This window comes from Papaver somniferum, chromosome 7 (assembly GCF_003573695.1).
Source record: "Papaver somniferum cultivar HN1 chromosome 7, ASM357369v1, whole genome shotgun sequence".
Lineage (NCBI taxonomy): Eukaryota > Viridiplantae > Streptophyta > Magnoliopsida > Ranunculales > Papaveraceae > Papaver > Papaver somniferum.
Genome location: NC_039364.1, coordinates 18,509,000 through 18,569,947, shown reverse-complemented (window position 1 = coordinate 18,569,947; position 60,948 = coordinate 18,509,000). Strand labels below are relative to the sequence as shown.

Genomic DNA, 60,948 nt, shown 5'->3' with positions numbered 1-60,948 from the left:
AGTACCTGCACCGATAACCACAACCTTCTGCTTCATTTTTTTGGTCCTTATGGTTAACCAGGAACGGTGTGATGTATCGCCAACAACAACAAAATCCGATAAATATAATGCAAATGGCCATCAATCTCCAGCAGGAATACTCTTGTGCCCAGACACACCTCCCACCGGTGCTCCCTAGGATGCAGCCATATCCAAACCCAGTACAAAGAACAGTAACAACTTCAACCATCTTTGTAGGATGGCTCAAGCCTCAATCAGATTGGATCAAAATCAACACGGACGGCGCAGCAAGAGGAAACCCCGGAATAGCGGGAGCACGTATTATTTGTAGAAATGAGGAAACCAACACTATCCTAGCAATAGCACAACCTCTAGGCATCACTACAACACTTGCAGCGGAGACCTGGGCCATGCACATAGCCTCTAAAACGGCGACGGAACGAGGATCGTCAAAAGTCCAATTTGAAACGGATTCGGAAAATTTAATGAGATTTATAACCTTAGATACAGAACCCCACCCCCTTGGTATATATCTGACTTGGTTGCAGAGATCAAACAAAGGCTCGCCCAAATCCAGCAATATATCGTTAGCCATGTCTACAGAGAAGCAAATCAAGCAGCATATGGTTTAGCAAACCGAGCAGCGGATGATTGCTCCATAGGAAGACTCACGACAGCAGTATGGGAACATACAATTCCACAATTTATCAGTTCTATTGTAATAGCAGACTCTATGGGTATTACGTACTGTTGAGATTATTAGTCCCACATGGTTGGGTTATTTAAGATCCTGCGGTTTATAATCTATTAGGGCCTCTCCATTCATTGCCTATTGGTTTTGAGTTGGATGCCCGTATTCTAACATGGTATCAGAGCCAGGTTATTTGCGACGAGTCGTTGACCGCGCCTCCGCGTCACCCGATTTATTTTCCACTTGTTAGACCCAATGAAGCTACACGTGAGGGGGCGTGTTGAGATTATTAGTCCCACATGGTTGGGTTATTTAAGATCCCGCGGTTTATAATCTATTAGGGCCTCTCCACTCATTGCCAATTAATTTTGAGTTGGATGCCCGTATTCTAACACGTACCCCGTATAATTTCATTCTAATTTAATAAATTTCATGCTTCAAAAAAAAAACAAATCAACATCACCACATTAATAAAAAAAAAATCCTTTATCTAAACAAAATATTTATTTGAACAGCCCAAAAAACCACAGCAGAACCATTTCCCACCTCAATTTTCAATGGCCCCATCACAAGTGGTTTCTCTGCTGTCATCCGGCGGGCCCACAAGGACCCACCATTTAAAAATATGAGAGAAAAAGTTGATTCAGTTTTGATGTGATACAATAAGAACAAAATTCATTAAGGAAAAGAAAACTTGCTCTGCCCTCTCTCCTCGGCCAGCGACTCTATTGCTTCATCTTTTTCTTTATTCTTTTGCTTCTTCAATCATGCGGTCAACTGAGTAATCCCCCACTGGATTTCGTCCTAAGACAGATGGGGATTATGGTAAAGGGAATTAACACCAATTGTTGCTAGGATTCTGTTCGATACCAAAGCCTACAATTCTGAAGCCAATCCCGTTTTCTCCTCTTTCTTTTGCTTAGTCTTTGAGATGCATTCATTCATACTTCTCTCATTCTATTTAATCCTTATCATTCTTTCTTTATCTTTTTGCATCCCATTGGCCATTGTCATTCGTTTTGCTTTTTTTTTTTTGCATTTAGACATGAAACTTACATTTATGCTTATAAATCATTTGGTCATTAACATCATTTGCATACCTTAGATTTGCATTTCATACCAACTTTGAGTATCTACTTGTCAGTATCGGTAATTAAATTCTTTCGTTAAGGTTTGGAAGTCTTTCAATCTTGGATTTTAACAATTTCGCCTTTGTTATTCAAGTTTCCCTGATGATTTTCTTTTATTTACTTGTTATGATTGACTTACCTAGTGCTTGGGTTTAGGTTAGAGATGGAATACTGCTATATTGTTTCTTTTTCACAACAATGATTTCAAACACTAACCGAAAGAGGATTCCATTAGACTGAAAACATAAATACATAGTACACACTGAATAAAACTAAACATAACACCTAGAAAGTTCAGAACAATATATTTCTAACCCTAGCCTTTCGCCTCTTAATGCTTGCTATCTGAATGGAAATCTAATGGTCGACTCTCTTCTTTCTCCTTTCACTGATCGTCATCGGAATCTTCTACTTCTATCAGACCCCGTCCCTTTCTTGCTGATAAATTGCTGACTTTTCATGCATATAGGCATAGTCCATGCCAGGAGGATATTCTGTCAAAAAATAGTTGGAAGTTACCGGAACTCCGGTAGCCAATCTGACGTGAAGATCCTTAATTGCATGTTTCCCCAACCTCTCTTTCTCTTCCTTGCTAAGGTTACATAGAGCCAACCGTTGTGTTTGTGCAGGATACATAAAAGCCTCACGATTACAAACTCTACACCTAAAATACTACATTCGATGGATATGTCCTTCCTGACAGCGTATTATTACCTTAGTTGATGATATTGGAACACCTAATGGAATCTTAAAATGGTTACAAGCCATTGACCCTAATATTTTTTTAACTCTCTTTTCCTCTGTTGCTCTTCTGAGTTCTGAGTACCGATAATAGTCCTTTATAGTAAGTACTAACCTTTGGTTTTCTCGCTACATTTAAATTCTTACCATTCGTTTACGTTTCGTCTTTAATGGATTCAGTCGTCTCATCTTCTAGTGTTACTCACCTAGTCAGTTTGTTTACAGTAGTGGTATTAGCATTAATAAGATATTGACTAATGAGACATCTGTAGTCATCTCATTTCTTCGTTTCTTGCTATTCTATTAGTAGCCTGTAATTTCTTTGACTTGTTTTTTCGTTTAGCTTCCCCATTCTTGTTCCGGGAGAGGATTCAATCTCTTTAGGATAACCCTATTCTATTTCTAGCTTTTGAATTACCTAGCTCTCCTCAACCATTGAAAATGTTTACGTTTCGACTAATCTTCTCATCATTTATTTCCCTTCAGTTTTGAGACAAGCCGTGTAGCTTTTGTCTTGTCTACCTTTTTGTTTTTTTTCTAGGAATATTTTACGTATCTTTCTGATTATGTAAACTTTTATTTACTTTTGATGTCAAAATTTGATTGGTCGAGGCTTATATGAATTGGATTGTCTCTATTAGTTTAAGGTTAGCTTACCAAGGTTGCGCTGTCGGAATAAAGTAGACAGTTTATTGAAATTTGGTCGTGTAAAATTCAATCTCCTTCATTGTGCTCTTCTCCCTTTCTACCTTCTTGTATGGTTTATCATTGCGTTTCTTAGAGCAACTGCACTCGTGCGAGTATAACCAAAGACCAAAGAGGAAAAAAAAAGACCAAATTTTGGGTTTAATCTGATGTGTGACCCTACGGTGGAAAAACTAAGTTTGGTCAGACGGACATTATACCAACGCCTGGTGTGGGGCGTAGAATATACCAACGCCTGGTGTGGGGCGGGGAGTATACGTTCGCCCGATGTAGGAAAAAAAAGAAAAAAAGTGGGGCGGAGGTATTATGCCCGCCCCATGCATTTGAAGTTTGTAAAGAGTGGGGCGGAGGTATTAAGCCCGCCCCACACAAAAGATTAAAAAAAAAAAAGACGGGCGTGCATTATACGTTCACCTGGTGTGGGGCGTGGACTATACGTCCGCCTGTGGTTGGACGTGGACTATACGTCCACCTGGTTATGGGGCGTGGACTATATAAACGCCCGACTATATTTGGGTTTGGTCTTGGTCGCAGACCAAATTTGGTCTGGATTTTAGTCTTTGATCAAATTTTGATCGATGGTCCGTCCCACTACGCCTATCAACTGGACACTATATTTGGGTTTAGTCGTCCATTGTGGACGCTCTTAGTTTCCCTTGGATTTTATTTCCTTGTCGGTATGAGCAGTTATGATTTATACAAACACTTAAGCGATCTATCTGTTGCTCAAACATATGCAAACTACGCGAATGTTGATATTATACCAACTCCTCCAGCCTTAATGAGGGAGTTTGGCATTCAAGACAATAATATTCATTTAGAATCTCCTCAACCCAAACGTACAAAACTGAAGATATAAGAAGTGTTCTTCGTCACTTTTGGGGTCTTAACATAGGTTCCAAATACGCGAAGTGGATCCAAACCTTTTCATCAGTATCTTTCATGCATCCGAAGATTGATGAGTGCCAAATATTGTATATATTTGCACCCTTTTTATTGGCATTTAACTCATCTTTTGTGCATTAACGATCCATTTTATCCCATGTTCTGTGTTTTTGTTGTTTTCAAGAATAAATACTTTTCTTAATTAATTTTTCATTTTTAGGTACTAAATAAAGCCTGGTTAACTCACGGAGCGAAAAGAGCAAAGAAACGGCAAAGACTCCCGCAGAAAGGCAGCGAAGAATGATTTTTGCAAGAGCCGGATCAACTAGAAGTGGGCTTGAAGATGAAGAATTGTTCTTAAAGAAGATATGGGCTCGGCATACCCAAGGCCCAAAACCCTTACCCAAATCCATTTCCAATATCCATACCCATTTCCATGAGAGCCGTCAGATTGGATCCATCACATCATCCAACGGTCGCCTCATCACCGAGCATCAAATCTTGAAGCTCCTGTCAAACATCATAGTACCTAACTCCAATCTAAGCCGTCAGAATTGTTGTATCACGCATCCAACGGTCGCTGCAAGCCTGTTCCATCTTAGCCGTTCGATTCAATCCAGATGTGATCATCCAACGTATCATCTTCGATGGACATCGAATTTGCTACAACCGCTCAACACTACAACACCTAACACCTATACCCGCAAAACAAACAGCCCCTTCCTCAAACCCCATCGAACCCATCTTCCTCCCTCACCCTCTGCAACACCACCACTCCCTGGCACCGCCATTCCCTGCCATAGCCGCCTTCACAAACTTCCATAACCACCCTACTTCACCAAACAACAAATCCCCTCACTACCCCATCATCCTATGATAACCTATTAGTCTATTTCACCAATTTCACCATCCTTATCACTGTTAGGGTTTGAAATTAGTGAACTAGGTTGATGGGCAGAGGAAGCTAGGCTGAGCGTAGCAGCATGAGGGAGAGGAAGAGGAGCAGCTGCAGTCGGCATGGGAAAGATTTGACCCATCAAATTAGGTAATTGTGTAACCCTAATTCAACTGCCCTGTTTTGAATTTGGGGGAAATGTCTGTAACCCTAATTCTGTAGATTGTAACTATAAATTGAGTGTGTGGGTGTGAGTAGAAGTCATGCCCGGATTAGCCGGTGCACCAAGCTGTAGTATTTAGGTTTATTTTTCAGTTCTTATAATGTTCTAATTTTCTAACTAAGGCTTAGATGAAGCTCTTAATCTAATATCAGATAATTTTGGTTATGAATTTGTTCTTGTTGTGCTTAACTACTTAAGGATAGATTTAATCTTGTGCTACAACATATTACTTTCACCTTGTTTGTCATGCAACCTAGGTAGTTGGAACAATTCTATGTTGTTGTGCTGCAACTCATGCTTAAATGAATTGATTTATCTTTTGAATAGTTGTGCTTTAATCAGACAATTATTACTTAGGATAAATACTTTAGTTGTGATTAGTCATCCATCTTCAGACCACCTTGAATAAGCGGATGACACGAATCCTCACCGCTATTCATTAAAAGGACAAGAGTAATATCCATAACTGAATTATCTAGTGCAGGTTAAGCAGTGGATTCGACTGCCCTAGTGCTTTCTAATTGCATTCTAATATTGTTTGTGTAGTATAATCATTCATCTATCCGTATCGGCAAACAAAACCCCTTATTTGTGTTACTTCTTGTTCTGAAATCAGTTGTGGTGAGACCATAGATTCAACTACACACACCAAGTCCCTGAGGAAAAACCCCTTCTTACCTCACTCTCTACAACTGACCCTGTATACTTGCAGGTCTAAGTTGTAGGTTCTTTTAAAACCACACCAAAGATCTAAAGTGAATAGCTCTAAATGGTCCCTGGTACTCATATGGCAATGTTGTCTCTGCTAGATCAGATTATCCTGGAAAGGAAATCTCCTCTGATGTTGTTAAAGAAATAGCATTATGGGCAAGTATTTCGAACTCTAAGCCTGAACACATATATGGTGAACGTATTGGATTAATATCTAGTAGAGTAGGAGCTGTGAGTCGAGTTGAAAAAGGTAGTTTTGATAGTGAAACAATAGTTATGGTCTGGGTAAACATCGAGAAACCGCTAGTTATGAAACTTCTAGTTAAAGTAGATCCTTATCCAGCGAGAGAGTTAACCTTCACCTACAATAATTTGTTGTCCAAACTCTGTTCTTATTGCTTTCGTTTTGGTCATAAGAACACTCATTGTGCCATTCTTCAACATCGGCCTTTGGAAGATATATACGATATCTCATTACATTTTCCAGGACATGCGGATGATTTATACTGGTTGGATGGTACTTCTATTCAAATTTGGAATTCTCAAGATAACACAAATGCTCATGGAAACATGGAATCGGTGGAACCTTTCTTGAATATCGCTGGAAATAGAGAGACTATCTTAGAACTTTTTGGAGAAGTGCATCCTATAGGTGACTTACCTAACTCAATGCCGGTCCAAGAAAATCTTAACTACGAAGTATTGGGACCTGTTACCTATGATGAAGACATGGGAAGCTTCAAAACTATATTAGGAAAGAGAATTATCCTTTTAACATGCCAGAAAATTTCATTCTTATTCATGGTGATGACTCTGAATCGGTAAAATCGTGTAACTCGGAAACTCGTCGTGTGTTGATCAAAATGGCTCAGATCGCAGAGGAATCTGCTCTTAGAATTGAACCAGAACCTGCTAATCCTATTCCTATCAACACTTGGATAGAACCAGAACCCGAACGAGTGTTAGTCAATATGAAACTATCTTTCTCCTCTCCTCCTTTTGAAGATGCACAAGAACATCTTAATCCTTCTATATCTTCTGAGTCTATTGCTTCTTCTGCCTTTGCATCTCATGACAATGAATCACACGAAAATCCATCTCATTCTAGTCAGCATCCATTGCACTCATCATCTGCATTTCCTGCATCTCAGTCTAAGTCAGCATTCAAGCTTTCAGTACCTGATTTTTCGTCCTCTTCCTCTTCGGAATGGCTTCAGATTTTGGTTTCGGATTCGGATAATCATCTTCTAATTAATCAATACGGCTCGAATATTAAAGAACAGAATCAGGCAACAAATGTGTTTTTTCCAATTCCCTTTTTCCTTAATTCCCCATCTGTGTAAAAGGGTGAAATTCAGGTAACCCTAAATCCCTATAATTTCAATTTCATTTCATAATTCATTTAAATTTTACTTGTTTTGCATCATTATTTGTTATATCTTCTTTCTAATTTGGATATATCACTGTTAGGGTCTCTAAATTCAATTAATTTGGATATGTATTTGTCACAGCATAAGAAAGTTCTTGCTCCACAAATGGTAAGTGAAGAATCACCTTCAACAATATATGAGAAGTATTATAAACACACACACTGCGTAGATTAATAATTCTAGCATGCCAGGAGATATATGCAGATGATGATTTAGAGGAACCTGTTTATACAGAAGATACTACTATTTTGTCTAACGACTTAGAGATAGTAGACATTCATGATGATGGACCTTCTAGTCATTCACTTATTTGATGATTCGATTATTCATGATACCATTGCTCCATTGAGCTCCTGTTTTGATGACTCATCTTGTGATTTCCTGATTGCTGATGTGAATGTGGAGGCGATTGGTACTGGTCAGGTAACTGCTGATTTTGAACCAATGTTAGTTTGTTTAGCCCACTTTGAAGATTCTGATGATCCTATGCTTATTGACATTGTCAATGCATTGCGCCCTCCAATGGTTAATCAAGGTAACTCCATAACGGAAATTATTTCCGCGGACTTAGAACCAGATTTAAGAGTTACTGATTATGACGAACCCGAACCACTAAATGCATGCTTAGATCCTTGTGCTGGGATTGATAATTCTTTTACTTTTCACATCGTTAATACACTGCTTCCTGTGATTTCTAGTAAAGATAATAATGTGTTGACCGAATGTATTTCAGGTTATTTAGAACCTGATTTAGAGAGTGCTTCCGGAATAGAAACTAATATACATATTATGTTCGTTGTCCATGAGAGTGATTTATTTATCTCAACTAAGGACTTTTTTCTATTGGGAATGGATTTACATATCTTTTTGGAGGTTTATAGTGTTTGCAGGTTCATATTCGCAGTTGACTTGATTTGTTGGATTGATCCCCAACATTTCAGACTTTATATATATGCTTTGCTGCGTACTTTGGTGCAACCTCACCTTGTTTGAGGTTCATGTGCGCAAGCAGGGAGACAAAGATTTTGCTTCATGGGAGTCAACCCATACCATTTCGTTTCATGGGAGTCAACCCATCAGATTAGTTTTCTTTCCTTTTTCTTTTATTTGTTTGCTTGAATTTCCCATCTTAAATTCTATGTTGGATGACTCAATTACATTGCGGACAATGTAATGTTTAAGTGCCGGGGAGTGGCATTTTCATTAGGAGTTTTAATTTAAAAAATAAATCAACTGTTAACGGTCTAAAAGAAGAAGAAAAATTATTATTAGGATTTTTTTAGGGTTATGACCAGCTGTGTAGCAAGACTTTTTCATTTTTTCTACATGTTATGACCAGCTGTTTAGCGGGTCTTTAAATTTAAAAAAAATGACCAGCTCTTTAGCGGGTCTTTCTGTCTAGCTGTTTAGCAGACATCTCTTCACCAATGTTTAGTGGTTTCGTCTTGCTGTTTAGCAGGCATTTATTGATCATGTTGTTTAACGGATCCGTCTCGCTGTTTAGCAGACATTTCTCGATCTCGTTGTTTAACAGATCAGTCTCGCTGTTTAGAAGACATTTCTTCTATCCAGCTATTTAGCGGATATTTATCCAGCTGTGGAGCGGATACATTTTTTATTTTGCTCGAGGATTAGCAAAACATAAATGTGGGGGTGTTGATAAGCACGTAGATGCTACATTTTATACCCATATTCATATCAGTTAGGACTCGACATCTTGACCAATAACACGATTTTAGTGCTTTTATATAGAAAGTACAAGTGAATTCGGCGCATTCGGAAAATAATGTCTCAATTATGAAGCTAGGTGGCGTTTGCCAAAAATCACCTAAGTTGCTCATAGCTGGACAAGGCATCAGAATCAAGAGAGATAACTATGGGAAACCGTGTTAACCTTCTACATGTTGGCACCAGCTAAAGTAGCTCACACACAGATTAGTTAGTGGGCTAAAGCTTTGTTTGGCAAGCACCTGAGTGATTTAGGATTTAAGAGACATGCAAGTGAACGTGGCTTCATTATCACCACTAATGGAGTGTAAAAGTGCTCACATGTCTCCTCTTTGTAAAAATAATTGGAATTATCATTCTTAAGAAACAGGTGGAGTTCGAGAGGATTTCAAGCCTACTGTTACCTTTTGCAAAATGTGAATCAGGGGGGTTCGTTGCATGCACTGAAATTGCATCGACATAATTACAGCAACAGCGACGAAAGGAATCTCAGATGAATCTGGGGGAATGGAGCTCTACTTAGCAGACCAGAAATACAAAGTGGTGTTGGGGTTCTCGTACAGAACTGGGCATCGACAGATGAAGTTGGGTTACGTGAGTTGGTTGATGAGCGGAGCCGATTATGAGTTCATCTTGAGTTTGAAGTACATGGAAGGACTGGTGATCAAACCACTTTGGTTTTTGGTAGCGTGTGAGAGTTGGTTTTGCTGGCAAGGTAAGTAATGAGTGGAAGTGAAGAATCAAATCGGCAACAGTCACAATAGTTATTGCTGGTGCTTTTGTGTCCAGAGGGGCAATAGCCTGTTGAACTGAAGTGTTGGTGGCAGTAGTGATTACATGGGAAGAAACTATGAAGCTGGAGCTGAAATGAGGAAGAAATAAAATTGCAGAGATGGTGCAGGGAATAAAGAGACGTATGAAGAATGCTGGATCATTTGGTTCTCTATGGGGCTGCTGTTCGAGTTGGTTTCAAGTTGTGCTGTGCTCGAGTTTGAGAAAAGCAGATGGAGTTCAGTGTTGGTGGTTGGACTAGTACGGACGGAAGATTGGAGTTGCCGTGTGATCCAATGGAGTGAGGGTCTGCCGGAGCTTGTACAACTGGGCAGTGACGAGATTCAGAAGTTCGAGGACAAAATGGTTCGGATCAGATGGACTGGGCCTTGGCGCTTGGGCAATACCTGCTAGGTCTCGGTCGGATGTCTAACAGCAGCTGCTATTTAAAGAAAAAGAAACAGACAGAAGGAAGATGTCGGCTAGAGAGCAGAAATTGAGAAGAAAAAAGAGACGAGCAGCCGTGGAGGTTTTGGCCGAAAACGGAAGGAGGAAGAAGACCGATTAAATTGTGGTGACGCGCAATTTATTATTGATTTTATTTCTCTTTTACTATAATATGTTTATGGCTTTTGAGAAAGCCATGTCTTTTTAATGATGTTATAACTAGGGTTCATGGAAAAAGCTACTAGACCATTATGAGATAAATTGAAATTATTTTGGTATTAGGCTATGAAAATAAATCTCGAAATTCAATAATCATGATTTATTGATTTTATAAAGAATATGTGTTGTTGATTTTATAAAGAATATTTATTGATTTATTGATTTTATAAAGAATATTTATTGATTTATTTATTGAAATCCAATAATCATGATTTATTGATTTTACCGGCTTTGTACGATACAAAAGCCTAAATGCATAAATCTGATAGTTTTGCAATTCAATTTGTTATAGTATTTGATAGTCCATGCTTAGATTAAATCATTTGATGGGTTATGCTCAGACGAGGCAAATAACAATTGTGAATCTACAAATTATCTTTTCAATAATTTTCTTGTCATGCTTGGAATACTTTGATGGGTTATACTTAGGAGATGCAAGTCATATTAGAGAAAGTTATACCAATAATAGGTGTTGCAATTGAACAAAGATATAGACTCATATTTGGAATTCGAATTCTTTTCGGTACTCAATTAGAAATAGTAGTGGAATCCATTGACCCTGGTTACTGACGCTCTCTCTTATCGTATTTATTTTACGTTAGTTGAGTTTTAGTTTTCATTCTTTTAATTCCTTAATTCTTTCAAAAATCCAAAAACAACATTTGTGGTTAGTCGATCAGAATTATTGATTACAGTATTTCCACCGCTCCTCGTGGGAACAACCCGTACTTGTCGTTATCTACTAGTTAGACATCGTGCAATTGCGGTTATTCTCATACAGAGTTTCTCTGAAATCCTATGAATACCAAACATCCTTCCTCGATCAAATACCAGTCTAATATACTTAGCACTAGATGAAATACCTGGTATATAAGTAATTTGAGTTTGGTGTTTTACGAAATACAACCTGTTAATAGCTTCAAACTGCTTTCCTCTATCAAATAACCTTCTCATAGCTTCGCACTCAAGCATTCTACCAAACATATACCAAGCAGTAGTAATAAAACCTTCATTCTCTAGCATATAATCAATTGATCACTAGAAAACCCATTTGATTGATACCCACTTTGATAAACAATCTTCTGAACAATTTCCCTATATAATCTATCCAAAAATTGAAAACCTATGCAGTAAGGAGACCTCAATTTAGAATCAAACTTCAATTTGTATTTTTCACGATCGAATAAGCAACGAGAAGAATTCATAATTCTGGAAGAACAGTTACCCATTAATAGTATGTGAGTTATGGTTAATAGTACCTGTTTGAGACTCTCCTCGCTCAATTTGACGAAATTCTTCTTAACAAAATCATTAACTACAACTTTGGCAATTTCATGAAATTGAAAACTCAAATCAGTATCTGAATCATCTTTTTCTTCAAAGAAAGAAGAAGTAATTAACCCAAAATCGGAAGATTCTTGTTTCTCTTCTTCACCAATTTCATCCATTGTTGGTTCTACAGATGATTGCTTAGGAATTGTTGTAGTACCCTTAAATGTAAAGGATCAATGTCAACCTCTTCCTTTTCCTTGTCCACGAGCTGATAAAACTTCTTAAGATTGCACTCTCTGATTGGAGATTGATTCTATTCATAATGAAACCGATACAGACAACAAAAATTTTCTAATTCTGCTCTTGTTTTAACTTCTTTCTTCAAGGCTTCGAGCTGCAGCGGTGTATCTTCTTCAAGCTCTGCCATGGAAAATTTCCAAGGACCGGAACTGCTCTGATGCCAATTGTAGTGATCTACACTACAAATGGAAAAATCAGACTCAGATCCACAGGATCTACACTGTGAAAATGAAGGATAAACCTCAAAGAGGGATGAACAACAAAACAATAATTTTATTCACTGAAAAGAAAGGGAGAGCAGACTCGATACATATGGGGGAAGAAGAATGGTACATGTGCCAGACACACACTAACAATACTAAGTACACCTAGGGTGCCCGTATACACGGGTGCCCTATAATACATGGGACATTACAAACTTTTCCAAAAATATCTTTTCCTAAAATAAAACGGTGTTATCTAATTGGTTGAGATGGTGGTGATAAAACGGTGGTGGAAGCTTAAGAGTTTTCGCTAAACCCTAGAGAGGAAGCAGATGATCCTTGGGTGAATGTAGTATATGATCTTGAATGTGATTTAAAGATCTTGAATGTGATTTAAAGATCTTAAATGCGATATAACAATATGTAAGCGGTGGTATGCAACCACCTACGAATAGCATCACCGTCAAAACAACAATAATGAAGGCAAAATTTAAAATTATGTATCGAGGGATAAATAGAAAGGATACATAGGTAATTTTATTAACATATTTAACTGTGACTCTCCACATAACTCTCTACCTAACCATGACCATTTTGTTAATATTGTGTAGCAGTAGGATGGATTTATGAATCGAGCCCTTAAACTATGACCATATTTTAGCCCTAGAATTCATCTGAAACATGGAAAAATCATAGCAAAAATTCTAAAAGTCCCCTTAGTGATAAAAAAAAAAGATAGATATCCCGGCAACCCTCTCTTCTTTGATACAAACATGAAACGAAATTTCGAGCATGTATTTCAAAACAACTATGCAAGGTTGGAAACCCAAACTACTATCAAAAGCGAGTCGGACAATGCTAATTAATCTAATATGTTATCCAAGCACACCCAACATACCCAATACAAATTCTATCATTTTTAAGAAACTCAGGACCAACTAAATCTAATTCAAAGATATTTTTGGTGGAATAAAAATTGCACAATAATAGAACAACTAGAAATAAGGTGTTGACGTAGCCGCCAATTATATAAAGCGGACATAATGGAAAATATGCAAAAGCTCGCCAACAATGATATAATATAACTAAATGCTGATTTTGGAAATAGGAATATCAATTACATTAACTTTAAAATTACTGCGTTTCTAACCTCCAAATTCAGCATTACAGAAGAAGCAATCATACAACTCTTTGGAATGGTTATGCCATCCAAAACACTCAGAGTGATGAGGGGATATATAGTAGCTATCTTGCATAACATGTATATTAAATTTGTATACATTTAGTAAGAGCGCACGATTGGGGATAATAAAAACAATTAGGGGATATAGGAAAAGGACAAAAACGGAATCCAAATATCAAATCAAGGTCATCCCTTATCTAAGTATCTCAGGTAATTCCTAATCTACCCCTCTCTAATCAGGATTAGTGATTAATAATAATTAGTAAAATTTTAAGATTTTTAATAAATGATTAGTGTGTATTATTGTTTGTGTTTGGTTGAGTGAGGTGAGAGTAGAAGGAGGGAAAGAAATTTTGACAGGGAAATCATTTTGGTGAAAATGGAGGATGATTGTGAAGAGAGATTTGTTGCTAAGAGGTTGAAAATTTGATTTTTTTTCTTTGAATCCACCATTTTTGCAGCTGAAAAAGCTTGGTACCGGCATGGACGTGGTATGAATACCATGCCGGAAGTAGCCATACCGGCATGGTATTCATACCACGTCCATGCCGGCACCAAGTTTATCCAGGGGGTCTGAGGTGTCCGGCACAGTTAGTTAATTCTCGAGCATGCCGACACCGTTTTCCGACATAGTATGTTGCTTAAATTTCTATGCCGGCACACGATGTAAAGTATCCAGAGATAATTGATTTTTTTTTCACTTGACTACCGACATTAATAAATTTCTATCGAGCATGCCGGCATTTAATTACGGCATTGAATGTTAGTTATCAAGCATGCCGACACTGTTTGTCGGCATGGTTTTCATCGCTTCCGGCGATGTAAAAAAAAATCCGGCATGGGCTTCATCGCTACTGGCATGGTCTTCATCACTACCGACATGTCTTCATCACTACCGGCATGGTCTTCATCACTTCTGGCATGGTGTTCATCAACTCCGGCATGGTCTTCATCACTACCGGCATGGTTTTCATCACTTCCCAATGTAAAAAAAAAAATCGTTTCCAAAGGGAGGAGCTAGCAGAGAAGGAGAAAAGAATTTGAAAGGGAGTGGGAAAAATTTAGAATTTGAAAGGGAATGGGGAATATTTGGGTTTCAAATCCCTAACCCTAAAAGAGATAAATAAGAAGTGAAGATGGAAATGGGGGTATGATTTTGTTTTTTGATTTTAAGTTTTTATATTTTTATTTTAAGAGAATGGTATGTTAGTATTTTCATACCCAAAAATCACTCCTTAACAAACATTACTGGTTGGAAGAAGTAATCTATATCCCCAATTGTTCTTTTTTATCCCCCAATCGCACGTTCTTTAGTAATTGTTAATGATCGTCAGGATCCAGTATCCGCAAATGATACACAAAGAAAAAGATGCTACTGCCAATAATAAACAAGATATATCTATATATGTATATATATTCAAGAAATTTTCCATATACAAGATCATAATTTGGCAGAATTTTGTACCCGTGAATGATCTTCGTGTTTCTGAGAATCATTTATATCCGTAAGCGCACACCTGTGTAGAGTAGATCGTTCAACACCTGCGGCACACATTTTTGACTCGTGGGCCCTAGTATCATGGGAAACCGAATGGCCTCCCCTTCATTACTAGTCTGTGTTAGAGCATTGCTCGGTCGAACTCGCATGCGTTGCTATCTCAAGCATGTTTGTCAATGTTAGTGATCAAAACTATAAGTCTTGATTTCTAGTCTACTATAGCTAAGTTTCGGACTAGGATAGAAAGTGTAGTTGAGATCAAGGACTTCATAGCGATTCATCATACAAGAAGAAGAACTACTCAAGGAACCGGTGGAACTTCTCGACAAAAAGGTATGTGAAGACCTGAACTTATCTGTCACTCAAAAGTCTATCTACTCTATCTGCTACTTCTTGAGACAAAAAGTCGTATGCTATATATAGACTTAGATTATACACATTTGGTATTTCGAGCCGAGTATACCTCGCCTATCTATATCTCGAAATATGTGTTGGCAAGCGTTTCTCTTCGACCATGTTTATCTTTACCTAGTGACGAAATTCATTATATGTTTCAATCACTTTGAAAATTGCTTTGACGAGAAATGGTGTGACAACTACATAACGTCCTCTAAGAATGTTTCAATGGTTGAAATGAGAGTTTAAATTACATAACCAATGATGGACATAAGTATTGTTGTGGAAACACATATGTGCATAATTCTTATTCCTTGAACCAAAGTTTGCAAACTTTGTTGATCAAGAGTTGTTGCATAGTCCGCAAACTGCCGAAATTCTCATCCCGAGAAATTCTGCTGGAGTTGACAAACTGGTTACGTGAGTACCAGTCCGCGAACCCGCGGAAAGGCTTTGCCGAGATTTCTGCTGGAGTTTGTAAACTCTGCCCGGTTTCTTAAATTCGCGAACCTAGTGTGCGAACTTAAGAAGGTTATATATCTGAAGATGATTTCTGAACTTAAACTAATAAAGACTAAGGAATCCAAATTGCAAACCGTGGCTATCAAGTTCATGAACCGATTCAAGTGAATCAAATCATCTTTGCTTCAATTGTGTCTTGTGTAGTACATAAGATTTCCTTGCAATTGAACAACTCTCTAACTAGTTCATTTGAGTCACTTGAACTGGTTATGGTGAAGAAGAATATGGTTGGTATAAAATGCTCATATGGCTAACCTTTTGGTTAACTATTATTGAACCAACAATTTACACTTTTGGGTACGGTTAACAAACCTAGAAGCGTACATTTCATTTGTGTATAACAAGCTAAGTTTTCGATCTAACGGTTGAGAAATATTAGCTTGAATCTAAATCAGGTTTTCATCTAACTGTGGATATTGTTTACTTTGTGACCAAGGCGAAACCCTGATTTGAAAAACTATATAAAGGGACATTTAACAACTCTGCAAAACTAATCCCCACACCTCACGTGTGATACTAGTTTGCGTGCTAGAGTCGTTTCTCCTTTAACCTTTGGTTTTCTTCTTCTAAAATTAGGTCAACGACTTAAATACTTCATTGGGATTGTGAAGCCAGACCGATACTACTTTTATCGTATTTGTGTGATATGATCTTGCATCTTCTATCGTACGAGTACAATCATATTGATTGGCTTGAGATTAATATCTATGATAGGCAAGATATAAAAAGTAGTCACAAACATCTTCGTCTCATTGTTTGTGATTCCGTAAAATCTTGTTTCACTACCATACGATTAAGATTGTTATGAGGTGATTGATTTATCTAGGCTGTTCTCCGGGAATATAAGACCGGATTATCAATCGGTTCCTGTTCACCTTGATTATTATCGAAAGACGGAACAAAAACTTTAGGGTTTTTCTGTGGGAGACAGATTGATCCTTTGATAGACTTGTCTATGTGAGATAGATTTTTTTATTGTTAAAGCCTGCGATTTTGGGTCGTAGCAACTCTTAGTTGTGGGTGAGATCAGCTAAGGGAATCAAGTGCGCAGTATCCTGCTGGGATCAGAGGTGTAGGGAGTACCACTTTACCTTGGATCAGTGGGAGACTGATTAGGGTTCAAATGCAGTCCAGTCCGAAGTTAGATTGGAGTAAGCTAGTGTCTTAGCGGCTTAATACAGTGTGTTTTCAGTCTGGATTAGGTCCCAGGGTTTTTCTGCATTTACAGTTTCCTCGTTAACAAAATTTCTGGTGTCTGTGTTATTTCAGTTTCCGCATTATATTGTTTTATCTTTATAATTGAAATAATAAAGGTTGTGCGTTAGATCATCAATTAGAGTAATCCAACCTTTGGTTGTGGATTGTCATTGATGGATCCTTGGATATTGGTCTTTGGTACCATCCAAGTTATACCTTGTGTTTGACTAAAGACTCGCTGATTTCTATTAGCTCAAGTAAATCAAACAAGAGAGAGATATTAACTCCTTGAGATACTTTTACCTAGATTGAGTCTGACTGTCTAGTTGATTCTCTAGAAAGTATTTCGGAGTTAGTCTATACATATTGCTAAGCGAAATATTGGGTGGTGTTGTTAGACCCCCGCTTTTTTCAATTGGTATCAGAGCAGGCAAACACGTTCAAGACCTTACAAGTATGTGTTTATAGCGATCTGACACTATGAACAGTTGTGCTATCTCAGTATTTCAATTGCTACCTGACTCTAGCAAATAAGCAATTAAACTATCTTTTTTCACTTTAAACTTTCTAGTTTCAATGTAAGAAATCCGGAGGACCTTGCCTCGATGCTTTCGAAATAGGTTCGACTATCTTTCTGACCTACTTCGATCGGTCGAAATTGAATCAAAAAAGTATCAACAAATTCCAGTTTTGAAAAAGCGACAAAGGAAAAGGATCAAAAAAGGAAGAAGAAATGATAGGAAATGACCGCTAGAAGTAGCGGAAAGTTGGGATATTGTACTATTTGGTAAAGCAATAAGGTTTTTGTTTGTTAATAGCCCACTCGATATTCCAGGAACTAACGGTTTGACCTGTCAATCCTTCAAGACCTAAGTAACTCAATTTTCTCCCATGAACAATTTGTTTCAATGGATTAGTTCAATCCAAAACATGAGATAAGGGGTGTAGCCCAATCAATCGAGACAAATTGAATGAAGGAATTTCGTACCTTGCTTGAGGAACGGCATCGGCCTCAGTGCCTTCTCAGAAGTGGATAACCATTTAGTGTAGCTTTAAGTCTTCGCATTCTTAGTTGAAACATCTACAACCTGGTTTTTATTGCCAAAAAACCCTGAAGTTGTGGGTACCAGATGGGTCATCCACCACACCGCACTTTAATAAACTAAGTATTCCTCGCAGTCAGGATTACATTCATTCGGAGACTTGATCAAGTAAAGAACAAACTTCTTTAGACAGATGAGAGTCGTCGTACAGAAGGGCGGACGAGGTCGTGATAGATCCTGTCATTTCTATCAAAGCTATTGGATATCAATGGTATTAGATTTATGAGTATACATTGAGGCCTAATCCCTTTTTTCAAAAAAAAAAAAATTCATTAATCTCTGAAATAATAATAGTCTTTGGCTGCAAATAATTTCCACGAAACCAGAAGCAAAAACGAAGAAATAAAAGTCCGAAGTAAAATTGTTTGGTTTCAAAAAATATTAATTATTTTACTTTTAGAAATCATTCTGAAATTTTATATTCACACTTAGTTGAAAAGCGACTACTAGAAATGCACCCAAACGCGCTGTATTGAAAGCTTTGTAGAAAACTTTTGGAGCCATTTCGAACCACAAACATAAGCGGTCCGTTCAGTACGCTTTGCGAACTGCAAAACTTAGCTCCCTCACCTCGTTTCCCTTTTTTACTCTTTAGGCTTAGTTTGGTGTTGCTGCAGCTTTTGTAAAAGCATTTTTCTGTTGTGCGTTGCTGTGATGTGGTGTGAGACAAAAACAGTTAGGCGTTTGGTAATATATTAATTAAAGTTTAAGCTGATTAAAAAAGCAACCAAACCGTGTTTGGTAAAATTTCAGATTCAACCATTGTTGTTGTATCAAATGACAAAAACAGACATATCCCTGATGGTAGTTTTATTCAATTTTATTGGGTCTAAAAATAGTTAATTTTTTTACTATATAATACTATTAATGTTCATACTAATTACCATTATTATTATGGGTTAAAAAATTATTTTACTTAACCACTTATATATATATTCAAACAAAAATAAAACTAAAATTAAGTAATTATTTAATATTTTTATTTATTTTTATATTTGACAAATTAAATGAAATGGTATATAAAATAGTTTGAAAATAATAAAAAGTAATAATATTTAAATAATGCAATATAAGAAATAGTAAAAAATCGATTGTATATAAATTGAAGGGTAACTTTTGTCATTTATAAAATATAAAGTAGAGATAAAAAGATAAATTAAGCATTAAATTTATATGGGACCAAAGTTTATGCTAAAAATCTCCTCCTCCTAGATTTTTAAATATTGAGGAATTTGTGAAGTGCTTTCGATGAAAAAAAAACTTTAATTTTTTTTTACCAAAACACCAATTTCAGAAAGTATTGACATATGTATAGGTTTTCAAAGTGCGGTTTCCAAAAAAAAAAAAAAAAAAAACTTTACGAAACTCAGCCTTAGTCTATCTCTCTGTGTGTGAATCCTAGGTGTTTGATTACGTTTCTCTTTGAAAACCCGAGGAAATTCAACCTCGTAATCTCCTTTTAAGGCTTTAAACTTGGATTAAGCAAAACTACTCTCGTTGCTGTTGACAACTTCTCTGAAAGTTTTGATTCTTCTGCTGAGCAAATTCATTCTCGTACTCATCTTCAATTAGCTCTGTGAAGTAAGTTACACTTCGATTCTTAGTGTTTAAACACCTGGGGCATCAAAAAGATTGTCCCTTTTTTAGTATTTGTGGTAGTAATTGAGAAGTTCTTCAGTAAATATTATAAAGTTTGAATCTTTTTTCAAAATTAGGGTTTTAGTTATTGAATTTGGGAATTTCAATTTGCAGGAAAACGATTGTAGCTGGGGTACAACCTACTGGTTCTGTACGTTATCTTGGTGCAATTAAAAATTGGATTACTCTTGAGGTTGGTTTGGTTGGCCTTCTGGGTTAGGCAACAACCCTCGATTTGGGCAAGAACAGCAAAGGTAATGCAATTTATGCAGTTTGATAATCCTATAATGGAGAGTCTTCAGGTATTGCATAATTTCATTCAATTTTGTGCAACAATTTAGTAAAGTTTCATTCTGTGTTGCATTGTGCAACAATTACCATGGAGTGTCTTCCGTCAGATATTGTATTAGACATACTTTCTCGACTACCAGCTGAGTCTGTTTCAGATTGGAAATTAGTTTCCAAAAGGTTGCTAAATCTCCTTACTCATCGATGGGATCAATTCGCTAAGGTGCACTATCAACGTCAATTACTACGACTTGCTAGTTCTGGCGATGCTTCTTCTTCTTCAATGGGGTTTCTTTTCTCCTTTCAAAAAGATGAAACAGATAGTATAATAGGTTTACGACTTTATTACGGAGACGAGTATAATGGTGAGATGAATATCCATGAGAATTTCTCTTACAAGACGCTTCAAAATACCAGCGTCAGTTTTCATGATATTCTCGATTCGGACGGCATAGTTGGTTCATATAATGGACTGATTTGTCTTCTAAGATATCACCATGGAATGATCCTATCCACATTTGCAATCCCAACACTGGAGAATATGTCAATCTTCCTGAATTCACCTTACGTGAAGAAGATTATTTAGAGGCCTATGGGTTTGGATATGTCCATTCAATGGATCAATACAAAGTTGCAAGGATATACTACCCCGAATCGGACAATTAAGATAACGGAGAGGTCCAGGTATATAAAATTGGCAGTGGAAGTGGGTGGAGAACCATAGTTAAAACATCCTACCAGCTGTTTTCGCAATATTCTCTGGGAGCCTATGTAGATGGATCTCTTCACTGGATTGATAACAAGAAGATCATCGCTTTCAACCTGGTAAACGAAGAATTTCGATTAATCCAGACACCACCTTGCTATGATCCTTCCCGCAACTGTAGTTACTGTTTTGATATGGTGCTAGCATTGAGAGAGAATGTGTGCTTTTGTCATCAAAACAACGAAGTACATCTTCTAGATATATGGTGTCTGAATAAAAACGCAACGGAGGCGAGTTGGAGCAGGGATAGGATACAACTTGGCTTGGGAAATGGATAGTCCTAGTTATGAATTTCCGGCTAAGCCGTTATTAATTACAAAGAAGAATGAAGTCCTCTTTGTGCACCAAGGTGAAACGCTTTATTGTTATGACCCAAAAACAAATACGGTGATAAAACTTTGGAATGATGAGAAGTGGGAGTTAATGCGGCTTTGTGCAGTCCCCCACATGAACAGCTTTGTTTCCTTGAAAGCTTTGGGAGAGGTCTGAAAGTAAGAAGAAAGGGATAGAGAGAAGCCTTGAAGACACTGATTAATCGGTTTGATGGAGCAAGTTTTGCACAATCGACTGACTAGTGCTCCCATTTTTATTTATATCTATTTAGACGAGGTTTTTTTAGAACCTAATTTTATGGCTCTTTGGGGTGTTGGGTAAATAGCTGACCCAACCCTGTCTATAAATATGAACTTTTCTTTCCTTTCCTCTGTAATAAGATGCTGGTTGCTAGTGTAGGAAGTAGTCAAGATCTCTGTTTGTCTTCCCACAATACTGGCTTTATAACAATAGAGAAAGGCATAAACCAAAAGAGATGCTTTGTAAGTTTCATTTTGTGCGAAGACATTCATGTATTTGTTCACAGTGTAGTTGAAGTCTTGAAGAACTACATTTACCATGAGATTGACTTGTCTATTTATCTGAACTAGCTGTTTCTGTTATTTGAATTACTCTGTCCGTTATTTCTTACTGCAGTCTATTATGCCACTCAAATAGTGATTAAGTTTTGATTTGTGTGGTCATCTGGTTTGGTGTTTAGGATTCAGGTAAAGGAGATTGGCGTGGGATCGCTCACAATGCTGTATCAAGGACGCACACTCAGGTAGCTAGCCAGGTCAGAAAAACTTCATCCGACAGGGTAATGCAACAAGAAGAAAGAGAGGTGACGCTGTTCCAGTCTTCCAGATAGGGTGAGAATATGAAAACCCTATAAGTAGTTTCCTCAAAATTATGGTATTTGTTATTATCAAGGTTGGGATTCTGATCATGTTGATTTTCAATTACTCTTAGTGTATCTTTGTTACTGATTTTTGCATTATGCGTATCCCCACCCACAGTTTACAGATGTATCCAAGCTATACAGGGCAGTATATCAGCTGCCGCTGCATGCTATAAGTATATTTTTACGGATGAATTGAACCATTCTTAATATGCAGCAGTACCTACACCAGTACAACACACAAGTTGGAACATAGCTTAGTAGCCTTTTCCATTTAGCTTTCCCTTTTCTTCTTCTATTATTGTAGAATGTGGTCCCATGATATTGGTCCTTTACTTTTTCAGGTACGCTACGAGGAAATCATGTCAGATTCAGCTTATTTCGGTAGAGATTTGGTGGATCGAGCCACGAAAGCTGCTGATATAGCAGATGCAGCTCTCAATAATGTTTATCAAGCGATGGGATTCTTGCAAAGATGAGAAGAATCAATACTGCAGCAAGAATTGGTGTGAAGAGGTCAGTGAGAAAGCAACCCCAAAGTTTACCTATTCCATTAATGATTTGAAGAACTACATTACTTGTCTATTTATCTGAACTAACTGATTCTGTTTCATTTACCTGTCGGTTATTTCTTATTGTAATATGTAGCCACTCACCTGGGATTGAGAAGTGTTTTCTTATAGAAATGTTTTATGTCACTGAAATTTTCTTGCTGAGGGTTTGATCTTGTTTTAACCCAAGTGATTTAAGTTTTGATTTGTCTTGTCCGGTTTGGTGTTTAGGTGCCCCTTGGACAGAAGACAAACGCCGATTTTTCTTATTGGGTAAAGGAGATTGGCATGGGATTGCTCGCAGTTATGTTGTATTAAGAACTCACCTCATAGCTTGGCTTTTTTGGCACCCACGAAAGTTGCTGATATAGCAGATGCAGCTCTCAATAATGTTTATCAAGCGATGGGATTCTTGTTCCCCCCTTGGAAGCTGCACAATCTTTTCCTTTCATCATGTTGCTGCTGCATTTCGCCAAAAACCATGACTAAAACCATTGGTAACTTTTTTTTGGCACCCCATTAGCCTGTGATGTGTCCGTTAACGGCAACCGTCGCCTTTTTAGGTGAAAAACATAATCTTCACTTTTTAACGCTAGGCGACAGTCTGTAGCATTTATAATGACCTCCGCCTGTTGAGATTCGCTACATAATCCCCTCCTCCTCCTCCTTCCCCTCTTCAACACCAAAATCAAAACAATGGAAGATCAAAATCTCTTCAACACTGCACTCCAAATCCACTTAATCCTATCTCCAATCACGCTCTTAGCTCTCTTATTCATTCAAGCTCCATATGGCAAACATTACCGTGGTGGTTGGGGTCCAACAATTTCTCCATCCTACGCTTGGTTTCTAATGGAAAGTCCAACACTTTGGCTAACCCTTTTAATCTATCCATTTGGCCGTAACTTCTCAAATCCAAAATCAATTGCTCTAATCTCAGTTTTCTTGTTCCACTACATCCATCGAACCCTGATTTACCCAATTCGACTCTCCAAATCAAGGAAAAATCAAAATTTCAAGAAACCCAGTTTCCCGATTTCAGTTGTTTTGATGGCTTTTGTGTACAATTTGTTGAATGTTTATTTGCAATCGAGATGGGTTTCTCATTACGCTGATTTTAATGGAGGGGGGAATGATTGGTGGTTTTGGGGGCGGTTTTTTGTCGGATTGGTGGTTTTTGTAAGTGGTTTCGCGGTGAATGTGAAGTCGGATCTGGTTTTGGTCTCGTTGAAGGGGGATGACGGCGGGTATAAGGTGCCGAAGGGAGGGATGTTTGAGTTTGTGAGCTGTGCGAATTATTTTGGGGAGATCATGGAATGGTTTGGATGGATGGTTATGATTTGGTCTTGGGTTGGTGTTGCGTTTTTTATGTATACGTGTTCGAATCTTGTACCTAGAGCTGGTGCGAATCATAGATGGTATTTAGAGAAGTTTAGAGATGAGTATCCTAAGAAAAGGAAAGCTGTAATCCCTTTTGTTTATTGAAATTGAAAGAAGAAATGAATGTTCTTGTTTTTCTGTCTTTGTAACGGGAGTTGTTAAAACTTTTAAAATGAATTACTTTTGGGGGTTGACTCTATTTGCTTTGGTTAATGATGAATCTTATGATGTCACTAAAGTGTATGACAAAATGATTTTAGTTGTAAAGGAACACATGAAGTCTCTGCACTATAAATTGTGCAATGCACCCAGAGCTAGGATTCTAAAGAGGAGTCAAATATAAAAAAACATTACACAAACAAATTTTAGGACAACGGTGGAGCTAGAAACTTGATTAAAGGATGCAAAAGTCTTTTCTTAGAAATTTTAGGATTTGCGTTCATGCTTTCTGTTAGAGTACTGCTCGGTCGAACTTGCAAGCGTTGCTACCTCAAGTTTGTTTGTCAAGTTTAGTTGATCAAAACTATATAGATTTCTAGTCTACTTATAGCTATGTGATGTCTTGGATTAGGATAGAATGTGCAGTTGAGTTTTAGACTTCACGACGTTCACCAATTGAAGACGAAGATCTACTGAGGAGTTTGGAGGAACTTCATCAATAAAAGGTATGTGGAGACTAAAACTTATCTATCACTCAGAAGTCTATTATATTTTATCTTCTAATGAGACTAAGTCGTATAACTATATAGACTTTTACATTATACACATTTGATATGTCGAGCTGAGTTTATCTCGCTTATCTATTTCTCGAAATATGTGTTGGAAGCTTTTTACTTTAGCTATGTTCATCATATTCTTGACGAGTTTAGTTGGAGACAATTTATTTGCTGGAAACTAAATAATAAGTCAAAAGATGATTTTGTGAAAATTACCTTGAACATCTTACATGATTTGTGTGAGACAGTCATTTGATATTAGCTTGGAAAGTTTCGTATTGATCATTCGATCACTTGAAAAATACTTGAAGCTAATGGTATGTGTGAAATTACCGTTGGTCGTCATCCTTAGAATAATTACCCATGTCTGGATGGTATGCCTGCCTAGTATGCGAACTGTATTGTGATGATTCAGGTCCGGAACTCTTGCTTGCGTACCTAGTATGCAAAATATTTACCTGAGAAGGTTCGGAACTCTTTTTTGCGTACCTAGTATGCGAACGCGTTTACCTAAGTTGGGTCCGGAAAGGTTGTTCGGGACCCAGTTTGCAAACGGCTTGACTAGGCCAAGGTTCGAAGCTGCTGCTCGCGTACCCAGTTTGCGAACACAATGGTTAAGTTCTAAAATCGGTTATGTATGATTCTCACACTCATGAACTAAAACATTTATGATTTAAGGAATGCAAATTAACTTTGCATATCGTGGCTTAATGATCATAAACTTATTCTTGTATAAATACTTTGTACGATTACAAATCAATCCGATTTTGTTTCAATTTGTTCATATATATTTCTATGAGATATGAACAATTGAACAACTCTATTTAAAACACAATTAGATTCATTTTATTATCTTGCATGATTGATTGATCATCATATTTGATCTAAGTGTTAGATGAATATGGTTAAGACAAAAGTGTTCATATGGTTAACTTTGGTTAACTGTTATTGAGCCAACCCAATATACACGTTTAGGTACGGTTACCCATATCTAAATATAAGTATATCTCATTTATGTGTAACAAGCTAAGACCATCTAATAGTGGAGATTGATTGCTTAATTTCTAAGCAGACTTAGCTTGAATCTTAAATCAGGAGATCATCTAACGGCGAATATTGAATGCTTTGTTACTAAGTTATATATCTTAGCTTTGATTGTAAGCAACCCTGATTTGAAAGTCTATATAAGGGAGAACTCTAACAAATGGAAAATCTAATCTCTACATTTCCATGTGTTCTAGTTGCAAACTAGAGCCGATTCTTCTTTAACCTAGGTTTTTCCAAAACCATTATAGGTTAAGGACTTGAAGACTTCATTTGGGATTCGTGAAGCCAGATCCAACTATTTTCTCTGTAGTTGCGTATTATGATCTTACTTTTTCTATCATATTGAGTTTTATATTCTCTAAGATTTACTCGAGATTTATCTTTGATAGGTAAGATATAAAAATTAATCACACCAGCTCTTCATCTCAGACTCTTATGATTCCGCAATAACTTCTTATGTTAATCAGTTAGGTTATTGTGAGGTGACTGATATTTCTATGCTGCTCTTCGGGAGTATAAGACCGGATTCTTAGTTGGTTCATGTTCACCTTGATCTTTGTATCAAAAGACGGAATAAAAAACAGACACGTCTGTGGGAGACTGATTTGTTTATAAGTCTTCGACTTTGGATCGTAACAACTCTCAGTTTTGGGTGAGATCAGCTACGGGAATCAAGTGCATAGAATCGCGCGTGGTTTTAGAGGCATAAGGAACGTGATTGTACCTTAATCGGTGTGACACTTGGTTAGCGCTCAACTACATTCTACTTCTAAGTTAACTTGTAGTAGGCTAGTGTTTGTAGCGGCTTAATACATCGTGGTTTTCAAAGATGGACTAGGTCCCGTGGTTTTTCTGCGTTTTCGGTTTCCTCGTTAACAAAATTTATGGTGTCTGTGTTATTTCTTTTCCGCATTATATTTGTTTATATAATTGAAATATCACAGGTTGTGCGCAGTTCAATCAGTTGATAAATCCGACCTGAATTGTTGGATAGAACTTGATTGACACTTGGGCATTGGTCTTAGGTACCATCCAAGTATTTCTCATATCAATCAGCCTCATAGATTTCTATCTGTTTGATTTGCTGATTGTATTGAGAAAGAGAGATAAAGCTCGTTGATATATTTCTTGATTGAGTCTCACTTTTAAGTTGGTACTCTCATAATTATATTGGAGTTTATTCCATACAAATTGCTGAAAAAATTATTGGGTGTGGTTGTTATACCCCCGCTTTTTCACTTTCAACTAGTGCAACTCATTTACCTGTATAATTTCGTTGCCGAGATAATCGTCGTTTTGCAAACTATCAATCTTTTTTTTTGATAGAAAAGCAAGATTGCAATAATATGAATTGCTTATAGATTTTTTTTTATCCTGCTAGACCAAAGTACTAGTGCAACCAGGCTCATAATTCAACCAATTAAAACAAACTGATTGAGTTCTTGCATATTTATCTAGAGAGCCAGCTAAGTGGTTTGCTTCTCTATGAGCATAAGTGCATTCCCTGAAATCAAAAGAACTTGAAAAAATTAATGTATCTTGGACTAAATTGTAAGTTGTCAATTTTACTGCTGTGGATTTCCCATTAATAGCTGATATCACATTTAAACAGTCTCCCTCCAATTGAATATTTCTCCAACCATTTATATGTGCCCATTGTGTTGCTTCTAGAAGAGATTGTTCCTCAGCTTGCACTGGATCAATGGCTAGTGATGCACCTCCTCGCAGTCCATAGTCATTTTCTACAACATCTTTACATATTAGTGAAAACACGAGGGTACCCAAATATACCTCAATCTAAAACTTTTCCACCTATAAGTCCTTTCTCCGAAAGTGATTGTCTATAGACTGAGTCGAGACAATACAACTAATCGGTTCACACTTCGTGTGATCGTCTATAGATACGAGATCGAGAAAATACAACAACGAAGTATGTTTACTTGATAAATGGTTTGGACTTAACCAAACACAATAGGATTGATATAAAGTAAATATGAATTAATATTTGTTTATTTTAATTCTAATTATAATAAAAACAATTATAATTGCGGAAATAGAAAAGTAAAAGACACATCAACATTTTGCTAATGAGGAAACCGCAAATGCAGAAAAACCCCGGGACGTTGTCCAGGATTGAATACTCTCAGGATTAAGACACTACACAAAATCAAACCAACTTCGTATAGTTGAGACCAAGTAACTAAACCTATAGTTCACCTAGTTCCGTTTGTATTCCCACGCCTCCAACTTGTAATAAGTCACGTACTTGGAACAATTCCATTTGGTTCGTATTCCAAACAGTAAAAGAACAACAAATCTGTTTGGTAACAACTCTTTTCAACCAAGTGATGTGAGTTCGATAAAAGGCTCTTCCGTTTATCCCAATAAACTCCTTTGTTAGGTCCTTAGATATATCTAATAACAACTACCAAAGTAATTGTCAAGATTTTGCAATCAATACTTTGAATCACAAAGAATTATATTGATGCCGATCTACTCAACTAATCAATACAATCTACCACAAGGATAAACCAATTATAGTTGGATCCTCTTTAACCGAAACAAGTATTGTGCACACAAAAGATTATGAACCCAAATCAGAAATCTTCTTCGTCTTCAAATCTTCTTAGATCTTCAATAAATACCTGCACACAATCAACTTGAATCTCTTGTGATCAATCACGCACAGTTCTGTTAACAAGGGATTATCACAAGACGTCTTTGGATCTACAAACAGTCTAAAGATCCCCGTCGAAACTTCGATCTAGTTTGAGTGAATCTTATATCAGAAGAGAAGATTCTCAAGCATAAACAAACCAGGTGCAATAAATGTTCAAAAACCGTTAGTCAATCAAATCAATCGAAAACTAATAATAAACCGCAATTATCTAGTTTCCCACCAACGATACTAATAGAGCTTCTCAATCCAAAAGAAGTCTTTAAACCGAGCGGCCATAAGAGATTTCGCCTAATTAGGTTACTTTCCTCTTCGAATAGGCGGCTCCACCAGTAACAACACAACTAGGTAGTTTTGCTGGCTCCGAGGATTAGTTTGCTCGAAATGCAAACTTTCATATTTTTAGACAAAGGAAGTTTGGACACCAAGGAATTTCCAAAACAAAAAATATTCTCAAGATATGCAATATATTTCCAAATTCGGTTTCCATAATTCCTGGAAATGCTTTGTCCAAACATTGACCGAAAATCTCTTAAAAAATCTCCAACTAGTAAATGCACATTACTAATTTTTATTTTCCAAAAATAAAATTAAAAATCTTAATTAAAAGATTCTCAATTTGTTTTTAGATCCGGGATTTTCCTTTAGTTATTATGGAATATATTTGAACAATAAAATATAAGCGTTACCGCACATGTTCAAAGTATGTCGACATCTTTACTTTGTAAGTCCTCTTTCATACTTACAATCTTGAAACCGATGTGCCACACTTCTAAACAAGTTTAGAATTGGTTCATCTGACTTTCAAGAACTATGTGATTGATTAAGAACACTCAATCACCAAACATGGGTTCCACGGTTCTACCAAAACAAGTTTCGGTTCTACCTCCATGTAGGTACTGGAATTAGTCACACTATCTTTCCAAAAATTCGGTTGACTAGGTAGTTTGATCTGTTCCCACATATATATGGTATCTAACTTGTATTTGTTGCACATGTCCATAGGATCGGTTCCCAATATCTAAAAACGTGTTGCACATGTTCATAGGATCGGTTCCCAATTAATATCTAGAAACTTGCTGCACCTCTTACAATGATGGATTTCCCTTTGTGATCGGTTGCACCTCTTACTAGGATAGGTTCCCCTTTGCCTAGAGTTGGTCATACCAATTACAACAAATCGATCATACCTTCTCAAGTGATTACTTAAGATTGGTTTCACTAATAAAAGTCATATCAATACAAAAGTCAGGCATTGTGAATAGTTTTACCAAGAACATAAACAAGTCATGAGTGGTTATACTAATCACACATATTGGTAGTTCAAACATATGCAATGAATAAAAAATATCAATAATCCTAGCGATTTCCCTTTTGATTCACGAAACAAGTTCATGAATTTACTTCCTTTAAACGAATGTAAAACATTGTTTCCTAGGATGAAATCTTCACCTCATTCCCATACATAATCACAATAGTATTCCAACGATTATGTCGATGTCTTATATACGAAGTTCAAAAGATAAACGTTATACTTCGTATTGTATTCCTTAATACTACGTCTAACTAGAGTATAATCATTCATGCCTCGCAGTTATATTTTCAATATGCACGACTTTAAAGATACGTTAGGCAATGAAACAGTTCAAGTCAAATATCACTAACCTCAAGTGGAAGGATGATGTTGTCGTTGTAGCTCCTTACGTCATCACTTCTTCAAGTCTTTACATAATACTTGTAATGTCTCATATCATAATACTTTCAAGCCAACCTATACGAAATTGACTCTAGTACATAATCAAGCGACTCTTTAAATGAGTTTTGGTTCACTAAAATATGACAACCAAACTTGACATATTAACGCTTGGTGGGTTCAACCGATCTATGCTCTAACAATCTATCTCTTTGTCAATTTTAGTGACAAAACTCTTACATAATATGGATAAACAAATTAAAAGAATTCATTACACATACGCTTGATTCCCAAATTCAACAGCACAATAACCTGTATACATTCAATCCATAAATGTCGTTGTTGACATTATAATAACAAAGATAATATACTTCCCCCTAAAGGTAAGATAGGTAGATTTTCAATACGCACGTCTTTCTTATTCTTTTGTAGTCCATATAACTACAAGTATCAATATGATATGCTACTCCCCCTTAGTCTATGCTTTACTCTTTCGTTAGATAAAACGTTTAAGCACCAATGTCATTTCCCTTAGTGATACCAATCAATATAAATCAATACCAGTATCACTTGTTTACTCCATATATTACTTCCCCTTTTTGTCACAAAATGACAAAGGTACGAGCAAATAAAGGACAAACCTAAAGGATCTTACAAATCTCACAGGACTTGCAAACCTATAGAGTTAAGCACGAGGGTTCCACATACCATTTTTGATAACCAATATCAAAACCAAAACTACAAAGTAATTTTGTTTTGATTTGTTACCAAGGAAATAATTTTCCCAAGCAATTTTCCCTAATAGTTTAGCAAACCAAAAATCGACTAAGCACCTTAGTTCATTTGCTAAACCGATTGTACAAATAAAATCGCTTGTTCGATAAGACCAAAATAAAGATAACTCTATTTTTCTCATCAGTTTCTAATTATCCATATAACTTAGACCTTTCACTTTTAAACAAGACAAGTACTAGGTTAGTTAACTAGCATTTCTTGTCAAGACATTCGATTAGACTTGAATAACCGAAACCTCCACTTTGATAAGTCTAACTAAGATCAAAATTAACTTAGTTTCTCTTATTCGGAATCGAATTGGATCAAACAATTCATCCAGAAAATCTTTTCTTTTGTTAAGCCATAAGCAATTCATACAAATCAAATAAATCAACTTGCATAATTATTTACCTCAACCAGAGGCAATTGAAACAACATAAACATTAAAGCACCGTAATTGCACCGAAATTTTGTAAGCCTAAACGATTGATACCAAACAATAAAGCAAGATAACAATAGTTTTTCTTAACCGAAAACAATTGAATCACACACACATCCATACACAAATAATGGAATAAAAAATCAATTGTACCGAAATTTTGTTAAGCAAAAGCAATAAATATACGCAATAAAATCAGGCTTTTCTTAAACAGGAAAACGATTAACTAACAAAGTCGTTACCTCAAATTTGCATACTCTTCTCCAATATGTTTGCATCTTCTTTCCAGGGAGAATTGATACCGAAATATCATTATGTTGCCATCCTTATGCAAGACAAAAGAATAACAACAACCAACCTTTACCAGAGATAGGTTGAAAACCGGTTTTAACTAGCAAAAGTTGAAACCCCGAAACACCTATGCTTTTATGCTAAACCAAACGATTCAACATATTGTGACTTTTTCACATATTGTTACAATCAGAACCCCTCATGATCCTTTGATAAAGCCTACCAACATGGGATAGAACTTAATCCTGTTAAACCAAAAAGTCACCCAAACCATAAGGGTTCACAACCTATGAGATCGAATATTAAGGTCATGAAAACCGGAATTAAACATCCCATAAACATACATAGCAATAAGATAAAGCATTCAATCACATGCTATGTAAACACAAACTATCACAATAAAAATTATAAACTAATAATTTTATTCATAATAAGATAGTTTTATTCATAATAGACCTAACATAATTATTGAAAGAAATAAAATACTAATGTCTATTTTAATTGCAACTCAATTACTGGGAAGAACATTCTTTGTGACCAAGTGATTTTTGACTCTCTTCTTCAATTTCCGATTCTTGGTTCCAAAACTATGATTCAATTTTTTGAATTCCTTTAAGAGTTTCTGGATCTTTTCGAGCAGCAAAGCCCAACTGTTTTTGAAAAAAATCAAGTTGTTTACCAAGATGAACAAGAAGAGACTTGTTTTTCAAATTTGGTAAAATTCTTTTAACAACTTGAAAAGGCGAGGGTACCCAAATATACCTCAAGCTAAAACTTTTCCTACCTATAAGTCTTTTCTCCGAAAGTGATTGTCTATGGACTGAGTCAAGACAATACAACTAATCGGTTCACACTTCGTGTGATCGTCTATGGATATGATGAGTGCCAAATAATGTATATATTTATCCCTTTTTGTTGGCAATTTAACTCATCTTTTATGCATTAATTCTACATTTTACCCCATATTCTGTATTTTCATTGTTTTCAAGAATAAATATTTTTATTAATTAATTTTGCATTTTTAGGTAATAAATAAAGTTCGGATGAGTCGCGGAGCGAAAAGAGCAGAAAAGTAGTGAAAAGCCGGGAGAAATTACGCAAGGAAGCCGCGAAGAATGGTGCGCACAACCTCATTTTCTACACACAAAAGCGCCTCCGTTCTCAGCCGTCAGATCAGTTCCCAGAAGCATCCGATGGTCGCTCCTTCATAGAGCATCAAAATCTGAAGTCTCTGCCAAGCACCACAGCGCTGAAATTCCAAGCCTTCAGATTAGATGGTTGTTGAATCCAACGGTCGCTCCCTTGCTGTTCATCAACGTTTGATATCTCCGCCTTACACTACAACACCTAACCCCATCTAGAGCCGTTAACTTCGTCGTATAAAAAAAATCCAGCGGTCGCTACAAGCTTCACTTCATCTCACCGTCCGATTGATCTTTCATCTCCCTATCCCACGGCGCAGCGTCGCAGATCATCACACTCGATACACTCGCCTCACACCCTAGCGACCGAGCACCTACACCTCAACCAAACGCACCCTTCCCTTCTCCATCGAACCATCTCTCCATCACCCCCTCTGCAGAACCGCCATGCCCCGTACCACCACCATCATCACCACCTCTCCCTGACGCCCCCAAATCACTCCACTATTTTCTCCCCAAATCACTCTACTTATACCCATCATCACTATCACGTTTTACATCAACTAATCTCCTCAATTTCTCATCTCTGCCGACTGAAACCCTAGGTGAGAAATTGAAGATATAAGTTGATGTTAGAGCAGCAATTGGAGCGGGAGATGACTCAGGAAGAGAAATAGAAGGATGGGTCGACGAGATGGAGCGAGAATTTCATCAACAGTAGTATAATTGGCAAAACCTAATTTTACGGACTTTGGTGAAAATTGGGGGAAAAGCTAATTTTGTGTAATGGGTATAAATTGGTGTTGGGGGAAGCATTAGGAGGACACTATTTACCTCTCTGGACTAGCCAGTAGAGAATTGAACAAAATTTTATGAACTGAAAATTTCAGTGCTTGTATGTTTGTATGTTGCAATTTGCTTATGTGTTGTAGTCATTTGTTTTGCTGCAATTTATGTTTAACTTATCTCATATGATGTATGTTTGTTGTCACTTCATGGTTAGCATGAGCTAATCATTTTCAGGCCAAGGCTCAGTGAAGCCTTGTGCACTGTCAAGTGTGAATGAACTAGAGAGTTGCTTCCTGTTGCTGTGTTGTGAAGGTGTATTTGAGAGAGGCCAATGCTTATAGAGCCTGTGATTGGCTGTACTGTCAAAAGACAGCCAATGCTAGGGGTAGCCTAGCAAGCAAGTTGGTGTTCTCTCATTTCTAGTTGTATGCTTAGGAAAGAACTTAACCTAGACCATGTTACTTGATTAGGATACAAGGTGGATCATATGCTTTGGCTTGCCCACCACTTCTCTTTTAATCAATCTTAATTTCAGTCACTTTTTCAAGTTCTGTGTTTTTGCATTTCAGCTTTATTTTCATGCCTTTTATGTTCCTGCATCTTGTAGCTACTGTGCACGAAGGCAGTGCACAATCTTGCCTCTTGCCCTTGGCTGCCAAGCCTTGGTAGTTTGTTGCTTTTCTTAACTGCTCCTTTGTTGCCTTACCCTGCATTTTTGGTTCTTGCTTATCTTTCCTTGCTTTGGTTCTTAACCTGCTTCTCTTTTGCCTTACTTTATGTTCTTGTTTCTCTGCCTGCAACCTTGCCTGCCCTTAGCTTATTACACATCTTAGTTAGGAAACTTCTCATATGCCTCTCCCTGTGGACAAACCCCTACTCACTCTTTTATTACAAATATTGACCTTGTATACTTGCAAGCATATTGTGTGCATCTTGATCATCACACCAAGTTTTTGGCGCCGCTGCCGGGGACTACCAAGTTTTTGGCGCCGCTGCCGGGGAACATTTTGCATTCAAATTTAATATCTTTGAGGCCTACCAAGTTTTTGGCGCCGCTGCCGGGGAGCTGGCTGCCATATCTGTGAAGTTTTCAGAGCTGCTGTGTGTTGGCCCTGCCAAGCTGTTGCTGCTGCCAACTTGCTGTGCTGCTGCTGTGCTGCAACTGCAAGTGTTGCTCTGCTGCTGCAAGTGTTGCTGAAGCTGCTGAGAGCTGCTGCTGCCAAGCTGTTGCTGTTGCCAAGCTTGCTGCCAACTGCTGCCAAGCTTGCTGCCAACTGAGCTAAGCTGCTGCCAGGCCTGCTGCCAACCTCTTCTGCTGGGCTTGTGCAACAATCTCTGAACTGGGCTTGAACCAACTGAGCTGGGCTCAGTAACCTCAACTTCTGCTGGGCTTGCAACTTCTGCTTGGGCTTGCAACTTCAGCTGGGCTCCGTTGCTGCTGCTGCTGGGCTCTGCTACACTGCTGCTGCTGGGCTTGGACGTGAGCTGCTAGGACGATCCTAAAGCCCAACTGGGCTGTGCAACTAAAAGGGGACTAAAAGCCTATTTTTGGGCTTCCCTCCAAAAACAAGTAAGCCTAACCCATGAGTTAACCCACTTGGGCCTCATTTAAATTCAAATTTGGGCTTGTAATAATTATTTAATTATTTATTTGGGATTGTAATAATTTTTATTTTCTTTTTCTTTTTTTTTTTTTATATTTGGGATTGTAATATTTTTTTTGTTTTTCTTTATTTTTCTTTTTTCTTTTATGGGTTTGTTTAATTATTATTATTGTTTTTATTTTCTTTTATGAGTTGTGATAATTTATGCTAGGTTTAGTTCAAAATTTTTTTCCAAAGCCCAAATTTTTAAACCAAAAACAAAATCCCTTCTTTAAACCAAAACCCATTCAAAACCAAATCTTCATAACCCTTGGGCCAAATGTTTTCCGATTGCTCTGTCTGACCAACATGTTAGTTAAGGTACCTACTAGGACATGATTGTGACCTACAGAGACCAGACAAACAGACTTGTTAGAATTAACCCAGACGAACCTATCGAAATTCTAAGTTCTGAGGGAGACAGTCCAGATCAACCAGAAACAATGGGAGAAACCCCGTACCCTCAAGGATTATATGTACCCAACTAGAGCCAGTCAACCTTCTTGTATTTTGTGCCCGAGGCTAATGGCCATTATGAGCTGAAATCAAGCACAATACAGATGCTTCCTATTTTTAGAGGTGTTGAGAATGAAAACCCGTACCACCACGTGAGAGAATTCGAGGAAATTTGTGGAACTCTGCGTTTCACTCAAATGACCGACGAAACCCTGAAGTTAAGGCTTTTTCCTTTCTCCCTGAAAGATAAGGCAAAGGCCTGGCTCTATGCTTTACAGCCTCAATCCATCATGACATGGGATGACCTCATAAAGGAGTTTTTCAAAAAGTTTTTCCCGAACCACAAGACTGCGACAATTCGTCAAAGTCTGAATAGCTTTGTGCAATTAGAAGGTGAGACCTTAGCTAGATACCTGGAGAGATTCAATGAATTATTGCTCCAATGTCCCCATCATGGTTTTGAAAAATGGAGACTTGTGCAAATTTTGTATGAAGGTCTAGATGTGTCCACCCGAACAACGGTTGAGTCGATGTGTAATGGTCTATTCGTAGATAAAACTGCTGACGCGTCTTGGGACTTCTTGATTGAAGTAGCTGAAAAGACGCAACAGTGGGAATCCATCCGTGAAACCAGAAAGACTACATCCGAAGCAAAGGCTTTTAGGATTGAAGCGGATTTTGAGGGTAGAGCAAACATGGCATCAATAGTTAGGAGATTAGAAGAGTTAGAACTACATAAAAATTCAAAACCTTCCACCACTACTCTCCGAGAACATGTCGCTTCGTCTGTTTGTGCTGCTTGTAACGACCCCAACCATCAATTCCAAAATTGTCCAGATTTGCTTGCAGTCCAGGAGTCTAGGCTTGAACAGGCACATGCCATGTTTCAAAAACCAGAGCATAACCCTTATTCACAGACCTACAATCCAGGATGGAGAAACCACCCTAACTTTTCATGGTCAAAAGGACCCACTCAAGGAGGACCATCTCAACCCAATCAGAGCTATCAAACAATCAGAGCTATCAAATCAGGGATATCAGAACAATCAAGGTTATCAACACCCGAGAAACCCTCAACAACAATCAAACTCTCAACAATCATATCCTCAACACAATACGACAAGAGATTATCCACCTAGAGGAAATGTTCCAGAGTTTGATGCAAAGTCAGAAAAATCTAGATCAAAAGATGGATCAAATATGTGAGAGAGAAAAGGGTAAACTTCCGAGCCAACCCCAACAAAATCCAAAGAGGATATTTCAAACAGGCACAACATCCTGCACTGAAACCTCACCTGATCAAATCCATGCCATTACCACCCTCCGAAGTGGTAAAGTCATCGAGAACAACGTGGGCGAACCTAATGATCTGATACAAATTCCACGTTGTCTCCACAACCCCAGAAAACCAAAGAATCTGAGCAAGTTGGAAAATCTGACAATTCTACTGCTGTGAATGTCCCTTTGCCAACTCATCTTCCTGTTGCCCATTTCCTCAAAGATTGATCTATCAACAGAAAAGTACCCATTACAATGAGATGTTAGATCTGTTCAAGAGAGTCAACATCAACATTCCTTTTCTTGAAGCAATCAAGCAAATCCCTGCTTATGCCAAATTCCTCAAAGACTTGTACTCAAAAGCGCAAGCTCAATGTGCAAAAACGTGCTTTCTTAGCTGAGCAGGTGAGTTCCATCATTCTGAACAAAACTCCACCCAAGTTTAGGGATCCAGGATGTCCAACAATTTCTTGCACTATAGGAGAACACACGGTCAATAAAGCGTTATTAGACCTAGGTGCAAGTGTTAACCTACTGCCATATTCTGTTTATGAGCAGTTAGGTCTTGGGGAGTTGAAACCAACATCTATCACTCTACAACTGGCAGACCGATCTGTCAAGATTCCTCGTGGAGTGGTCGAAGACGTTTTGATCAAGGTTGACAAATTCTATTTTCCCGTAGACTTCATTGTCTTAGACACTCAACCTGTACAAAACCCAGACTGTCACATTCCTGTCATCTTAGGACGTCCTTTCTTGGCTACGTCCAACGCGATCATCAACTGTCGGAATGGAGTGTTGAAACTGTCTTTTGGTAACATGACGGTAGAATTGAATGTGTTCGATATTAGTCAACAACCTGTGAATCTTGATGATGATGATGTGTGCATGAAGTTAATATGATTGAAGGATTAATGCAAGATTCGTTGACTAACATTCTATCCGTCGACCCCTTTCAAGCATGTATGGAGAACTTTAACCCTGATTCTATGATGATGCATACTGTAGTGACGTCCTATCTCTGCTCGAATCTGTACCTCAAATGGACGTCACTGAAAGGAAATATGAAGTGGAACCACCCCTACTCTCTGATTCCAAGCTTATTCCATCCATTGTTGAGCCACCCAAGCTTGAATTGAAAACATTGCCTAGTACTTTGAAGTACGCATTCCTAGGTTCTTCTGATACTTTACCTGTCATTATTTCATCATGTTTAGACACGGAACAGGAAAGTAAGCTTTTAGAAGTACTTAAGGAACACAAAGAGGCCTTAGGATGGACCATCTCAGATCTCAAAGGAATTAGTCCCACCATTTGCATGCACCACATTAACCTTGAAGAGAATGCCAAACCATCGAGGGAAATGCAAAGGAGACTTAATCCTAACATGAGAGATGTAGTCAAAGGAGAGATCCTGAAACTACTTGATGCGGGTATCATATACCCAATTCCCGATAGCAAATGGGTTAGTCCCATTCAAGTTGTGCCTAAGAAGTCAGGCATTACTGTTGTTCAGAACGACAAGAATGAATTAGTCCCTACTCGTACAACCACAGGATGGCGAGTATGCATCGACTACAGGAAGTTGAACACAGTAACAAGGAAGGATCACTTCCCGCTCCCTTTCATTGACCAAATGCTAGAACGTGTGTCTGGACACAGTCACTACTGTTTTCTAGATGGCTTTTCCGGTTATAACCAAATTCACATTGCTCCGGAAGATCAGGAAAAAACTACATTCACGTGTCCATTTGGGACGTTTGCTTATAGACGTATGCCCTTCGGGTTGTGTAATGCACCTGCTACTTTTCAGCGTTGCATGATGAGCATTTTTTCTGACATGATAGATAGTTTTTCTCGAGATCTTTATGGATGATTTCTCTGTTTTTGGTTCCTCGTTTGACGAATGTTTGAAGCATCTTGCCCTCGTGATATCCAGATGTAAAGAAAAGAACCTTGTTCTAAATTGGGAAAAATGCCATTTTATGGTGAATTCAGGAATAGTTCTAGGACACATCATCTCAGAAAAGGAATTGAAGTGGATAAAGCTAAAGTTGACCTCATTCAACATCTACCACAACCTTGCTCTGTGAAGGAGATCAGATCATTTCTAGGTCATGCTGGTTTTTACCGGCGATTCATCAAAGATTTCAGCAAAATCTCCAGACCTCTGTGCAGTCTTCTCTCCAAAGATGTTGCCTTCAATTTCGATGCTCTGTGTGAAGGCATGGGAGGAATTAAAAACCCTTCTCACCACCGCTCCTATAGTCCGACCACCCGATTGGAAGCTTCCGTTCGAACTTATGTGTGATGCCTCTGATTATGCTGTTGGTGCTGTTTTAGGACAGCGAGTTGATAGACTACCATATGTGATATACTATGCTAGCAAAACCCTTAATGATGCCCAACTCAATTATTCAACTACCGAGAAGGAATTGCTTGCCGTCGTTTTCGCATTAGACAAGTTTAGATCTTATCTGATAGGGTCTAAGATCATCATATACACAGACCATGCGGCTTTGAAGTATCTTCTTTCCAAGAAGGATCAAGCTCGCCTTATTCGATGGATACTCTTATTACAGGAATTCGATCTCGAAATCCGTGATAAGAAAGGTTGTGAGAATGTGGTTGCTGATCATTTGTCTAGATTAACTTTAGAGTCTATTGATGAATCTGAGCTGATTAGAGAATCATTCCCAGATGAACAGCTGATGTCTATCTCAGACCTTCCTTGGTTTGCTGATATTGTTAACTACCTCGCTACAGGTAGGATGCCCTCACGTTGGTCGAGACAAGACCGCTCTAAATTCCTGGCTGAAGTCAAACATTTCCTTTGGGATGACCCATATTTGTTTAAGTACTGTCCAGACCAAATCATTAGGAGATGCGTCCCCAACACTGAACAGAAAGATGTGATATCTTTCCAACTCTTTCCCTAAAAACCAAAAATTTTCGTTTTCCCATCAAAACCAAATGTATCCCAACAAAACCAAATTTTTTCCAAAAAGTCCAATCCCATTAAAAACCAAAATTTTCTTGTAGATAATGTGTTAGTTAAATTTCCTTTTGTATATATTTTGTGCTCATCCATTGTGACTCCTAATATGATGGATTTTTGCCGTGAATAACGGAGTTTTAATCGAGCTGTCGTCGTACAATCGGGTATTCTCTCTCCTTTTACTCTACTCAGCATGTTCCTCTTCATATGTTGTATTATAATTTTGTTCATATTTTGAAACATTGAGGACAATGTTTAGTTTAGGTTTGGGGGTGAAAAGTAGATACTTTGATAATATGCCATAATTGAAAACAAGAACTCCTTCTTTTTGAAAAAAATGAAAAATGAAAATAAAAAATGAAAAATTGAAAAAAACATAAAAATGGAGCTCATTTACCTTGAAATGTTGACTCTTGTGCAAATATGTAATTATTAGGAGTCTTAGTCTAGATATTTAGGCACCCTGATTCTAGCACAATTCACATAGTGATAAGAAATTTGCACGCGCACGATCTACCAATACATGTATGGCCTCGATCTTCAAGGTGTTTGATAGGAAGTTACGATTGCCAATCACTTTAGAATACTGAACGAAACTTGACTAGCTTGTTCTTTGGTTGGTTGGGATAGAAGGTGGAGGTTACATTAAGAAAGACAACCATCGAATTTAACTGGGTGCATCAAAAAGGGCTACCTCTTGCAAAGTGTCATGTAATATTTTGTTTCCTTTTGTATATGTATCAAAAGTGTTTCCTTATCAATCAAAAAAAAAAAAAAACGATGTATTTATTCAGAAGAAAAAAAAAATATATCAGAAAAATACAAAAAAAATCAAGTATTTATCAATTTCATCATCTCTTGTTCCAAAAATAAAAAGAGAGTAGTCAATGTAAATAAGAGTCATGTAAATAGTCATTTTGTTGTTTCATTGTAATAAGCAAGGAGGGTGTATGCCATTGATGTACAACGCGAGTAATTGTGAAATACCTCCAACTCATTCACAATTCTCGTAAAGTCCGGACAGCTAGCTAGATTTCGACCTCAGTTCTTAGCCTGAGAAACTATCTCTTGGTGATTAGTAGTCATAACTTCAGATCTTTCTTTACACATGTGTAGATACACTTTACACTCTTATCACATGTCTTTTTTTGTTATCAGTGCTAGGATTGTGCCTTCGATAGCTAGATTGACATCTCCATTTTGCTGTGAGCTTAAACTGTTTTGCACATGTCACGTTTGATGGAATCTGAGCTTATATTTTGTCCTTAGGTTTTGTAGGCACACCTCTGGTAAACCTTCACGAGACTTCAACTCGTCCACTAGGGACACTTAGTGGTTTAAAAGGATTAGTGCATACGCTAAATGCATTCGAGAGACCAGCGACAGTGGTATAGTTAGGATTTCCTTAGTTTTGTTTTACTTGAGGACAAGTAAAATTCAGGTTTGGGGGTATTTGATGAGTGCCAAATAATGTATATATTTATCCCTTTTTGTTGGCAATTTAACTCATCTTTTATGCATTAATTCTACATTTTACCCCATATTCTGTATTTTCATTGTTTTCAAGAATAAATATTTTTATTAATTAATTTTGCATTTTTAGGTAATAAATAAAGTTCGGATGAGTCGCGGAGCGAAAAGAGCAGAAAAGTAGTGAAAAGCCGGGAGAAATTACGCAAGGAAGCCGCGAAGAATGGTGCGCACAACCTCATTTTCTACACACAAAAGCGCCTCCGTTCTCAGCCGTCAGATCAGTTCCCAGAAGCATCCGATGGTCTCTCCTTCATAGAGCATCAAAATCTGAAGTCTCTGCCAAGCACCACAGCGCTGAAATTCCAAGCCTTCAGATTAGATGGTTGTTGAATCCAACGGTCGCTCCCTTGCTGTTCATCAACGTTTGATATCTCCGCCTTACACTACAACACCTAACCCCATCTAGAGCCGTTAACTTCGTCGTATAAAAAAATCCAGCGGTCGCTACAAGCTTCACTTCATCTCACCGTCCGATTGATCTTTCATCTCCCTATCCCACGGCGCAGCGTCGCAGATCATCACACTCGATACACTCGCCTCACACCCTAGCGACCGAGCACCTACACCTCAACCAAACGCACCCTTCCCTTCTCCATCGAACCATCTCCTCCATCACCCCCTCTGCAGAACCGCCATGCCCCGTACCACCACCATCATCACCACCTCTCCCTGACGCCCCCAAATCACTCCACTATTTTCTCCCCAAATCACTCTACTTATACCCATCATCACTATCACGTTTTACATCAACTAATCTCCTCAATTTCTCATCTCTGCCGACTGAAACCCTAGGTGAGAAATTGAAGATATAAGTTGATGTTAGAGCAGCAATTGGAGCGGGAGATGACTCAGGAAGAGAAATAGAAGGATGGGTCGACGAGATGGAGCGAGAATTTCATCAACAGTAGGTAATTGGCAAAACCTAATTTTACGGACTTTGGGGAAAATTGGGGGAAAAGCTAATTTTGTGTAATGGGTATAAATTGGTGTTGGGGGAAGCATTAGGAGGACACTATTTACCTCTCTGGACTAGCCAGTAGAGAATTGAACAAAATTTTATGAACTGAAAATTTCAGTGCTTGTATGTTTGTATGTTGCAATTTGCTTATGTGTTGTAGTCATTTGTTTTGCTGCAATTTATGTTTAACTTATCTCATATGATGTATGTTTGTTGTCACTTCATGGTTAGCATGAGCTAATCATTTTCAGGCCAAGGCTCAGTGAAGCCTTGTGCACTGTCAAGTGTGAATGAACTAGAGAGTTGCTTCCTGTTGCTGTGTTGTGAAGGTGTATTTGAGAGAGGCCAATGCTTATAGAGCCTGTGATTGGCTGTACTGTCAAAAGACAGCCAATGCTAGGGGTAGCCTAGCAAGCAAGTTGGTGTTCTCTCATTTCTAGTTGTATGCTTAGGAAAGAACTTAACCTAGACCATGTTACTTGATTAGGATACAAGGTGGATCATATGCTTTGGCTTGCCCACCACTTCTCTTTTAATCAATCTTAATTTCAGTTTCTTATTCAACCCTGCCCTTGGCCTTAGGCCTTGGTTCAATTTGCTTTGTTCCTTGTTTTTGCATTGTGTTGTTTTCCTTTGGCTTGCTCTGCTGCTGCATTGCTATTGCTGTTGTGTCTTCCCTGTTGCTGCCCTGTTAGTTACCCACTACTTGTTTTCTTGTTGCTTCCCCTGCCTTAGGCTAGTTGCCTTTGTGTCATTTCACTTTGCTTTTGTTTTGTTTTTGCTGTTTAGTTTTTTCTTTCATTGCTCTGCATTGTTTGTTTCCCCTGCTGTTACTCCTTCTCTGTTACTTGTGCTACATTGCCTTCTCATCTTGTACATTCTGCTGCACTTGCCTTTGTTGCTGTTGCTTTCTCTGCTGCACTGTTACTGCACTGCTGTGCAGTCTTGCCAGGTTGCTGCTGCCACTACCAAGCTGCTGCCACTTCCATTTCTCTGCTGCAGCTGCTGTTGCTTTGGCTCTGCAGTTGCTGTTGCTGTTTCCTTTCTCCTGCTGCTGCCTTTCTGCTAGGCCTGCTACCTGTTGCTGCTTCCTTTCTCCTGCAGCTGCCCTTCTGTTGTGCAGTCCTGTTAGCTCCTGCTGCCTGCCAAAGCCAGCTGAGCCCAATCTGGTTCACTGTCAAGCCCAAAGCTCAACTCAAACTGAAGCCCTATTCAGCCAACCTGTGGGCTTAACCAAAGCCCATTTGTTTAAGACCAAAGCCCAAATTCATTAAGGCCCAATCCAATTCAGGCTTAATCAAAAGCCTAAGTTTAAGGCCAAAGCCCATTTGCACTTCAAAGACCAAACTGAGCCCAAGCTCAGTTCTTTTTATTTTGAACAAACCCAATAGTACATTAAGCCCAACACTTCCAAAAGGCTTTTAAGCCCAAAGCAAATCTAGGAACCTAAATTAGCTAGAAACATTTCAAAACACACCCGATCTCTGTGGATCGACCCGTACTTGCACGAGCTACAACTGACGACCGTGCACTTGCGGTATTACTGTAGGCCCCCGTTTTATCACGCTTATTTCTATACCCTTTCAAGGCCCACCAAGTTTTTGGCGCCGCTGCCGGGGACTACCAAGTTTTTGGCGCCGCTGCCGGGGAACATTTTGCATTCAAATTTAATATCTTTGAGGCCTACCAGGATACGAGGTCGAGATAATACAACAACGAAGTATGTTTACTTGATATAAAGGTTCGGACTTAACCAAACACAATACGATTTCTTATCAAGTAAATAGGAATTAACGTTTGTGTAATTTACTTTAATTATAATAAAACAATTATAATACGGAAAATAAAAGTAAATTACACAACAAGATTTTGTTAACGAGAAAACTGCAAATGCAGAAAAACCCCGGGACCTAATCTAGAATTGAATACTCTCAGGATTAAGCCTCTACAAAAAATTACACTTAACTTCGTATAGTTGAGACCAAGTAACTAACCCTATAGTTCACCTAGTTCCGTCTGTATTCCCACGCCTCCGACTTATGAATAATTCACGTACTTGGAACAATCCCTTTGGTTCGTATTCCAAACAGTAAAGGAACAAGAAATCTGTTTGGTATCAACTCTATTCAACCAAGTGATATGAGTCGGACAAAGGCTCTTCCGTTTATCTTAACATATACTCTTTCGTCGGGTCTAGATCTATCTTATGTTCAATCACCCAAAGGTAATAGATTAATATTAAGCCAACAACACCTTTAATCCGAAGAACCGTATTGATGCCGATCTACTCAATTAATCAATCCAATCTACCACAAGGATAAACCGATTATTAATTGGATCCTCTTTTACCCAAACAAGTATTGTGCACACCAAAGATTATAAAACCCAAGTCAGATTTTCAATATCTTCTTTGTCTTCAATCTTCTTAAATCTTCAATAAAAACCTGTACACAATCACTTGAATCTCTTGTGGTCAATCACGCATAGAACGGAGTCTGTTAACAATGGATTATCACAAGATCGTCTTTAGAACTAACAACAGTCTAAAGATCCCTGTCGAAACTCTGAACTAGTTTGAGTGAATCTTATATCACAAGAGAAGATTCTCAAGAATAAAAAAACTAGGTGCAATCAGATTTCAACCACCGTTAGTCAATCAAGTCAATCGAAAACAAGGATAAAACGCAATTATCTAGTTTCCCACCAACGGGTCGCGCTAGAGCTTCTCAGTCCCAAAGAAGACTTTAAAACAAGTGGCCGTAAGAGATTTCACCTAATTAGATTACTCTCCTCTCCGATAGGCGGCTACACCTGTAACAAAGACAAAAGAGGAAGTCTGTTGTTACGAAGGATTAGTTTGCTATAAAGGCAAACTTCGTGTATTTATAGACAAGGAAGTTTGGAAACCAAGGAATTTCCAAAACCGAAAATATTCTCAAGGTATTCATAAAAGCACATATTCGGTTTTCATAATTCCTGAAAATGCTCTATCCAAAAATGACAATCGAAATCTCTCAGAAAATCTAATTAGTAAATGTGCATTACCAATTCTGTAATTTCCCTACACACTGAAATTAATAACCTTAATTAATTCTTAACTTACTTATGTTTCGATCCTGGGATTCTCTTCCCTTAGCCGTTAAGGAATATCTTTGAACAATTATAGAAATAAACATTCACAACACGTGTTCAAAGTTTGTCGACATCTTTACTTTGTAAGTTCTCTTTCACATGTCCATAGGATCTTTCCCCCACATATATATGGTATATAACTTATATGTGTTGCACATATCCATAGGATCAATTCCCCTTTCTGCTATAAACCTTGATGCACCCCTTACAAGGATCGGTTCCCTTTCCCTTACTAGGATTGGTTCCCTTTCCCCAAGGCAGACATAATCCGATCATACCACAGGTGATTACTTAAGATTGGTTTTACTAATAAAAGTTATACCAATACAAAATTCAGGACTTTGTGAATAGTTCTACCAAGAACACAACAAGTTGTGAGCGTTTATACTCTATCACACATATTGGTTGTTCATAAGATATGCAATGAATAACAAAACCAATAACTCCTGGCAATTTACTTTTCGGTCCACAAACAAGTTTATGAACTTACTTCCTTAGAACACATGTAAAAATTGTTCCCTAGGATGAAATCCTCACCTCATACCCATACATAATCACAATAGCATTCAAATGGTTATGGCGATGTCTTATCTACAAAGTTTAATGGTTAAGCAATAAACCTCGTATTGTATTCCTTAATACTATGTCTATCTAGAGTTCATATATGCTTCGCAGTTATGTTTTCAATATCCACGACTTGAAAGATACGTTAGGGAATGAAACAGTTCAAGTCAAATATCACTAACCTCAAATGGAAGGATGATTGTTGTCATTGTAGCTCCTTGCTTCTTCACATCTTCAAGACTTCGCAATACTTGTAATGTCTCATATCCTAATGCTTTCAAGCTAACCTATACGAAGTTTAAATCTAGTACATAATCAAGCGACTCTTAACATGAGTTTTGATTCACTAAAATATGACAACCAAACTTGACATACCAACGCTTGGTGGGTTCAACCGAGCAATGCTCTATCACAACTTCATTGTGGGTTTGTCCCCGAATCATTTGACTTATAGTCTTTTTAGTTACAGCGTTAATGCTTTTCATATCAACAAAGTCATCTCCTGCGATACATTCACAGATTTTGGTAATTATACATGGAAAACCGAGATGTCTCTTGATTCCAGAATAAGAGATAGAATCTGATATTTTGATCATTTGACTGACAATGATTCCACAAAGATCAATTTGCAAATCTTCTTTCAATAGAAAAAAGATGAATTCTGCAAACATCTTATCCCAAACTGACTTATCTCTTGTACTTGCAAATACAGTTGCTCAAGGAAGTTTACCGAATACCCTAAGATGAAGAGGTATATCTTTTGTTTGTAATCTACCATTTTCCTAGGTAACCTTCTTCCCAATGAGATATGTTGAAATGGTATCGTGTTCAATTTCAACTCCTGTAATCAAGTGATTATATTCCACATTGTATTAATAGCATTTGAAACTGTCTAACGATCAATATAGTAGATTCCTCAACCAACAAGAGTCACAAAGGTAAGGTTTTTATGATCAACACTATGTATATTGGCGTAGAACACTCTTACTATATCAAGTGAATATTCTTCAAGATCAAAAGATTTCCCCAGTTCCGATCTTGAACAAACTTCACATAATCCTTAACTTGGACATCTGGATCAAATTTCTTTCGGTAGTGAATTCCACTACCTTGAGAGTTTCGTATTTCTTAAACCAAAAGTTGTCAACGAAACGAGCAAATTTATGCTGTCATCAATACTGTTAGAAAAATCTGATCTTATCAATATCATCAACCCCGACTCGATCATCAACGGATTTGGTTCTTGATTTCCTTTTTCCCATATTTGCAAAAATATGGAAAACCTTAGTTACGGTTTCAGTCAACCTTCCCCAATATATTCGTAAACACAGCAAGAGATTATCTTTCATAAGAAGGATAGATATCAGAAACCGGAAATAACTGGTTTTAGGAAATCTTATGAAAATCGGAAATCGAGTCTTGGGGGAAAATAATTCCGATTTTATATCTAGGTCTTTCTTTTGGAAAACCGGTTTTCATGCACTGGATCTTTATTTCGGATTGATTCCATGTTTTTGTCCAAAAGTATGTTTACTCTTTTATTACCAAAATTTGATGATATCACTTGAAATTTACTCAAGAATTTTCTGCTAGAGTATACAGAGATAATTTTGAACAAAATATGATATTTGTTAAAAATACCATCAGAATCATAAACCCTGTAGTATTTCAAAACATCACTTTTTTCATTAAAACAGTTGTGAGGTGGATGAAGCAATCCATTGTTAATAGAATTATTAACTGAAAACTCATTCCTTGTAGGATTACATATTTTCCAAAGTCGCATCCTAGAAGGCGATATATTGACAGTCTTTGCTCTAAAAATGACATATATATACGTCGGTAGTTTATCCAAAATATATTTAAGATTCCATATTTTTCTAGAACACAATATCCATGGTTCATATAATGAAAAATTATGAGGGGAATCTTATGCATTTTCAAGATACAACCTGTCTCATAGAGTATTGTACCATTGTTACTAAGAATATTAGTATCCAGGACAATGCTATACAATTCTATGATATCCCACTGATTATGTAAGCCTCTCAAGGCATACATGGACATAATTCTAATCCCTAAAACATTTAGGAACAAGAGTATGACATACTTCATCCGTGTCTTCCACCACGAATCTTTGAAGTCGTCAAATCCTGTCGTTACGTTAACTGAATCAACCATTAGATTCAATTTCTTATACGTTGGATCGCACCAAACACAGATTGTTAGATATTTTCGTGTTTTCCTACTCTGATACCAATTGAAAAGATGATGGTACCCAAATATACCTCAATCTAAAAAATTTCCACCTATAAGTCCTTTCTCCGAAAGTGATTGAATATAGACTGAGTCGAGACAATACAACTAATCGGTTCACACTTCGTGTGATCGTCTATGGATACGAGATCGAGACAATACAATAACGAAGTATATTTACTTGATAAATGGTTCGGACTTAACCAAACACAATAGGATTGCTATCAAGTAAATAGGAATTAACGTTTGTGTATTTTACTTCTAATTATAATAAAAAAAATTAAAATTGCGGAAATAGAAAGTAAAAGATACAAAAATATTTTGTTAAAGAGGAAACCGCAAATACAGAAAAACCCCGGGACCTTGTTCAGAATTGAATACTCTCAGGATTAAGCCACTATACAAAATCAAACCAACTTCGTATAGTTGAGACCAAGCAACTAAACCTATAGTTCACCTAGTTCCGTCTGTATTCCCACACCTCCAACTTGTAATAAGTCACGTACTTGGAACAATTCCTTTGGTTCGTATTCCAAACAGTAAAGGAACAACAAATTTGTTTGGTAACAACTCTTTTCAACCAAGTGATGTGAGTTCGACAAAAGGCTCTTCCGTTTATCCCAATAAACTCCTTTGTCAGGTCCTTAGATCTATCTAATAACAACTACCAAAGTAATTGTCAAGATTTTTCAATCAATACTATGAATCACAAAGAATTGTATTGATGCCGATCTACTCAATTAATCAATACAATCTACCACAAGGATAAACCGATTATAGTTGGATCCTATTCAACCGAAACAAGTATTGTGCACACCAAAGATTATGAACCCAAATCAGAAATCTTCTTCGTCTTGAAATCTTCTTAAATATTAAATAAATACCTACACACAATTAACTTGAATCTCTTGTGATCAATCACGCATAGTTCTGTTTATAATGGATTATCATAAGACGTCTTTAAATCTACAAACAGTCTAAAGAGCCCCGTCGAAACTTCGACCTAGTTTGAGTGAATCTTATATCAGAAGAGAATATTCTCAAGCATAAACAAACTAGGTGCAATCAAAGTTCAACAACCGTTAGTCAATCAAATCAATCGAAAACTAATAATAAACCGTAATTATTTAGTTTCCCACCAACAGTACTAATAGATCTTCTCAATCCCAAAGAAGTCTTTAAACCGAGCGGTCGTAAAAGATTTCTCCTAATTAGGTTACGTTCCTCTCCGTATAGGCGGCTCCACCAGTCACAACACAACTAGGTAGTTTTGCTGACTCTGAGGATTAGTTTGCTTGAAATGCAAACTTTGGCATTTATAGACCAAGGAAGTTTGGACACCAAGGAATTTCCAAAACCGAAAATATTCTCAAGATATGCAATATATTTTCAAATTCGGTTTCCATAATTCCTGGAAATGCTTTGTCCAAACATTGACCGAAATCTCTTAGAAAATCTGAAAAAGCGGGAGTACAACAACCACTCCCAATATTTCGATTAGCAATCTGTATGGACTTACTCCAATATACTTTCAAGAGAATCAACTAGACTCAATCTTAATAAAGTATATCAAAGAGTTATATCTCTCTTTCTCGATTCAATTCTTACTCAAGCAAATAGAAATCTGCGAGTCTAATCGAATACAAGAGAAATCACTTGAACGGTACCAAAGACCAATGTTCAAGTATCAATCAATGTAAATCAACAACCAAAGTTGGATATTATACTTGATTGATTCAAACACACAACCTGTGATATTTCAATTATATAACAAAATATAATGCGGAAAAGAAATAACACAAACACCATAAGTTTTGTTAACGAGGAAACCGCAAATGCAGAAAAGCCCCGGGACCTAGTCCAGATTGAACACACTCTATTAATCTGCTACATACATTAGCCTACTACAAACTAACTTAGGTCTGGACTGTAGTTGAACCCCAATCAATCTCACACTGATCCAAGGTACAATTGCGCTCCTACGTCTCTGATCTTAGCAGGATACTACGCACTTGATTCCCTTATCTGATCTCGCCCACAACTAAAAGTTTCTACGACCCAAAGTCGAAGACTTTAATAAACAAATCTGTATCACACTGAAAAGTCTACGGTAATAGATAAATTTTTCTCCCACAGAAATACCTGCGAGTTTTGTTCCGTATTTTCATAAATCAAGGTGAACAAGAACCAATTGATAAACCAGACTTATATTCCCGAAGAACAGCTCAGTATTATCAATCACCTCACAATAATCTTAATCGACGCGACGAAATAAGATATTGTGGAATCACAAACGATGAGACGAAGATGCTTGTGATTACTTTTGTATCTTGCCTATCAGAGATATCAATATCAAGCCAATCGTTATGATTGTAATCAATACAATAGAAACAACAAGATCAGATCACACAACTACGAGAAATTAGTATCGGTCTGGCTTCACAATCCCAATGAAGTCTTCAAGTCGTTAACTTACAGGGTCTCGAGAAGAAACCTAAGGTTAAAGGAGAATCGACTCTAACTTATACAACTAGTGTCACACAGGAGGTGTGAGGATTAGGTTTCCCAGTTGCTAGAGTTCTCCTTTATACAGTCTTTCAAATCAGGGTTTGCAATCAATGTTATCTTAGTAACAAAGCATTCAATATTCACCATTAGATGAAAATCTGATTAGATTCAAGCTAATATCTTTCAACCGTTAGATCGAAAACTTAGCTTGTTACACACAAATAAAATTCACTATTTTAGGTTTGTGTAACCGTACCCACACATGTACATTCGTTGGTTCAACATTAGTTAACCAAATGGTTAGCCATATGAGCACTTTCATATCAACCATATTCTTCTTTACCATAACTAGTTCAAATGACTCAAATGAACAAGTTAGAGAGATGTTCAATTGCTTAGATCTTATAGAAGTATACAAGACACAATCGAAGCAAAAATGATTTGATTCACTCGAATCGATTCATGAACTTTATAGCCACGGTTTGCAAACATGCATTCCTTAGTTTATATAAGTATAAGTTCACGAATAATCGTTTTTAGAAAATAACCAACCTAAGTACGCGGACTAGGTACGCGGACTTAAGTTCCCATAATAAGTTTATAAATGGTTTACAAACTCCAGTAGATTTTCTCGGGACGAGAACCTCGGACAGTTCACGGACTTGGTATGAGGACTGGGTTCGCGACCTCTGTTCCGGTTTTCCTGATCAACAAAGTACACATACTTTTGTTCAAGGAATAAGGACTTATACATATATGTGTTACCACACAATGCTTATATCCAAGAATGGTTATATAATCTCAAACTCTCATTTCAACCATTGAAACATTCTTAGAGGACGTTACATAGTTGTTGTTCACAAACTATTTTTCGTCAAAGCCATTTTCAAGTAATTGAAACATAATATGACTTTCGTCAATAGGTAAAGATGAACTTGGCCAAAGCGAAAGCTTACCAACACAATAAAAGATAATCGTTACTGCACATGTTCAAAGTATGTCGACATCTTTACTTTGTAAGTCCTCTTTCATACTTACAATCTTGAAACCGATTTGCCACACTTCCAAACAAGTTTAGAATTGGTTCATCCTACTTTCAAGAACTATGTGATTGATTAAGAACACTCAATCACCAAACATGGGTTTCACGGTTCTACCAAAACAAGTTTTGGTTCTACCTCCATGTGGGTACTGGAATTAGTCACCTTAGATTTCCAAAAATTCGGTTGACTAGGTACTAGGATCGGTTCCCACGTATATATGGTATCTAACTTGTTGCACATGTCCATAGGATCGGTTCCCAATATCTAAAAACGTGTTGCACATGTTCATAGGATCGGGTTCCCAATATCTAGAAACTTGCTGCACCTCTTACAAGGATCGATTCCCCTTTGTGATCGGTTGCACCTCTTACTAGGACTGGTTCCCCTTTGCCTAGGTTGGTAATACCAATTACAACAAATCGATCATACCATCTTAGGTGATTACTTAAGATCGGTTTCACTAATAAAAGCCATACCAATACAAAAGTCAGGCCTTGTGAATAGTTTTACCAAGAACATAAACAAGTCTTGAGCGGTTATACTAATCACACATATTGTTAGTTCAAAAGATATGCAATGAATAACAATACAAATAAGCCTAGCGATTTCCCTTTTAATTCAGGAAACAAGTTCATGAATTTACTTCCTTTAAACGAATGTAAAACATTGTTTCCTAGGATGAAATCTTCACCTCATACCCATACATAATCACAATAGCATTCAAACGATTATTTCGATGTCTTATATACGAAGTTCAAAAGATAGACGTTATACTTCGTATTGTATTCCTTAATACTACGTCTAACTAGAGTATAATCATTCATTTTTCGCAATTATGTTTTCAATATGCACGTATTGAAAGATAGTTAGAGAATGAAACAATTCAAGTCAAATATCACTAACCTCAAGTGGAAGGATGATGTGCTCGTTGTAGCTCCTTACTTCTTCACTTCTTCAAGTCTTCACGTTATACTTGTAATGTCTCATATCCTAATACTTTCAAGATAACCTATACAAAGTTGACTCTAGTACACAATCAAGGGACTCTTTAAATGAGTTTTGGTTCACTAAATATGACAACCAAACTTGACATACCAACGCTTGGTGGGTTCAACCGAACTATGCTCTAACAATTAGTTCATAACCTGAAAGCACAGTTTTATCAATGTGTGAAGCATCAAAATTTATCAGGTAGCATTCATTTGATTGAGGTTGCCAGGATTTATCAATTATTCTTAAAGAACCATTGCCATTAGTTTGTACAGTTCTTACTCTGTTTCGATCCTCCATCTGCGAGATAATTTTGTTAGCCACATTTAAGAATGAAATTTTCAAAGATTTTAGCACATATAGATTTGCATATTAGTCATAAGATAAAACTGACATACATCTTGAAATCCTTAGGCACTGTATTTTTTACTTTTAAAAAGAAACTACGTAACCACTGATGGAGGTCTTGATTCTGTAGAATGGGTATTAACCTAGGATTAACTTATTCCGTGTAGGTCTGATAATTGGGCACTCAAAAATCTGGTGTTGAATGATTTCAGAATTAGTGTTACAGAGAACATAAATGCTATTTTGGTGGCTAGTAAACCTAGAGAGTTTATATCTAGTTGGTAGGCATTTATGAAAGAACTTCCAATTGAAGTGTTGTAATCTAGGAGGTAGCTTATGTCTCCAGAAGGATTTCCAACAAATATCCAAAATATTCTTAGCAGGTTTGGTTGCTAATGTTTCATTCAAAATTGAATGGTAGGCAGACTTGATAGTAAAAACTCCATTACTAGAGATGGTTCCCACCATAACCTATCCTTAAATGCAAAAAGAATTCTAATATTAGTAAATTCTTTAACAATATTTTCATCAAATAATGCATTGAGTGTCACGTTTCCAAGATTTAGAATCCAAATCAATGAATTGGCTTAAAGTGGAAATACCAGAAAAGTAAAATTGATTAGTTGGTGGCATGTGCATGTATCGTATCCAAGTGTCTTCCCAAATATGCACAGAGATACCATCACCTAATTCCCAAACATAGAATCTTTTTATTATGTTCAATCTTGAAATCCTTGTAATGTGGTTGTTACTGTAAAGTGGAAACAGTTGTGTCATAATCTACTATGTCTTATCCATATTCTCACAATAACTTCCTAATTTTCTAGTTTCTCAATATTTCAATGACCAGTTTTGGCAAACATTTTAGAAATTTATTTACTACGACAGTTTTGATCAGGATCCGATCGTAATCTTTTTAGACCAATTTATATACCAAACATTTATACACCAATTTATACACCGAATACATATGGCAAGTATTTATTTTAATCCGTAACTTTATTAAATATAATTCATACTTTCATTTACAAATTATGACCATTTTTTTTTATGTCTCAGCAAATAATTAAAAGAAAATTATAAATGAGTTTATCTAACGGCTGCGCGGGACAACACTGCCCAAACCAAAATATAGAAGAAAAAAGAAAAAAAAAAAGGTTGTTTGACTGATAGGGATTAACTTAACTTGGTCAACTAAATTTCTTGACACATTCCAAAAAAATATGTTGGAGCCATTTAGGAACCACAAACACACTCGGTTCAGTTGTCAGTATGGTTCCGGAACTAGATCCTTCGGAACTGCTAAGAAAACTTCGCCACAAAGAAAATCCAAAACTTCTCTCTCACCTCCGGATAAAATCTTCAAATTCGATTACAGAAAACCAGAAGAAGAAGAAGAGCGACAATGGGTCGCGCAGTCATCTCCCAGTTTCTCAATCTCTCTACTACTTCACCTCGTTTCCCTTCTTCACTGTACAGTCCTGTCTCTATTCCTCTTTATCTATTTTAGCTCTTCTGTAAATCATCATTGTTTGATTTTGTATTTATTTTTGCTTATAAACAGGTTAAAAGGTCAAATTAAAAGTGGGTTTCTGAAAAAACCCCAACAAATTCATCCTCCCAAACTAATTCTTCTTCAAAATAGAACCAGTTCTCGTTGCTGCTGTAGCAATGCTGCTCCTTCTGAAACTAATGATACTTCTGCAAGTTCTGATTCTCCGATTAGCTCTGTGAGGTGAGTTACTCTTCAATTCTTAGTATTTAAACACTTAGGGTTTCATCATTTTTAGGTTTGTTGGTAGAAATTGATGTGAAGTTTGTGAAATTTGTAGTTTTTTTTAGTAATGTTGGTATTGAATGTGTGTAAAGTTTGAAATAATTAGGGTTTGAATTGTTGAGTTTGTGGTATTCAATTTTGAGAATTTTCAATTTGCAGGAAAAGGATTGTATCTGGAGTACAACCTACTGGTTCTGTACATCTTGGTAATTACCTTGGTGCCATTAAAAATTGGATTACTCTTCAGGTTGGTTTGGTTGGTCTTCATTTTTCTTTTTCTGCCCATAAAATTTTTGGTATTGTAGAGGTTATATGTTGTATTTATCTGTTTATGCATCTTGAAGAGATTTCCTTTTTGTTTTCTCCTTGCAGAATACCTATGAAACATTGTTCTTTATTGTGGATCTTCATGCGGTAAGTATTGTGGTTGTAATGATACTATTGAGCTCCATTCTTGTAGGAGTTTTTCTTGTGAGTTAGTAGTGTCATAAGTGTAAGTTACATTGTATCGTTTTACTCCGGTGAAGCATTTTTGACCGAAGAGTAACACCGAAATAACATCTATCTATCTTCACTGTGGTGCCGTACGGCCGTACACATTATGGATAGAGGAATACATTATCCAGCAGTAGTAGTTAGGGTAGAGAAGTTTAATACTTGGAATTTTTATTTTCTTTTTGCAGATTACTTTGCCTTATGAACCAAAACAGCTTTCCGAAGCAACAAGGAGCACAGCAGCTATTTATCTAGCCTGTGGTGTTGACACCTCCAAGGTCTGGTGCTTGTTTATGCTTTTGTGGTTCTGTTTGGTGCCATAGAAGTTGTATGAATTTGTTATCATACGTATACTAAAATTTGGTACTCTTGCAACGATATCTGCAGTCTTCGGTGTTTGTGCAGTCTCATGTACGTGCCCATGCAGAATTAATGTGGCTACTAAGTGCTGTTACACCAATTGGCTGGCTGAATAAAATGATCCAATTTAAAGAGAAGTCTCGCAAGGCGGTGCGTTATTTGCTGTACGGAAACTCTATTCTTTTTATTTTCTTTCTTTTAATTTACTCTTAAATTACTTTGATGTTATAGATATGGTTACTAGTGTCTGTGTTGGGGTGGTCCAGAAAAGTCCTGTCTCTTACTGGTAGATTTGATAATTGAGTTAGCACAATATATCACACCTCCCGAAAACTTACTGACCCATTTTAATATGTTTCCTTGCCAAGTCTGTATCTAGGATCCTTTACTACTTCGTTTCGTAGACTAATTTTTCACCTGAAAAACAGTATTGTCCCCCTCACCAGTGGCTGTCAGTTGTTATGCGGAATATGTGAATTATGGAGCATGCAGCCTCAGCTGCCAGTTCTCTAGTTGGGATATTTTGTTATCATGCATTGCTCAAGGTTTCTGTTTGTTATTCTTTGAAATGCCTCCAAACCCATGTCCTTCGTTAACCATGAAAAATCTCAGTATTCCCTAACTCTTTCAAGCACATTAGTCTCTCTTGGTTCTTAATAATTTTTGTATGTTTTTAGTATCTCATCTAGACGGTAGCTTGATTTTGTTTTGCAGGGAGATGAAAATGTTGGAGCTGGACTTTTGACATATCCTGTTTTGATGGCTTCTGATATTCTCTTATATCAGGTGGGTTTTTATCCTTGAATCACGATCATGAACTTTAAGATGATACCAAATAAATGAAGAACCGTGCACTAGAAATGCTCTCGTTTCTTACTATTCCCTTAGCTTTTTGTCCATCAGCGAAGTAGAAGATCCACATGTCTTGACATTTTATCAACGACTGTCGAGGAACTAGGCCAGTTTGTTTTCATCTTTATCATGCCAACTTCACCACCAGCTTTTATTGCTTTCTCTTTATCACATTCCTGTTTGGATATCACATCACCTTGCTAGCACTTGCTTCTAATCAGTTTATGATTGAAATTTGCAGTCGGATTTTGTACCTGTTGGCGCAGATCAGAAGCAACACATGGAGCTCACCCGTGAGCTGGCTGAGCGAGTAAATTATCTATATGGAGGAAGAAAGTGGAAGAAAATGGGAGGGTGAGAGCGAAAGTTCTTACATATTTAGAATTAAACTTTATGGCTTTTTTTTTTCTGCATTATGAAATTAACTGCTATGTATTTTACCGACAGACGGGGTGGTTCGATATTTAAGGTGGATTACGTATACTTGATACTTGGTTGATAGTCTTCACTTGAGCGCTTGAAGTATCATAATAATACTGGAGTGACCCTTACTTTGATCAATCTTATTATAGGTTCCTGAACCCCTTATACCACCAGCAGGAGCCCGAGTAATGTCTCTGACAGATGGGCTTTCGAAGGTACTGATAGTGTTCAAATTTTAATAATTATTAAAATTATATTTTAGATTATAGTCTGCATAGATTATTCAAAAGGTTGCATTCTATACAAATAATATATAGACTAGGTATTTATTATTCTAGTTTTTTTTTCCCTGTGATCTATTTGATATCATATGATATTCCTTATATCTGCTCACTATCGTTTGCTGCTTGTTCATAGATGTCCAAGTCAGATCCTTCTGATCAGTCCCGAATCAACCTTCTCGACCCTAAAGACGTAAGTATGATTTATGAACCCACAGTTCACAGCCCCTACGTATAGCATATTTGGGGGGATGTTGGATATACTCACTTAAAAATGGCATCTGTTTGATCTAGTCAGTTTTTCTTCTCCATATTCTAATTCTTGAAAACTGTGTTCACTACCTGATTTTTTAGGTGATAAAAAGCAAGATAAAGCGCTGCAAAACTGATTCACTCCCTGGGTTAGCAACTACCCTCATTGTTTTTGGTTTCTTGGATATTTATCTTGAGGGCCTAGCATATACTTGCACGTGAAACTTAAATTATTATTCGCCCATCTATTATCTATAGTATACTTGACAATTCTCATATATAATGTGTGCTGCTTTTGTACCTTCGTCATGTAGATTGGAATTTGATAATCCTGATAGGCCAGAATGCAACAACCTTCTGTCAGTTTATCAGCTCGTTACAGGAAAATCAAAGGAGGTAAGATATTCTTATGTTGTTTTCTCTTTTTTTGGTATCACTCTGCTTGCATACAAGTAACTCAGCTGCTGTCTGGTGGGTGGCTTGGGTAAAAGGCAATCTTTCACTTGATTTGGCAATTGACCTCATGGGAAACGAAAGCACAACTAAGTAGTCTGCCAGGGAATTTATTGTGAACTGAATTCCTGTCAACATCCTTTATATTAAACTCAGGACCTGGCCAGTCGACTCATTGTTTAGGTAAGCCCTTAGCCTAATACCCAATATGGTTTAACGCTGGTTAGACTGCTCAGACCTTGAACAGTCTAACATCTTTTGAACTGACGTATAGGCGATCAAATCCCTGACCTGATTTTATATGTGATGAACGTGATTGAGATTTTTCCTCAATGGGCTGTAAAGTGGGAGACCTAGTTGACTTTACTGACTACTTACCCTGATGAGTACCTGGTAGAATTTACGATTATCCTGGTCAGCCGCCACATTGCTCTGGCTTGATCCTGACTTTGATTTGACTCAGTCACTGACTTTGTTTTGTATCCAAGAATGGGGTTCAGATTTACTATTCATGCTTTTATAATTGGAAATCCATGACTCAAATTCTGAAAATAACATGCTTTGCTCAATGCAAGAGTTTGACACATACACCCTTTACATGCGTCTCTTCCAAAAGTCAGTTCAAGAAGAGACAAACGCTTAAATACATGTTATTAGGCTGGATATCCTATTTATTTCCATGGTGCGGCAAAATTCTAGAAAAGGAGTCTGCAATCCGATGCTTGAGTCAATACACTCGTTGGTCATTGCCTGCATGATGTGACTTTAGGTTACTAGACACATACTTGATGCCTGACTCTGATACTGCTCCGCTTTGTTACCAACTGTAACTCCTGGGAAATGTTAACTTCTATCGAGCCTGGACTCAAGCCAATAGTTTGAATCATTCCAGCTATTGAAGTTGTGGGCTGGAAACGCTATAGGGTTTGGGGTTTTATTTGCTCGCAGAAGAAAGAATTTTAGATCATCTTGGGTTTAAACATGTTCAACTGAGGGGAAAGTGAGAAGAATAATTTACAATATCAATACTCTATGATCCTTAGTTTGATAATATTTAGTTTCATAAAACATCCAACTGCCTGTTGCATGTAGTTTTGTTTGTGATGATATTTTCTGTTTCAATTTCATAAAATCTATTCAAGCTAACCGTGTATGGTAATATTTTAGTGTGCTCTCATTTGTTTGACTAGAGGATTGAATATTTGGTTGATAACAGGAAGTAGCAAGAGAATGTCATGATATGAACTGGGGAACATTCAAACCCCTTCTTACGGATGCTTTAATAAATCATTTGCATCCCATTCAGGTACCATCTAATGATTTTTCATTTTTCTCAATTAATACATGTTGCAGTTTTAACACGAGTTATAAGCACTTTCATCTGCATGTAAATGAAGGATTATATCGAGGTAGATTTACATGTGAGCAACTTAAGCAAGGTTTATGTAGATACATATATTTTCATGCTCACATAATTGTACCAAGTTTTCATTATGAGAAGGTTCTTATGAGTGTTATGGGGTTGAAAAATTATCGGTATCCACCCACAATTCATATCTATCCAAGCTATATTCAGCAATATCATCTGCAAGGGTTTATTTTAAAGTTATGTGTTTTCTTGTCAACCTTTGCTTATGATTTGCTTTTGAGTATGTTTTCATGGTTGATTGAATCATTCTGAGTATGCACCACAACCTACACCAGTACAAAACACAAGTTGGAGGAAGATTTATCTAACATAGCTTAGTAGCCTTTTCCATTTAGCTTTCCCTTTTCTTCTTCTATTATTGTAGAATGTGGTCCCATCATATTGGTCCTTAACTTTTTCAGGTTCGTTACGAGGAAATCATGTCTGATTCAGCTTATTTGGATAGAGTTTTGCTGGATGGAGCTTCTAAAGCAGCTGATATAGCAGATGCTACTCTCAATAATGTTTATCAAGCGATGGGATTCTTGCGAAGATGAGAAGAATCAATACTGCAGCAAGAATTGGTGCGAAGAGGTCAGTGAGAAAGCAACCTTAAAGTTTACTTTTGGCAGATCCCATTACTGCTTACAAGTTTTTGGACTATTTTGAGAGCACTTTCTTGATGATAGGAAAGTAAAAAATTATTCATTAGGGACCCACATTGTGATAATTCTTTTAGGCAGGTACCTCAACCTCTCACTTTCTTGACAGCCTGCAATTTCTCGTATTCTTTTGCATTCATCTATTTGGTTGCTGTAATCTATCTGCCTTAGTAGAGAAGAAAACACTGTTACCTGAATGGCCATTTGTCCAAATCATGAGAACTTTCACTTGGTAATTCGTGGAAGGTGTCAAGAAAAGCTTCTTTTTAAGATGAATATACAACTGGAATAAAACTTCTTGTTATATCAAATAATCATATCAACTACTTCAATCATTTAATCAGGCTTCAGATATACATTTACACGTTTTGTCATATTCTCACAATCACATCACTGTTTCCCATATCCATCATGGTTTACATGATTGTCGAATAAGAATACCACTGAAAAATGGGTTTTGTTCTTTCCCTTTTGTTTGATATTGACCATTTATACAAAGTCAATTGTCATTTAACATAAATATCTTCTTGGTTTTAATCATTTTACGTTCTCTTGTAAATAAAGCAGTTGGGTGTCCTTTGAAGCAATATTATAACACCATGACACCAGATAGAAACACATGAA

General features: G+C 37.2%; 2 protein-coding genes across 3 annotated transcripts; both read left to right on the top strand.

The window, feature by feature from the left end:
• The first annotated feature begins 19,598 nt into the window (after nucleotides 1–19,598).
• LOC113296572 (steroid 5-alpha-reductase DET2) lies at nucleotides 19,599–24,280 on the top strand. 2 transcript variants are annotated; one of them, XM_026544873.1, is made up of 5 exons: nucleotides 19,599–19,831; nucleotides 20,003–20,142; nucleotides 21,983–22,126; nucleotides 22,500–22,671; nucleotides 22,938–24,280. In XM_026544873.1, exon 5 carries the CDS (start codon nucleotides 23,403–23,405, stop codon nucleotides 24,189–24,191), a length of 789 nt encoding a protein of 262 aa, XP_026400658.1. In that variant the 5' UTR covers nucleotides 19,599–19,831; nucleotides 20,003–20,142; nucleotides 21,983–22,126; nucleotides 22,500–22,671; nucleotides 22,938–23,402; the 3' UTR covers nucleotides 24,192–24,280. The 2 variants fall into 2 exon arrangements, with proteins under 2 accessions (XP_026400658.1, XP_026400657.1); XM_026544872.1 differs by having other exon boundaries at nucleotides 21,976–22,126.
• Nucleotides 24,281–54,648: 30,368 nt separating this feature from the next.
• On the top strand, nucleotides 54,649–60,664 carry LOC113296570 (tryptophan--tRNA ligase, chloroplastic/mitochondrial-like). The gene is made up of 15 exons (XM_026544870.1): nucleotides 54,649–54,834; nucleotides 54,926–55,096; nucleotides 55,298–55,385; nucleotides 55,511–55,552; nucleotides 55,822–55,911; nucleotides 56,021–56,143; nucleotides 56,708–56,779; nucleotides 57,087–57,199; nucleotides 57,293–57,314; nucleotides 57,418–57,483; nucleotides 57,686–57,742; nucleotides 57,904–57,950; nucleotides 58,116–58,197; nucleotides 59,471–59,560; nucleotides 60,085–60,664. The coding sequence occupies exons 1-15, from the start codon at nucleotides 54,767–54,769 to the stop codon at nucleotides 60,217–60,219; spliced, it is 1,266 nt and encodes a 421-aa protein (XP_026400655.1). The 5' UTR covers nucleotides 54,649–54,766; the 3' UTR covers nucleotides 60,220–60,664.
• Nucleotides 60,665–60,948: the final 284 nt, after the last annotated feature.

What these genes read in the sequence shown, in the direction of transcription:
- LOC113296572 (XM_026544873.1), top strand. Translation starts at nt 23,403, where the DNA reads ATGGAAGATCAAAATCTCTTCAACACTGCACTCCAAATCCACTTAATC.
- LOC113296570 (XM_026544870.1), top strand. Translation starts at nt 54,767, where the DNA reads ATGGGTCGCGCAGTCATCTCCCAGTTTCTCAATCTCTCTACTACTTCA. An exon ending in CCTCGTTTCCCTTCTTCACT is followed by an intron (nt 54,835 to 54,925) that starts GTACAGTCCTGT and finishes GCTTATAAACAG; the next exon opens with GTTAAAAGGTCAAATTAAAA. An exon ending in AAGTGGAAGAAAATGGGAGG is followed by an intron (nt 57,200 to 57,292) that starts GTGAGAGCGAAA and finishes TTTTACCGACAG; the next exon opens with ACGGGGTGGTTCGATATTTA.